Source organism: Centropristis striata, chromosome 14 (genome assembly GCF_030273125.1).
Source record: "Centropristis striata isolate RG_2023a ecotype Rhode Island chromosome 14, C.striata_1.0, whole genome shotgun sequence".
In the NCBI taxonomy this organism is placed as follows: domain Eukaryota; kingdom Metazoa; phylum Chordata; class Actinopteri; order Perciformes; family Serranidae; genus Centropristis; species Centropristis striata.
The window spans coordinates 29,512,462-29,572,310 of NC_081530.1; the positions used below are offsets into that span (position 1 = coordinate 29,512,462).

General features: G+C 40.7%; 6 protein-coding genes across 9 annotated transcripts; all 6 read left to right on the plus strand.

The window, feature by feature from the left end:
* Nucleotides 1–17,967: 17,967 nt before the first annotated feature.
* LOC131984341 (4-galactosyl-N-acetylglucosaminide 3-alpha-L-fucosyltransferase 9-like) lies at nt 17,968–19,047 on the plus strand. Its single transcript, XM_059349208.1, has one exon. The coding sequence runs from the start codon at nt 17,968–17,970 to the stop codon at nt 19,045–19,047; it is 1,080 nt and encodes a 359-aa protein (XP_059205191.1).
* Nucleotides 19,048–21,431: 2,384 nt separating this feature from the next.
* LOC131985348 (4-galactosyl-N-acetylglucosaminide 3-alpha-L-fucosyltransferase 9-like) lies at nt 21,432–22,568 on the plus strand. Its single transcript, XM_059350412.1, has one exon. The coding sequence runs from the start codon at nt 21,432–21,434 to the stop codon at nt 22,566–22,568; it is 1,137 nt and encodes a 378-aa protein (XP_059206395.1).
* A 2,707-nt stretch (nt 22,569–25,275) lies between these two features.
* LOC131985392 (transmembrane protein 196) lies at nt 25,276–34,142 on the plus strand. 4 transcript variants are annotated; one of them, XM_059350462.1, is made up of 5 exons: nt 25,276–25,440; nt 28,567–28,623; nt 32,128–32,263; nt 33,327–33,484; nt 33,531–34,142. In XM_059350462.1, the coding sequence occupies exons 1-5, from the start codon at nt 25,276–25,278 to the stop codon at nt 33,600–33,602; spliced, it is 588 nt and encodes a 195-aa protein (XP_059206445.1). In that variant the 3' UTR covers nt 33,603–34,142. The 4 variants fall into 4 exon arrangements, with proteins under 4 accessions (XP_059206445.1, XP_059206446.1, XP_059206447.1 ...); XM_059350463.1 differs by having other exon boundaries at nt 33,327–33,445; XM_059350464.1 differs by having other exon boundaries at nt 25,276–25,422; nt 33,327–33,445.
* Nucleotides 34,143–37,169: 3,027 nt separating this feature from the next.
* On the plus strand, nt 37,170–42,259 carry polr1f (RNA polymerase I subunit F). Its single transcript, XM_059349139.1, has 4 exons — nt 37,170–37,500; nt 38,631–38,772; nt 39,053–39,261; nt 40,660–42,259. The coding sequence occupies exons 1-4, from the start codon at nt 37,199–37,201 to the stop codon at nt 41,153–41,155; spliced, it is 1,149 nt and encodes a 382-aa protein (XP_059205122.1). The 5' UTR covers nt 37,170–37,198; the 3' UTR covers nt 41,156–42,259.
* Nucleotides 42,260–54,390: 12,131 nt separating this feature from the next.
* On the plus strand, nt 54,391–56,497 carry LOC131985243 (fer3-like protein). The gene has a single exon (XM_059350283.1). The coding sequence runs from the start codon at nt 55,620–55,622 to the stop codon at nt 56,067–56,069; it is 450 nt and encodes a 149-aa protein (XP_059206266.1). The 5' UTR covers nt 54,391–55,619; the 3' UTR covers nt 56,070–56,497.
* A 1,449-nt stretch (nt 56,498–57,946) lies between these two features.
* On the plus strand, nt 57,947–59,504 carry twist1a (twist family bHLH transcription factor 1a). Its single transcript, XM_059350282.1, has 2 exons — nt 57,947–58,652; nt 59,066–59,504. The coding sequence occupies exon 1, from the start codon at nt 58,074–58,076 to the stop codon at nt 58,623–58,625; it is 552 nt and encodes a 183-aa protein (XP_059206265.1). The 5' UTR covers nt 57,947–58,073; the 3' UTR covers nt 58,626–58,652; nt 59,066–59,504.
* The last annotated feature ends 345 nt before the right edge of the window (nt 59,505–59,849 follow it).

A 59,849-nucleotide genomic window follows, 5' to 3' on the forward strand; every position in this document is an offset into this window, starting at 1 on the left:
TTCCACTTCCATTTAAAACAATACCCGGATCTTCTACCTTCTGCATTGTGGGGCCCATAGGTCACACACATCAGGGGCTTCTCCTAGTCAAGCCTTCTAACTTCTGGTTTAACCTTCTGCTAACTCAAATGGGGATAGTAATTAAATCCTGCAGCTCTTTTAAACTTTCAAAATGGTATCAGGCTGAATAGAACCAAATTATGATAGCGAAAGTCATTTTGATCGGTTATGTAGCGTTAAAAAATGTGTCTGCTGATTTACAGATGTGTTTTTCACGATGTAGTTCAATGGAAAAAAGTATTTTTGGGCCACACTACATCACATGACATACTATGAAATTGTAATTCCACCCCTGGAAACGACACCCCTCAGGTACAAAGTTATGAAAATACCAAACAGTGTAAAAAATGTGGATATATCTGTAGCAGACAAAGCTCATTCCTACATAGAGTGAGTCTGGAATTTGCTTTCACTTTCGTTTGAATGTGTTTACAAGCAGTTAGCAACATTTCCTGCATAGTAATGCTATAAGCTAAGCTAACCTCCAGCTGGTGGTCCCTTCACATTTAGTGTAGAAACATGACAGCGGTATCTTCTGGTTGGCAAGAAAGTGAATAAATACAAGTATTCCTTTCTTTGTTCACATTTGTCCATTTAAAAATTCTCTTTTACCAACTTTGCAGTTTACTTTCAATCCATGTCCTCACAGTTTCAGTTTTTTCTTGGCCATGCTTCACTTTCTTTCTGTTTCACTCTCCCGGTGGTTTTGACCACTAACAGGAAATAAGGAGGGAAATTGTTACATTTTGACCAAAACAAAAAAATCCCTTGTTTAACCATGCGGTAAGAGGGAAAGTTGAGTGGCTTTCCCCCTTTCTTTCTCTTCCGTTTACTCCAGTTGTGTTATTTTTTTCTTTTTTTTCTGGGGACTGGGAGTGATGCCAGCCCATGTGTGGTGTGCTGTTTTTGTCCTGAGTTCAAGGGCATTCCTCCACCAGTCTCCTGGCACTGACTACAGCAACATGCCCAGAATTCGGAAGAAATGCACATTTTCACGCTGCATGCTCATCGCTCGAGCCAGCATGCACACACACAATGTGCTTTGCTTGCATTATAAAACAGGATATGATTGCTGCACTTCATGCTTCTTGACGGATGTGACAGCTGATTAAAAGCTCACGTTGAAGTGAAGGTGGAGGGAAGTGGCGCTCATCTTCTCCAGACTCTCACTTAACAGACACACAAGAGCGCTAATTAGTCATACAGCATCCCCTTTTCTTACAAGCAAGTAGGTCCTTTTTGTTAACCTTTCTCACTGCAAAGGCATTAATTAAGGAAGCCATCCGTGTGACTGTTGACCTTCTGTGACCAACACTGTCTCATCGTGTGTTTAGCAAGTTCGGCGACCTGTCAAGAGCTGACAGAGGGAGTTCTGGCTGCAGCTTTGAGTCACAAGGTGAAAACAGAGCCGGGTTGAGTGTGTGCTTCTATGGTTTTTAGTTTAAAGAATAAGAAATCGGGGGGGAAAGAAGGTAAGAAGGGAGAGAAAAAAACAGGCAGTGAGGGAGAGAAGGTTGGAAAGAGAAGTGCCTCTTCGCTGTGAGCCTCAGTTGGTGAATTGATTTTAGAATTGGTTGTCTTTGTCAGAGCTCAGGAGGTAAGAATCTATTGATTGATTGCATAATCTCTCTTCATCTCCTCCTCCTCCTCCTTCATCCTTCAGCTCCTCTCTCCTTCATTCCTCTGAACCTGCGTCCTCCGTCGTCCTTCCATTCCTCCACAGGGGTCTCTAACCTGCTTTTCTAATCTCTACTCTCGTTTCTTCCTTTTTCTGGCAACCCTAGTCAATACAAACACACACACACACACACACACCGATTCACGCCATCCTCTCAGGTTCAGGCACTTTCCTGAAGTCATCAGTAAAAGCTGAAATACAACCACTCCCGTCTTACTTTCACTCCACGACTAATAATCCAAACTCCTGTTTGACAGCAAAAGCAGTTTCAGTGTGTGTGTGTGTGTGTGTGTGTGTGTGTGTGTGTGTGTGTGTGTGTGTATGTGAGAAACATCTGGAGCTCAGGATTGCGATGGGTGACCGTCCTGTCCAACTGGAACAGAAAGAGGTGTGGCCACACACCATCTGGAGTCTTTGGATGGAAAGAAGTGGGACAAACACTTAAACGAACACACACACACACACACACAGAGTTGGGTTGCACAATGTAGCATATACAGCAGTCTGCCACTTTACTCAGTCATGTGAGAGGACCCTGTTACACACACATCATTAACTTGCAGTATCAAACACACACACACACACATACTCAATAACAATCACACTGAGCAATTTTCAGGCATTATTAATCATGTATTTGAAGTACATTATCAGTGCAGCACAAGAAAACACACACACACACACACACACTCACTCCATATCTACAACCCCAATTCCAAAGAAGTTGGGATGTTGTCTAAAATATAAATTAAAAAAAATTAAAATTGGTAATGATAATCTTTTGCATATTCAATTGTGTGTGTGTGTGTGTGTGTGTGTGTGTGTGAGAGAGAGAGAGAGAGAGAGAGAGAGAGAGAGAGAGAGAGAGAGAGAGAATCAGGCTTTTATTATTTATGATGTAATATATTTTCTATCAGAAATTATTTTGCCAGGTATAGTTATTTGCATCCGTAATTCGTTTCCATCAATTATTTTTTATTTCTCTTGTACAATCTCTTCTTCTTCTTCTGCTACTGTTTACTCACGGATTAGCCAACAGCAACACATTATACTGCCATCTTCTGGCTGTTTATGCAGCTTTGTTTATTCGCTCTAATCCAGTTGATGGAAACGTCCCTAATTCGCATTTTCTTTAATGCGACATTTCAGAACTTCGCTTCAAAATTCTATTCGGCGTCAATGGAAACTCGGCTAATTTTGAGATGAACAAATGATTGACTATATTTGACAAAAATTGACAGAGAATAACTTTTAACCAGCTTCATTCCATTAAAAAGTCTTAAAACCATTTGTCTTTTCCCCCAGGTGTGGTCCCGAGCACCCCTGCAGACACTGTGGGTTCTCCTCCCTGATTATCGCTCTGATAGAAACTCTATTGTGCAGGGATACAGTGGCTGTTTAGTCTCTGTCCCTCTCGCCACAACAAGGGAAATGCTGCAATTTACTAACAGACTGAAAGATGTAACGACCCAGCGTCAGAAAACATGGTGTCAAAGCACTTCAGATATTCCTCGAGGAGACAATTTACCAGCAGAGTCGCCCGTCTAACCTGATGCTGTCACACCTACACTGAAGCATCGGAGATCCAAAGGAAGTCTCCAAGTGGCCCGCGGCGCCTTCGATCTCCCTCACTCCTCCCGTCTCCCGGGAGCGATGACAGATTGACGTTTGCCCGGTGCTACACTCATTATGGGCCGGCAGCCATATATCTCATAATGATTCAGGGCCGCACTGAGAGTGGATGGCACCACTGAGAAGCTTATAATGGGCCTCTGGGGACACCGTAGTTCCAGGCACCTCCTGCTAACTCTTCTCTTTATCCACTTAGCTGAATAGAAGTTTATATATGTTATATATCTCAACACTGCTGCCTTAGGCCAACACTAAAGATATGTGTGGAAGAGCAGGGCTGGTGTGTGTCATTTCTTCCCAGGAGTTGCAGCTTTCTTCATCATAATAATACAATACTGTAAAGTGCAGGGATGATTACCCACCGTTAAAATGACAACCTGCTCGAATGAGTTGAGTCGTGCCTTTCGAGCTCCTCGAGTGTCAGAGAGTGCAATAATAAGGAGACAACAGCCAAACTGGCAAACATTATGGCTTTATAATTGTATATGAGTTTCGGTAAAGAGCAAGATGTCCTCCTGTGATCCAGTGAGGCAAGACGCACACATTGCAGGCCTGTCTGGGATTTCAGTTAATTTATCATCATTAGCTCCACAGGAGGATGAATGTAACAACCATCAAAACTTTTCACAGCAGGAAGAAAGTTTAAAAGTTGTCTTGGATGGATTAAAGCTGACATCTTTTTCCTCGTCATGTACCTTGCTGCATGAGGACTTTTGGCAGTCTTATGTATAAGATATTAATTGGGGACATTTTGGGAAATGACCTTTCTTCTTTCTTGCTGGGAGATCAATACCACTGTTTGGGCTGTCTGTGTCTGTATCAGTCTTTTGTCGTTTCGTTGTTCTCTTATTCCTGTTACAGTGATAACCACATGAGAAGGATGAATGGGGAACTGCTGTATGTGTTGAGCCAAAATGTGAAACAACAGCAAAACAACCATGCTGCTTTGCCGTCTGCTCATTTATTACCACTGACTTCAGCACAACAACATTCTGCTCTGTACAGAAGACAAGAGAAACTTAAATCAGTAAATCTTTATCCATATAGGAATTAAACTTTATTAAATATTATGTTGTTCTGCACTATTAATCAAAAACTTAATTCTGTATCATATCCTTGCAGGTAAAATAATTTCCAATGAAATAACTTGTTGATAGAAAGTAATGCTTATCACTCTTATGTCTGTACAGTAAATACAAGGTCATGTTTCTGGTTAATGATCTGCTCGACTCAATTTAAATACCTTTTCATACCACGTCCTTTCTCTGTTTTCATATTTTTCATATTATTTTATGATTTAATGAAAAAAATTACATTAGCTTTTGGCCGTAGCTTGAGTATATAAAAATTACAGGTTTATGCAGGATGTCGCATTGATGCACAAGTGACAATCCTAGTAACAATTCTCTCTTACCAATCTCAGTTCTGCAGTGTTTTAACTCTTTCTTCTGATATCGGCTTAGCTCGGTTCAACCCCCGATCTAGGTTGTGCTAAAGAACGTAGCAGGTACTATGCATAACTTTTGCTAATGGAAAACCAAAAAAGAGCGAGCCCAGTTTAGTTGAACCTTGCCATGCCATAAGGACTGGAAATGGGGAAACAGTACCCATGTTTCCATCAACAAATTACGATGCGCATTTTGACGATTCGCATAAGAAAAGCTTGATGGAAAACCGAAATTCTAAAGTTTTTTTGCTCGGAAAATAGTTAATGCCCAAACTTATTTTCCGAATAAGTTCTGACGTAGTGAATAATTAACTCACATGAGGTGACAAGAAAGAACAATTACAAGTTGCCCAATTGAATCTTATTCCTAAAGACATATTTTCTCTCATGGATAGCCAAAGTTGTCTGATTAGCAAACTATTATTTTTTTCTCTCTTGCTCAATCTCTGTTTTCCCTTTCGCACTGTCTCTTCTTCTCCTGTTTACTGATGGATTAGCATACAGCAGTGGTTCCCAAACTTTTTCTGCTGGGCCCCACTTTTGTAAATGAAAAACTGCCAAATCAATGGGTTTGTCTTTGTGTTCGGGATGTGAACTCTCCAAGTGGCGTCTTAACTTGTTTGGCTTCATACTGTCAGAAGCTAATATTTTGGGAGACACAACACACTGCGGTCTCTCTTCATTACCCATCGTTGTACTGGTGAAGCCGAGGGCGAGATATGCCTCATCATATTTTCTTGTCTTTGTTTTAATTTGGTGTGGATTCATCTTCTGTTTTTCGTTAGCTAGCAGTGAAGAAGAAAAATTCATCATTTATATTTCGACTCACCGGGCCCCCCCTAGGGGTCGTGCCCCCCAGTTTGAAAACCTCTGGCATACAGCAATACATTACACTGCCAACTTCTGACAAGAGTTTATGCAGCTTCATTTATTTGATCTAAACCTAATTCCCATTTTCTTTAATGCAATATTTCAAAATTTTGCATCAAAAATCTCTTCAACTTTAATGAAAACACGGCTAGTAAGCCTGGCTCTGTCTAATGATAATAACATTTGTCTACCAGCACTTCTAATTCTCACTAATTAAAGTTTTTTGACTAATCCCTACAAGCTGAAGTGTAAAAATAACAGTTTGGCTGTTTTACTGCACTAGGCCAGGTTTACATCCAAATGTAGCACACATTTTATCTGCAAAAAAAACAAAAAACAAATCTTGATCCATTCACTACCATTATGTGGATACTAGTCCATCCAACAACATAAACAGTGGGTGGCAATAATCCTTCAGTTGGGTGCCATTACACCATTGCAGAAGAAGAGAGAGTGACTTAATTAAAAGAGGAACAGTCTTTTAATGATGGAAAACCATGTGGAAAGCATGATAAAAATATGTTTGTGTTTTTTATGTGCATATTAAAAATGCACATAAAAACTCATTGATGGAAATGTTGAAGCATTCCTTTAACCTACAGTAACCTGAACTTTAGCGCATATGGCTCGGTGACAGGGATCAGTACCTACACCAGCTCATATAAATTTACATGCACTCTAAAAATAGCTTCGCTGACAAATACACACCCAACCACCTGGAGCTGATATTGTCAATGAGATCATTAGGGGGTCAAGGGATCTGACATTAAGCACTTTAACTCACTGCAGTGTCCAGGAAAGCGAAGCTACAGCTCGACCACAATGCTCATGATAGGAAATGAACATTACATTTCTCCAATGAAACAGAGCAAAGATGCTGGAGACAGAGGAGGTGAATGGGTGTTGGTTTGAAGGCAGTAAGGGAGAGAGAGGGAGAGAAAACCATTGTGTCATCAAGTCTGCCATTGATTAGAAGCTACTGTACGATTCAGGCAGCCGGCCAAAGGCTGCATCTCATCCCAGACTAATAAAAGTCTTTGGGCCAAGTGAACAGCAACTTGAAGCTGCTGCTATAAAACATGCTTATGTAACCAAACGTTCCAGAAACATGACAGAGAGCCGATCTCCCGACGCCACATCCAGGCCAGCCAGAAGTGACCTAATGCCGTCTGTCACTGGCGTCTTTTTGGCAAAGTAAAACACAATATGACGGTTTATCCATTAAGATAAATGTGTAGCCAGTCCAGCTGTTGCTATTAAAATCTGAACTTTCATGAATAATTATTTGGAATGAAAGTTTATTCTTGGCCTTGGAAAATCGAAAGCAACAAAACAGCTACTAAATGAACTTTGTGTTGAGAACATTTTGTCTAGCTATTATTTTATGAGCATTTTTTTAAGACTACTGCTTAAAGCATTGGGATTAACCAATGCAGCTGCATGTTTAGTTTTAATACTGAACCAGTTGGTTTCTTCCTTAAATGCTTAGCTCCTTTTTGTTTAAAAATCAAAGTTTATATTTTGACCTGTTTTTTTTTTTTTTTTTTTCAAAACTTTGTTTATTGAATTTTCATCACATAAATGACAGTTATAGGAAAACAAGTGTCGAGTTTTTCATTAATATAATCATCATAACACTCAAATGAAGACAGACAATGTACAAGACACTTGTATGTAAATATATAAACAAACAAACAAATGATAAACCAAACAAAAACAACAACAAACAAAACAAAAAACAACAACAAAGCAGGTCACCTATACTAAATGAACAATTAGACAGTTACACAAATGGCATTAAAGTTATCAAAGTCACATTAAAGTGTATCACATATATCTGTACAAAGCATGTCATTAAAACAGATTAGACCATGGACAGAGGTTGTTTGTCAGTTTGGGATATTAGGAAAAGTCAACTTATTTGCATACTCAAAAAATGCCCCCCATGTTTTCCTGAAAGCAGCAGATGATCCCCTCAGTGTACAACGAATTTTCTCCATGTTAATAAAGTAAAAAATGTCCTTTATCCATTCATGGCAAGTTGGCGGGGTCCTGGATTTCCATTTCATAAGAATAAGACGTCTAGCTAAGAGGGTTACAAAAGCTACCAGGTTCTTCTTATAATTTGGTACAGCAGGTATGAGGGTGACCCCAAATAGGGCAGTGACTGCAGACGGTGTAAAAGAGACTGAGGTGATCTGTGAGATAGTATTAAAAATCTCAAACCAAAAGGTATTCAGGGAAGGGCACGCCCAAAGCATATGAAAATAGGTGGCTGGGAACTGGCGACATCTATCACAAATAGGATCAACATCATCATATATTTTAGACAATCGGACTTTAGTAAAATGATAGCGGTGAAGAACCTTACACTGTAGCAACCCATGCTTAGCAGATATGGAGGAAGAATGGACTCGCCGCAGACACTCATCCCAAACATCATCCGCAAATTCACATTGTAAATCATTCTCCCATAGCGTCCTAATAGTACGGAGTGGGGCTGGGTTTAAAGAGTGAATAAGATTATACAGCACCGAGATCATGCCCCTCGCAGCAGGCAACGGGGACAAGAATGGGTCTAGGCCAGTAGGTTCTGGTAAATTAGGAAAGCTGGGGTAAACATTTCTAACAAAACTACGAATCTGTAGATATCTGAAAAAGTTATTTTTAGAAAGAGTGAACTTCTCTGAAAGCTCCTGGAAAGATGAGAATATGTCATCATTATACAGGTCCATGATTGTTCTAATACCCCGTGCCCGCCAGGAAGGGAACGCTCCATCTATTAGTGAAGGGTGAAATAACAGGTTAGGTGCCAGCGGGGCCAGTCGAGAAGGAGCCTGAAGGCCGAAATAACGTCTAAACTGTCTCCATATCTTTATCGTAGATTTAACTATTATACTTTTTGAATAGGGTGAAATGGGGTGACTTACAGGAGCATGAACAAGTGCAGACAAAGAAGCTGGTTTGGCAGACATGGATTCCATAACTATCCATATTGGGGGAGAAGTGGAGCCCTCAAAATTAAGCCAGAACTGGATTGCTCTGAAGTTACAGGCCCAGTAATAAAATCTAAAATTTGGCAATGCCAGACCCCCCTGAGATTTTAGTCTCTGAAGCAAAGATTTGCGTAGTCTCGGGGGCTTCTTGTTCCAGATAAATTCAGCTATCAGTTTATCGATCTTGGAAAAAAAAGACTGCGGGAGAAAGATGGGGAGACATTGGAATAAATAGGAAAACTTTGGAAGGGTGTTCATTTTGATAGAGTTGACCCGGGCTGCGAGGGATAAATTTAATAGAGTCCAGCGCTCAAAGTCATTTTGCATTTTAGCGACCAACGGGAGAATGTTAGATTTAAATAAATCCTCAAATTGAGCTGTGACCCGAACACCCAAGTATACAAAACTATCTGAGGCGACTTTAAATGGAAAGTTGTGCAGTGGGAAACGTTTTGCTGCCGGGTTCAAAGGAAAAATCTCACTTTTGGTCAGATTAAGTTTATAGCCAGACACCTGGCCAAAGGAGGTAAATGTATCTAAAATAGTCGGGATTGAGATTGAGGGGTCCGAAATGTACACTAAAAGATCATCCGCGTAAAGCGAGACAGTATGCACAACACCATACCTAAGTATGCCTCTGATGTGGGGGTGGGACCGTAGGGCAACAGCAAGAGGTTCGATCGCAATAGCAAACAGGAGGGGACTTAAAGGACAGCCCTGCCGGGTGGAGCGGTGTAGAGGAAAAAGTTTAGAGAGGATGTTATTGGTTCTAATAGACGCTGTGGGTGAAGAGTATAAAAGTCTCACCCAGGAAATAAACTTATTGCCAAAACCAAACTTCTGTAGGGTATAGAAAAGATAATCCCACTCCACCCGGTCAAAAGCCTTCTCTGCATCCAGCGAAATTAAGACTTCTGGTGTGCATGACGAGGAGGGATTGTATAGGATGTTAAAAAGTCGCCTGAGATTAGAAAAGGAATATCTACCACGAATAAATCCTGTCTGGTCGGGAGAGATTATGGAAGGGAGAACTGATTCAAGGCGCGTGGCAAGGAGTTTAGACAGAAGTTTTAGGTCCACAGATAACAAACTTATGGGTCGATAACTTGTGGCTAGTAGGGGGTCCTTATCTTTCTTTAAAATAAGTGAGATTGTAGCCTGCATGAGAGTCGGTGGGAGTTTAGATAACAAAAAAGATTCATTAAACATGTCGATTAAAATTTGGGCTAACTTGTCAAAAAATTTCCTATAAAATTCTATTGGAAACCCATCTGGACCTGGACATTTCCCCACTTGCATGGAAAAAACTGCTTGTCTAAGTTCAGCAATAGTGATTGGTTCTTCCAGAGTTTTAACAGAGTCAGGATCTACTCTAGGAATACTAAGAGAGCTAAAAAAGTGGTCGAGGGCATAAGAGTCAGTGGCATGTTCAGAAGAATATAAAGACGTATAGAATTGTCTGAAGTGTTCATTTATTAATTTAGGATCTGATGTAACACCTGATGAAGTTCTAATTTGTGGGATTTGGTGAGAGGACGCTGCCTGTCGTAAAGAGTGAGCAAGCAGTCGACTTGCTTTATCCCCATGCTCATAGTATGTGGATCTGGATTTCAGCAGGAGGTCTTCAACTTGAGCAGAAGCGAGGACCTCATATTCTGCTTTCAATGAAAGCCGTTCTTTAAATATATCAGGTGATGGGGAAGTAGCATAGGCATTGTCAAGCTGGACTAACTGTTGCTTCACTTCAGACATCTTTTTCCTCCTAAGCTTGCTTTCATAGCTTGAAAACGAAATAATTTCCCCCCTTAAATAGGCCTTCATAGCCTCCCAAATCACAGACATGGAGACATCGGGAGTCTTATTCAGCGATAGAAAATCATCTATTTGCTGTGAGATAAAACTCACAAAATTTTCATTGGACAGCAACCGTGTGTTCAGACGCCAAGGGGGACGCTCAACATTGTAGCCCTCAAATTGAAATTCCAAAATAACAGGAGCGTGATCCGAAATTACAATAGCATCATAAGAGCAAGCATGTGCTGATGATAAGAGATTGTTATCCAACAGAAAGTAGTCAATTCGTGTAAAGGTGTGATGCACATTGGAAAAAAAGGAATAAGCTCTCCCTGAGGGGTTAAAAAGGCGCCAGGGATCTGACATGGAAAATTCATCCATAAAGGATTGAATGACTTTGGCTGATTTTGAAGTTATTACATTTCTAGTGGAGGAACGATCTAAAGCTGGGTTGATCCAACAGTTAAAGTCACCACCAAGTATGGGGAGGTACGAGGGCATGTTGGTCAATTTAGAAAAAACCAATTTGAAAAAGGCCTCATTGTCCCAATTAGGACCATAAATATTAATGAGAGCAACAGGAACATTACATAACCGGCCAGTAACAATTATATATCTTCCGTTAGGGTCAGAGACTATATCAGAGCAAGTGAAATCGATTGACTTTCGAATCAGTATTGCAACACCTCTGGCCTTACCCTGGAAAGATGAATGAAACGTTTGTCTAACCCACCTACCACGCAGTTTGGCATGATCTGATACCTTTAAATGCGTCTCCTGAAGGTAGACAACATCTCCTCCTAAGTGTTGAAGATGATGGAGTACTTTGCTACGCTTAATTGGATGATTAAGACCCCTACAATTCCAACTTATAAATTTTAACCTCCTCCCGGACTGACAGGACTGGTTATTCTGAGCCATTGCACCTACCGATCTTGAGGTAAATATGTGTACAGATGTACTCAGTGACAAATGGATAGCCAATATAAAAATTAAAGTGAGGTGACCTACTGACATAAACATGACATAACAACAGAACGAAACGAGTAACCAGGAACAAGAGAACGACCCCTCCCACACCCCCCCCATCCCCTTGCATAAGCGTCTCCCCAAACGAGACGCGCGCTAGTCCCATCTTCTACCTAAACTCTCTGCTAAACCTAAACTAAAGCTCCGTCAGAGATATGCGACATACCACTGGGTTATTCGCTAAAGAGCGACAATATTATAAAGGAAAACACTGTATATTGTATCACTGATGATACCAAAATAGGAAGAAAGAAACAAGAAAAAACCAAAAAGAAAACCAATAATAATAATAAAAATAAATAAATACATAAAATAGATAAAGACAGAGAATTAAAATATATAAGTAATACAAATTAACTACCAAATAGAAATAAAAATCAAACGAAACTGGCATTATACCTTAGACCACAGCATCTGGGGTAACTGACTTCTTAATACTCGCATTGACAAAGTCCATGGCTGAGTCCGGATCATCAAATGTGTGCGTTGATCCGCCTGGTAGAGTTATCTTCAGGACGGCCGGAAAAAGAAGTCCAAACTTAGTACCGGGGCAGGAGTGGAGCTGTCGCTTCACCCCTGCAAAGGCAGCGCGTTTCTTGGAGACAGATGCAGTGTAGTCAGGAAAGAGGAAAAGTTTTTTCCCCTCGTAGAGAAGCGGGGAGGCACGGGACATCTCACCCGCACGCCGCAGAATATCATTACGGACCTGGAAGTAGTGGATCCTGATGATGAAAGGACGGGGCGCCTCTCCGGCTTTAGGTTTCGCACGGAGGGTGCGGTGAGCCCGGTCAAGCAGTGGTATCTCATCCAACTTCAACATGTCCTTTAGGAGCTGTGCGATAAAGTTGGTCGGTCGAGGGCCCTCCACGCCCTCCGGGACACCAATCAAACGGATGTTGTTTCGCCTCGATCGCCCCTCTAGGTCCTCGCATTTGTCATTCAGTAGTTTCACCTGGGCTTTAAGGGAATCCACCGCTGAGTCCAGCCTGGACAGCTCGGTGCCGTTATCAGTGCATGCGCGCTCCAGCTCGAGCATGGTCTCGTCATGGGCGTTCAAGCGCTGCAGTATCGGCTCAACTGTATTCTCCAACTCTTGTTTTACCGACGATATCTCAGAACGAAGGTCAGAGGCCAGAGAGTCAATTCTTCCACATATGTCGCCTTTCATGGAGGCGAGCATTCGCTCGAGCCGGTCCCAGTCGGGAAAGTTAGCATCTAGCTTTGGTGGGGAGCTTGGGTCAGTCGAGGGCGAGGTCTTCGCGCGGCCTCCCCGTGATGACTCCGTCTTCGGCCGAGTAGAGGTCATAGTCAACTCGGGAGTGCAGAAAGTTTTACAAAATCAAGTCGGGGAAAAATAACTTAAAGGTATCAACAGGTTTCTATTAATAAAAGACGCTCAAAAATTCAAAAATAGTCACAAACTCCAGGAGCAACGGAGAAACACGTCTTACATGGCGACGGTCGGACACGCCCCCTTGACCTGTTTTTAAAGATCTTTGTGTGCTTGGGGCTGAGAGCCACTGTCAGGTTAAACATTTTTGATGGGATCATTTGTGTTTAATCACGTTACATTAAGACAGTGTAGATACCAGCAATGCTTCTTCCTGCCATTTCTTACCTGCATTAATCAAAATAACGACTACGGCCGGAGATATACTTGCTGTTAACTACATGTCTGCATGCGCATGATGGCTGCTGTTGTTCACATTGTTGTTCACTGAAATTAACAATATGTGTCCACAAGACTTAATGCAAACATAAACCATAGGGGCAGTGTAGGACTAGTATCACCATAATCATGACGTGCTTGATTTAAGGGCTGTTTATATCATCTATGATGTCACGTTTTTTTGTCACGCAGATATAAGGAATCCAGTAGGTCTGACTTCTCTAGTAAAACTTGTTGTACAACAGAAAGTGGGTGAACAATTTTGTTCCCAACACAACCCGTTCTGTATGCTAATGCATGCTTAAACAGCAAGTATATGTCCTGCCAAAAATGCTTTTTAGCTGTTGTGTGGGATATGTTGAAAACATTGTCCTGTCTGAATTCATAACATCACCCATAGGTGCAAGGTGAATCTGTCTTGATGGCTGCCGCTATAACAGTGGTGTAAATTCGTAAAAAATATATATATTTTAGTGCGATTTAATTGCAATTAAACAGATCAAAATGATGCAGATAGAGCTACATCATAATGTCAGTTTGTTAAAAGTCTGTATTCATCTTATTCATGCTTTGAGATGCTGGAGAATCTCAACACTGAGAGACTTCTGCGTCACATCATCAAGTGAATTCTTACTGGAGATAAAAATTAGCATAATTTGTGTCTCTTCTTGTCTTTCCATTGACTTTGTATGTAATCGTACAGACGTGATGACACAGCCTGACACCTCTTACATCCATCACCCTAAATGTCTCACCTGTTTCTCTTCTACCTCATTATAGATGCATTGTCGTGTCATGACTCAACAACAACATGCCAATCGGAGGATTTGAATTATTGATGGGCTGCTTGACAAACACGGACCATAGAAAATCATTCTGAGACATCAATGACAGACATGAGAGATGCCCTTTACCTGCCCACAGCTGTCTCTGTGACCTTTTTTCATTGAATAGAAACAGAAGCAAAGCACCACACTGACAGAATGAAACATCACATGCTAATCTGTCTTAATCCAGCTGTCATTGTACGCTTGTATGTAAACACCAGTGCAACTTGTTTAACCACAGCAGCTCAACAAAGAACACTTTGCTGTTCATGTGAAATCTTTCCTAATCTAGGGAAGTAAACACTGTATGTTGATTTTACTGCCGTAGCTGAAAGCTTTCATTTGCTTAAAGAATCCTGGAACTCGTGCTGGAAGCATGTACTCTAAATGCAAACACACTCCTGATCCAGCGAAGTTTATTGTAACACGCTGCTTGATGATTTTACATCCTGCTGCTTTTAGTCTGTCGTAAGTCGATTGGTCATTGATCAGTTAAAAACCTCTACATGCACACACGCGCGTACAAAGCCTGAATCATCTGATGTATGTTTATTGGGTTGTGTTTGCTACAGGCTCGATTCAAATGCTTTGATTTTATTTAAGGAAAAGAGGAACCTACTGCACAGTATGTGAGATTATTGGATTTTTCAGCTTTCTGTAGAGAGGGCTGGGAAGTGGGGAGCTTTTTTTAACGTACAATATCTCCACATGGAGAGAAGTATCAAGTGATGTATTCCTACTTACAGCTAAGTTTAACAGTGACCTTTAAGAGGAGCTCAAGGAATCGCAGTGGTAATCATATGCATGCAGGGACAGCTAATCAGAGACAAGGATTTACTCTATATTTGGCATACAACTAACTTTTTTTGCATATTGTATTCATTCATTCTCGTTAACTTCTGGAAGTTCATCTTATTTGTGTGTAACCCTTAATATCTTGCAGAGCAAATCGAGAAACAAAATGAAAAAGGTCATGTATTTTTTAACATTTAAAACAAATTCATGAATATGACTTAAAGTTGAAGAGTGTCTGAAGAGCTGATCAGAGAATAATATCTAACTAACTATAATATTGTTACAAATTTGATATCTTAATGACCAAGTGAAGCCAACAGGAAAGTGCCTTAAACATGCATTCTTTCTAGTGGCCAGCAGGGGGCGACTCCACTGGCTGCAAATAGAAGAAAATGGCCCTACCTCTAGTTTATCAGTCTGTTAATTGTAACATTTTGGTCAACTAAAAATGTCTTGTTCATCATTCAGTTGTCCTTAAAGATGTTTAAAATATTATTTTAGAGGCTAAATTGTCATAGTTTGATGAGCCCCAGCGTTACAATTTAAAATTCTTGGTTGTTTTTTTAAACAATAGATTATTACAAACCAAAATAATATAACTAATGTAGTGTATTGTCAGCTTTAAATTCTTTACTGCTATGTATTAAGGACTTTGAACAAGATGGTTACAACAGGATAAACAGAGTAATGCCCACTCAGTTTGACAGCTGACCATTGTTGATTAAACAATCAGTCCACTGGTTCCATTGTATGTAAAGCATACTGATAGATGTGATTTTGATGAACTCTCAAATTCTTTTAGTTTGGAAACGTGGAGCATTTGTTAAAGAAACATATATAAGGTTGGGGTTTTGAGCCTAGAGACACACATCTCACATCGGCTCCAGAGGTGTTGCCAGATTCGGCTTTTTTGTACACTTTGTCTTTTATCTTGTAATAAATTCTTTTTAACTACAAGTGAAGACGCGTCGGCGGTGATCCCTTCTTCTCATCAACTCACCAACCAACCTGGTCTCACAGAAATCCGTGAAATAGCTAGGGATTTCGCTTAACTCAAAATCCGTGGAATAGCCACGGAATCGCTCAAATTTCCGTGAAACTGACATGGATTTCGCTACAATGCAAGTTAATGACAGTCATATCCCGTGGCTATTGGTTTGTTCCAAGTCACGTGACTTTCAAGGTCCCAGCGGTCAGAACAAAAAACATGGCGGACAATTCTCTCATTTTTAGTGAAAAATCAATATTTTGACTTAGTTTCTGCATAAAAATGGATTTTGATCACATTTGTAGCGAGAAATATATGTTTTATTTTCTAAATATTCACTCAGTGAATGTACATAATCACTTTGTATGTTGGAATAGCCACGGGATATGACTGTCATTAACTTGCATTGTAGCGAAATCCATGTCAGTTTCACGGAAATTTGAGCGAATCCGTGGCTATTCCACGGATTTTGAGTTAAGCGAAATCCGTGGCTATTTCAAGGATTTCTGTGAGATCATGTTGCACCAATATACCACACTAAAACTACTGAATTGTGTGTAATACTTAAGATAATATCTTTCATCATCAAGAATATTTTCTACAGTCACTCCAAGGCCTGTCCCAGAGGGTGTGTGCTCACCACAGTTTTTTTTACGCAGTTTGTTTGCTGCTAAAAGTGCATCCATAGTTTGGTCTGTATGATGTCACTGTGTCCACCAAGTTGCTGCTCTTGCATTGTCTGCAAGTCATGGAACCATTTTTGCATTTGACATCTGCCTTGAGCTTCAAATTTGACTTTCATATGTCCATGAATGCAGCATGCAAACTTCTTGCTCTTTGTGGCTTTTCATTTGTTTACCAGAGTTGGGTGACCTGTGCAGGAAAAAAAAAATCACAGCTTTGTTTCTCACAAGTTTTCTATGTGTTTTAAATGCACAGAGTGTGAGCTTACAAGTCTGTCATTTTGTGCGCCAGTATGTTTATTGATTCTGTTTGTGTGTGCAACACTACTAATAATCAAAACCACCTTGAGCACCATCACACTAAATGACAGAAGTGTAGCACAGAAAGATGTGTTCAGCAGCTTAGTTAAATACAACAGGTTTCTCTTGTTGGTCTCAGGAGGTCATTCATATCTCAGTATTCAAATGTGCATTCAAGTGCGTAAAACCTGCCACAGTTGGTCTCCTGACTCCCAGAAAGAGACAAGCAGCCCTTAAACTCTGTGGAAAGGTGAGAACAGAATGTTTTATTCACTGGTGATAATCTTAATTAAAGAGAATATTGACTGTAATGTTGGATGTTAAATTGTAAGCATTTCAAAAGTACTTACATTTGTAAATCTCATGTGTTGAATTGCATTCGAATCTACAGCTGCTGTTTTATATGTTGCTTGCATTCATTTTATTTAATGTATTTGTTTAAAAATATGTTATTTTAGATGCTTAATTATTGAGATCATTAGGGGGTCAGAGGATCTGACATGAAGCACCTCAATAAGCCTTGGTCAAACTTGAACCCTTGCTCCAGGGAAGAAGCAAGTCAGAGATGTGAATCGTAGTGGTAGCGTGTTCAAAACTAAAGACTGCGTAAATGAAGTGGACGAAGCCACTGGGCATTAACCGTTGGTTTGTGGACGATTGTTATGAAGTCTCAATTTAGGCATTCTAGATAATAAATCAAGTGAGAAGTAGGGTCACTTCCTCATAGACTTTTATATTATCAGACTTCTTTTTGCAGCCAGTGGAGTCGCCCCCTGCTGACCATTAGATAAATCACAGGTCTAAGGCATTTACACATTGGCTTCACCTTTCAGAACCAAAGACAATGTCCATTACTTTTATACAAGCAATGTTAAAAATGCTTCGCTGTTGAAGTTTTAAACAAAGCATGGCACCATAGTTGTTGAATTCCTCCAAAATTGACAGAATATAAAAATTTACTCATTATACTGAATGCAGTAGACCACAAAACTTGTTTTCTCAAAGTTTAAATGTTTAACCTCCAGCTATCCTTGGTGGCTTTAATGTAAATGGGCTTTTCCCTTAAACTTTTTATCAAAGAAAGATATTTTCTAATGCAGACATTAGTCCTTAGACTGATAATCTGAAAATAATTGCTGAATTTCATGATGTAGTTACTGAAGTGAACACTTTGATTTAATGTTCTGCTTCCACAGATGATGACACCAGCTTCCAAGAAAGCTCTGTGCTTGGCAAATATAGCTGCATTTGGCATTATCTGCTCTGTTCTTGCATTCTTTCTCTATTTTGAGCCTCCATCTCATCTTTGCCCACCTCCCCCGACCGATGAGGAAAATTTTGAAGGCCTGGATCTGAATGAAAAGCCAATAGTCCTGCTGTGGTTCTGGCCTCTGGGTGTGAAGTTTGATTTCAAGGCTTGCTTTACCTACTACAACATTGATAGCTGTGTTCTGACAGACGACAGATCTCTCTACAGCAAAGCACAGGGAGTTATTTTCTTCCATAAAAACATAGACTGGTATTTGCGAAACATGCCGAAGGGGCCACGTCCAGCTTTTCAGAAATGGATTTGGTTCAATGTGGAATCGCCAAAGAACACAAAAAAGACTCCGGGTCTGGAAAACTTGTTCAACTTAACACTGAGCTACAGAAGAGATGCTGACATCCCGGTGAGGAACGAGCTCACTATCAGGAAGACGGATATGAATGATGACTTTGTTCTGCCCAAGAAAGACAAACTGGTGTGCTGGATTGTCAGTAACAACATTCGAGCCACTGGAACAGCTGTGAGAGAAAGATATTATCATGAACTGTCCAAACACATTAAAATCCACGTCTTTGGTAGAGCCTTTACATGGCGCCGTTTGCGTTATGAGGACTATTACTCAACCATAGCTGGCTGTAAGTTTTACCTCTCATTTGAGAACTCCATTCACAGAGATTACATCACAGAGAAGGTCAACGGGCCGCTCGTTGCAGGGACGGTCCCGGTAGTTCTGGGTCCACCGAGAGAAAACTACGAGCAGTTCCTTCCTTCAGACGCCTTCATTCACATAAAAGATTTCCCTGATGCAAAGTCCCTGGCAGAGTTTCTGCTGGACATGAAGGACGAGGCGTACATGCGTTACTTTGAGTGGAGGAAGTTCTTCACAGCCACCCCTCATCTTCTGTCAATCAGCGATGAATTCATTCAGCCCATCTGCCTCGCCTGCGACCACATGTCAAGAGACAGAGATTTCCATGTGGTTCATGACCTTTATAAGTGGAACTCTGCATGAAAAGAACGTCCTTTGACATCAGCTCACACATGCATATCAATTCACAGATTATATACGAGATACTTAAATATTCTGCCTGTAATTTGGCATGTGAACAATCTACTCTGTTTAAAGTAGTCATGATAAACCGGTTGAAATAAAACAAGATATAGTTGTACATTTTGGGTATTTATTTTCTGTCTACAGCCAGTAAGCTTATCTTTAAATTTAGCTGTACGCTATATTTATAATATTTGTAATGCTATACTTTGCAATCAGACAGCCATGCTTACATTTATTTGGGGGGAACTGGAGCCGTTATCTATGTTCTCTTCAAAGCCACCAGACTCCTTTGACAAAAGCAGCAATTTTACCTCGTAGAACACAGGAGTTGCTGGTGTAGTCCTGCCTTGATGGTTTAGTTTGTGACTGTTATCATGTGACTTTAGTGTTTTAAAGGGTCAGTTCAGATTCACCAAAGTCACACAATAACAGAAACAAACCAACCAATCATGGCAGCAGTAGACCAGCGGCTACTGTGTTCTCAAAGGTAAAATTTCAGTTTTTCTCAATGAAGTCTGGTGGCTTTTAACAGCGCTCAGATGGATCTATAGATAACAGCTTCAGTTCAGCAGTTTAGGTGGCTAAAATGGTTTTGCTGCTGCCCCCGTCCATAGCATTGTATTGCGTAGCTTCCATGTCGGTACTCCTGCCTGCTTCTCCAAACTGGACAATTTAGCTCTTTTAATTTCTCAGCTGTCAGTCATCATCTCCAAATCAAATGTTCAGAAGTGTTTGCTGAAGGAAGTCAATATCAGGAGAGTTAATCAGTCTCCCTGTCATCTTCCTTTCAATTGTTTCCCATTTGTGCATTGTTCAAATGGACCAGCAGGGCCGGGTGAGATGGAGACAAAGATGCTTCTGACAGTTTGTGTCCATTGTTTGTTTGAAGTCGTCCATCATGTCAAATGTTCATTCATGCTCCCACCTACGTCAGTGTGGGTAAAAGGAGAGCTGTGGTGCAGAAGAATATGGATGGGAATGCAAATAAATCAGCTTAACAAATTTTGTTTTAACACATATTTTTAAGCTATGTAAAAACAAAAGGACTGGTGTTACTGAGTGAGTTATGAATGAGTATACATGTTTGATACTGGCTGATAATGCAAATATCTTTCATGAATTATATCAGGGCAAAGTAACTTTGATTAATTTTAAGTTGTTGTACTCTGTAGTAGATTTTTTTTTTTTCGTTTTTTTTATAACTTTGTAGAATCATAATGAAGTTATTAAAAACTCATATATGGGTTTGCCTCTAATTTTATTAACTTTACATTCAAAAAATGGTGGAATATTTTTGTGTGTCAGCATAGCTGTTTCAAATGCTTTGCTGGCCATTGCTGGCCAGTCCTGGTGAGGCTAATGAGTAGGTGGAGCATCAGTTAGATGTCACATCTGAAGAGACCAACCTAGAGGGTGAGAGAAACTTTGCAGAATATCTATACACACTCACTTTCAGCTCGAAGGGACATGTGAGTATTTTGACTATATTCTCCACCTGCTTTACACTTTAAATGGACATTTTGTAGTGCAGGAATTATGCTCATTTGTATCCAGACAGACTTTTAAACTGTGTGACCGTTCCCTTGCCTTTTTAAGCTTTGTTGTTTTACCGTTTTTACATTTGCATTATGAATTCTTCAGGCGAGACGCAGGAAAAACCTTTTATTTTTTCATGCACTGGTCAATGTAGAAATTTTAAGCCACTTTGCCTTTATAACATGTCTTCTGTCAGACTAGTGAAAAGAAAAAAATCCCAAATACACAAAGTTTATTTTACTACACTTTGTCTTTCTGCATGTGTAGATTTCACCAAAAGTTAGAGCTAGAAAAGAATTGTCTTAATGTAAGTAATCATTTGTAAAAGTTTTATTATTTATTTGTTATATTAGCATGTCTCATTTATGTAGCTTTTATGATTAAAAACTGATATCCAAATTAGAACCTGGCTTTATGCATTGCTCACATTTCTGTCCTGGAAATGTATGGCACTTAGCACATAATTAGTTAGATCTGATGTTGCATTTGCATATTTAAACACAACATACAGTATAAGGAAACTCGTAATAAAACAAAATAGTCTTCATGTGAGTGATCAACTAGAGAAGTTTAATTGTGATATCTATCATTATCCATCTATCTATCTATTATCTATTAAATGTTGCTCTATTCACCTGTGGTGTCGCCTCTTAAATGACTCACCCGTACTGCTTTTGATTTAACAGTTAGTTTACACTCTTTTCAACTCTTTGAGAACTTTAAATTGACATACAGCCAATAATTTGTTCGGGGAATATGTTGCCAGTGATTATGATAAAGGATTCTTCTTTCCTTGCAGGTTTAATATGACTTCCATTTTTTGTGTTTTACGAGCCACTGTGACAGCGTTTGTCGTGCTGGCTGGAATCATAGTTCTGTTTTTAATGTACCATAAGTCATTTCCATCTCTAAAATGTCATCCTTCCCCGGCTCATTTAAGACGGCTGGCAAAGCAGGCTAATTTGCGAATCACTCCTTTGGTTACAAAACAGCCGAGCAGGCCTGCAGTGACACATCACACAGACAAGCCTGTGGTGCTGCTCTGGTTCTGGCCTGAAGACAAAAAGTTTGATTTACAAGACTGTAAGACGCTTTTTAAAATCGACAGTTGCCACCTCACAGATGACAGATCTTTTTACTCCAGAGCTCATGGAGTTTTGGTATTTCACAGAGCTATCCGGGATGACCTCTCCAACCTTCCTACCTCACCTAGAGCCAGATTTCAGAGGTGGATCTGGTTCAACATGGACTCACCTACCAACACGCGCAGGATATCGGGTATTAAAGGCCTTTTTAACTTAACCCTGAGCTACAGGAAGGACGCAGATATCCATGTTCGGTGGCGACTGGCTCTCAAGAAGAACACAGATGAAGATTTTGTGCTCCCTAGGAAGGAAAGGTTGCTTTGCTGGATTGTCGATAGCGCTGACCTCGACACAAAATCTACAGAGAGATTCAGCTACTACAGAGAGCTTGTAAAACACATCGAGGTGGATGTTTTTAACAGCTCCTCTGTAGAGTTCTCGCAGGGTGTGAACTATTTCCTGACTATCAGCAGCTGCAAATTCTACCTTTCCTTTGAGGATTCACTCCACAGAGATTATATTACAGAGACGTTCAATGGGCCTCTTGTGGCCGGCACTGTGCCGATAGTTTTGGGCCCACCAAGAAGAAACTACGAGGATTTTGCCCCAGGTGCTTCCTTCATTCATGTAAATGACTTTCCTGATGCTGCGACTCTGGCTGAGTTCCTCCTGACGCTGGATAAGGATAATAGGGCTTATATGAGGTATTTTAATTGGCGCCGATTCTTTACTGCCAGACGTCATCTTACTGAGGAGAATCGTGAGTTTGCGCATGCTATCTGCCAGGCCTGTCATCACATAGGCACGAGCAAGGCGTACAGAGTTGTACCTGATTTGTACAAGTGGTTATTACAGTGATGCACTTGTTGTAACTAATTAAGAGACAGAGAAATAGTCTTGTATTGAGCAGACATTTTTATGACCAAAGACAAATAGCCCTGTAAAAAGTGAGATTAACATGTTTTTTAAAATTATTAAGCAGGTCTAGCTATTACTGCGATACCAATATCAAAATGTAAGTATCAAAATGCTCAAGACACAAAGAAATGCACAAAGCCTGTATTCAGAAACAAGACTGGTCTCCCTTCAAAAAACGACCCCATAGGTTGTTTGTACAGCCAGCACAATACGAACCATATTTACATTTGAGGCTGTCCTCCACTGCCCTCTAGTGGCCGTAATAATAATGAATGATTGCGATGCAGAGTTTAAATTGCAGGATTTACGACTGGTGCAGGCCAGAAAGGTGGTAGATGGGTCGAACAGTTGTCGGACCTTCACCCTGGTGAACGGTGTTTGTGTCCCATTTGAAAACTATATCACTTCCATAGCCACACCACACTCGTGACTACTTCACTCTGGCATTTATATATATTTATTTACTTTTTAAACTGTCTTTTATCACACCTTACCAGAAGTTTTTCCACTGTAAATCTAGAGCAGTGGTTTTGCAGCCTAAATTGAACAAAACTGCAGCCTTTTTCTACAACCGCAAACCATACATGTATATATAATGATGTGTGTACTATTTAAAGAACACTCCAGTCCACTCTGTACCGCGAGCTGCAAAAAAAAATCTGTCATTTGGTTTGGAGATCTTGTTGCCAGAAACTGTGTCATTAAATTAGCCGTCTGGACTTCTAAAGGTTGTGATGTCACAACTATACTATATAAGTAGAAAGTGCTGCAGTGACAGTGACTCTTTAGTCATTCTCCAGCTGCAATGATGGTGCATGAGAAAAATATGATTTTGATATATAAAGCATGTAAACAAGCAATATATTCTCAATTCGTAAGATATCCTACAAAATATTGGTTGCTGTTTTAAACACATTTCTAATGTGATACAGAACTACTTAGATTAAGCAACAAACCAACTTGTTTAAAGTCAGGGAAAAAAGAACAAGGTTTACAATTACTACTTACCAACAAATCTATTGGACCTAGAACATAATGTCCAAATTTCCCTGCTCTGACCCCTGGCGGGCTGTCAAGGTATTGTCATCAAGCAACTGTGAAACTGTGAAATGTCTGGACATGCACTCACAAGCCCCATCAAATTGCTGCAGATGATGGTTCATGAAAACCTCCTGAAACATATTCTAATAGAAACAAAGTACTAATATGAACTTCAAAAGGGGCATTATGTTTTCCCTTTAATGCTTTATTTACCTTAAAACGTTTAAATCACCAAATGTTCTGATACATTATTTTCCACTGAACTGCAACAGCTGTTATGTAAGAAAATGTTACCTTTATAAATGTTACTTTGGTTAAACAGGGACTATGTAAAACTATGTTGTGACCTTGTTAACATATGTTATGTTATGTATAAGTTATAATAACACATCTACCTCAAATCAAATGTTTTAAAGATGTTCTTTAAGTTTGTTTGAGATGTAAAAGATGATGTTCTGATTGAAAACACTAATGTTAGAGCTGTATTGTACACTTTACTGTATTCAGATGCTCAAACTAGTTCTCATCATGTGGCCGTCCTGAACATTAAAGGGCCAGTTCACTCAAATTACTGACAGAAACGTACATAGCTCAGCTGGTCATTTGGTGTGCACAGTGTTTGGGTTTCAGTTGCCAAGTTCTTTCAGTGCATTTTATATCATGATGGGGGGATTGTTTTAAAAAAGAAATAAAATGTTTAAAGGTCAATCTTAAATTATGTTAAACTGACATAAAATTCCATCTATCTCCACTGTATCTAGGTGAAGGTCAGAAACAAATATCATCATATATATTTCATATCTATATTCTGAAGGTAAAGGGGGGTTTGTTCATATATCATTCATAGCATCATGTTTGTTTTTGTATGGCTGTTGACAGTATTTTCAGATAAGTAAAAGAGATATCCAAAATCCACAATTTATCATTCTTTATCATAATACGTTTTCTAAATGAAAAAATAAATTATGCAAAAACAATTGCCTTAATGCAAGTAATCAGCTGGGGAGGCTTCATTGTGATATCTTTTATTTTACTGCTGTTGTTTTAACACTATTCACCTGTGGTGTGTTCCCTAAAGTCCATGTAATGAGCAGCAGAATGAGCCGGAGGACTGATGGTGTTTAAATGTTTCCACATGTGGGCGGAGGCTGCGGCTCCTGGTCTCCTGGCTACGGCCCTGGATGGTGCGCGCGAAGTGTGTGTGTGTGTGTGTGTGTGTGTGTGTGTGTGTGTGTGCGTGCGTGCGTGCGTGCGTGCGTGTGTGTGTGTGTGTGTGTGTGTGTGTGTGTGTGTGTGTGTGTGTGTGTGTGTGTTTGCGGTGGTGCTTAAGTACCTTGGACAGCGCCAGGCTGCTCACACGCACTTCAGCAAGCGGAGGAACTTGAGCGGAGCGCTCTCTCTTGAGAGGCAGCTTCCCTCCACTTCTGTTTACTTTCACCTTCCTGCTCCACTTGGACCTACTTGTTCGGATAACCCCTCTTTACCAGCCGGGTATGAAGCGATAAGAGCTTCTCGGAAACAACGAGAAGCGGACTCCCCTCTCGCCCTCTGTCCTCCGCCTCCTGCCGCCTCCTCCTGCTGGAGCTGGAGAGATGCCCGGGGCGGGATGTGCTCCAGCCGCAAGATCCTGTGGAGCCTGCTCCTGCTGTCCGTGGTGGAGGTCGGCCTGGGTGTGGCGAGCATCGTCCTGGGAGCGGTGGGCATTAGCTGGGTCCGGGGCGAGCACAAGCCGCAGCAGGGCGACGCGTCCCCGGTGTGGAGCGGACTCTGTGTACGTCCACGGGACAACTTTTGTCCTGACTTTTCCTTATTTATTTCCAGAGAGGATAAGTATCGGTAGGGGGCTTTGGAGGGTGGTGGCACAGCAAAAACTCAGGGAAACTTCTATTCTTATGAGTCTCTTAAACATTACTCACAGAGTAGATTACAGACTATACATCTGGGTAAGTATTAAATTTGTCATATACATAAATATAATCTGGCCTTAAAAAGGGAAAGGCATGATGGTGACTGTTACATATATAGCCATAACTTAGATGATCATTTTAAAACCCTTAAAATCAGAAGATAAATCAGCATTTTCTGATAATATTCATATATATGACTAATAATAAATGTAATTTATTTATTATAAGTATTATAGAAAGCTTTTCAGCTATTTATATCACACATTTCTGTTGTTTCTGAGAGCCCAGTAAAAAGCTTTTATTAACGGCATTAAATTGATTTTTATATTAGTGGTTGTTTATCTAGTTGTGGCTCCTCCACTAGTATTAAAGGGGCAGTACACCCCAAAAATAAAAAATGCATGTTTTCCTTACCTGTGGTGCTATTTATCAGACTGTTCTGGTGAGAGATGGCAGGTGTTGGGAGAAATCAGCCGTAGATATGTAAAAAAAAAAAAAAATTACATTAGAAAAGCTCAACTAGTTCCTTCATGAAAATCCTCAGGTATAATGTCATGATTTTTGGAGAGAAACATTGCTGTTGAGTTTTATAAATGTGTTGTTCCACTAATTATAGAGAAGACAGAAATCTCTATGACTGATATCTCCAATACACGGCAACTCGTATTGAACAATGTAGACTGATCAATAGCACTACAGGTAACAAGGACAATGTGTATTTTTCATTTTAGGGTGAACTTTCCCTTTAAGACCCAGTGTGTGGTGAAGACTATATATTTTGGTTATTTCTGTCCTTAATGTGTTTGTCCATTAGATGTTAAAGAGACACACACAGCCTGTGCTGAAGCTAAAGATCGGTTTCATTCATTCATGCTTGAATTGTTTCCCTGTGCCTCCGGGAGGTCAAAGCTTTTTACACACAATCACCCCCTCACTCCTCTGCATATGTCTCCTCCTGTTACAGTGCCGCTCTCAGGCTCATTGTCTTGATTTTGCTGCAGAGTAATAAAAAGTTGAGTTTCTGCCATTTTAAGTTGCTATATATAACTTTGAATCAAACTTTATTATGACTGCTGCTCTGACTGAGGTAACACGACTGTGTTATTGCTGAGAATTATTGTAAGTGCCTGAAGCTTCGCAGCATGAGTCATAAGGAAATATTACTGCAAAGAGCAGAGTATAAAGACTCCTGAGGTGTGTGTAAATATCTTTGAAAGACAGCCTTTTGTGATATAAGATGACATAGGTCGTATATTTGAATGTGAGTGCATGCAGAGTTTGTGTGTGTATAAAGTTGCTGCAAAGCAGTTGTAGAGTGTGACAGGTGTGGTGAATGCTGCGTCAGCCACTGTGTCTCGTGATTATAAAGGTTTGGATCTCCTCTCTGGAACCGGGAGTCATTCAAACTGACTGCACGCTGTCCCCTAAGTGGATTGAATGGCCAACCTTTGATTATACATTTAGTGCCCTGCTGAAAAAGGAAAGTAATCTTTGTTCATATCTGATATTTGTCATTACATTTCGAGTTTTAAAAAAGTTTCTGTAACGCTTTATATTAAGGTCCTCGTAATAACCATTAAGTAACAAGTAATAAGGCCCTTGTAAGTCCTTACAAGATGCTTATTAACATTATTGTGTGTTTATAAGCTTATATAAGTGTTAATAATGGCATTACAAACACCCATGACCCACCCATTATGTCTTTGCCATGCCTTTATTAATCTTATTTTGTTTGCTTATTGATTACTTTATTGCTCATCTATTATAAGTTAACTATAAGCTAATTATGCTTTTTGCAACTGCCGGATCTAAAGGGAGAACAATGCCTTATTACTTGTTAATTAATGGTTATTAAGGACCTTATTATAAAGCATTACCAAAGTTTCTTTATACATGAGATTACTCATATTCATTATTTTAATTTGGTTCCAAGTTATTGGGTAATACTTTTATAACTGGAAGGTTATATTCAGTTATTTCTGAGTGTGTTTTATCTAAATTGAAAGCCCCAATCCCTGTTTTTAACCAATTAGTCTTAAAAAAAGAGCTTAAAATTCACTGTGTATTGCATGATGCCTACAGATCTTGCATATATACAGTACTGTGCAAAAGTCTTAGGCAGGTGATGAAAAAATGCCTAGAAGAAGTAATGCTGATTTGAAGGCAAAGTGTGGTCACTGGTCACACCAAATATTGATTTGATTTCAATTTTTCTTCTGTTCACTCACCTTGCATTTTGTTAATCGATAGAAATAAATTATTAACATTTCTATGTTTGAAAGCATTCTTATTTTACAGCATTTTTTCCACACCTGCCTAGGACTTCTACACAGTACTGTAAATCAAATGATTAAGACATATTTAATTTCTATCTATAAGTACTGGAATGATGAGAATAATTGAAACAGAGAAACTCAGATTACTATTTAATAAGTTATTTTATGTCTATCAGTATAATTAGGAAAACTAACTGAAAACAACTTGACAGGAAAGAAAATGACGTTTTACTTAGTAGATTCCTTTTTAAAGTCTGCACAGCAGGTATACTGTAACTGAACATTAGTCTGGAAATGAGAGGAAGTAAAGGAGTGATATCACAACCTCGGTTCACACACAAACACACACAAACACACCCACTGATGACTGCTTCCAGCAACTTTCAGCTCGCTGCTCAGTGTGCTGTTTTCCTTCTAAGCCGGCGTAATACACCACCGTGCTGCTCCAGTTCAGTCTGAATCATTGACATCCAGGACAGCGTGGCTTCCTGCTAGAAGCCCACAATAACACACTCTATTTTTAGAGGGAGAAAGTTGCATCTGAATAACTGAGTGTAAAGAATACCTTCACCCTTTCCTGTTGTCAACACAGTGAGGATTGAGTGATAAAAATAGATTAAGTTTCATATAGTTTCTTAACCAGCAATTTGCTTTAGACTGCAACTTCTGAAACTGCTCATTTACTCGCTTTTTGTTTGTTCTTTCTCTTTGCAGTTTCTTGTCTGTGGGATGTGCGGAGTGCTGTGTGCTCGCAAGAGGACAGGTCTTATTGTAAGTACATCCACTGTATGTATATATATAGTTGTTTCACCTCCCACTGGGCTCTTTTGTTATCCTTTTTTATGTATGTTAGATTGCAGACTCTCTTATAAACAGCTTTTCCCTGCTGCAGCAAGCAGGATCCAGTGACAGTGTTTCAAATGAATTATTTGATATTTGGAGAATATAATTATTCACTTTCTTGCCAAAGGTTAGGTGGAATGCTTGTACATTTAGTACATATGTAGCTGCAGCCAGCAACTAGTTACCTTAGCTTAGCATAAAGACTGGGAACAAGGGGAACCACCTAGCGTGGCTTTGTCCAAAGGCAACAAATCCAACGACCAGCACCTCCAAAAGGTACAGTATGTTATTTGTTTGTTTAATCTGTAAAAAACTGAAAAGTATTTGCCCAACTATTTCTTGGTCAGGGTGAGTAACTTCCTGCTGGTTGACTGGCGACAGGTTTCTGGCCAAGAAATAGCCAGGCACAAAGCTATATTGTGTTAGATTAGTGAAACTTTTTTAGGTGCTGAAAGGCAGATTTTGTATGTTGCCAAGCCAACTGTTTTCCACTGTTTCTAGTCTTTATGCTAAGATAAGATTAGTGGCCACCAGCAGTAGATATAATGATAAGATATAATGTGTAACATATAGAGACAAAGCATATTAAAGCCAGACACAGAGTGCTAAAATAATCTTTTGACAAGCTTAACTCTAACGTTTTTAACTAGATACAAGCATTAGGCTAGTTTTTCAGCCCTGGGTTGCATATTGTGGTGCCGAGAGTTTTTTTCAGAGTGTGACGTGTTGCGCTCTGTCTCTAATTTCGGTTAGTGTTTGTAAACAGACAGCATTCAAAGTTGCCTCTTCCTCCACTGCTCAAGAAGCCAGAGAAAGAGAGAGTTCAATGGTGGTCGAGCTAGACTGAATGAAGAGAGGGAGCAGCCATTAGCAAGTACAAAGTAGTGAATCAGAGAAAATAAGTGTTATTTGCTGATTGATTTACAGCAGTTATGTTCTAAAAAAAGAAATGAACACACCCACACTTACGCAGAACCATGAGGGAAGGTGCTGCACTGTCAGATATGTGTGAAAACAGGAGAAACAAACTTCATCCTGTCCGCTGTTCTCCTCCGATCCTTCCACCCACGCCCTAAGTCACACTGACACCGATAGATTCAAACGCTTTGCATCATACAGCCTTGTGTGTCAGAATCAGACTTACAGAAGCATAACAAGGCAGCAGTATTTGATGGCCTGGACAGCATGATAATGACGTCCTGGCCTATTTAACAACAGGCTGCACACTTTGCGTGCAGTTATTGGCGAGGGGTTACACATTCCACACGGGGCACGAATCTTCTTTGCTTACATCCATAAACTTCCTGAATAGGAAAAAAGAAAATACCGATAGAGGGCTGGGTGACTGCAGATTAAGACATGGCCACAGACTACAGTGGGTCATTATAATGATTGATTATTGGGATTATTTTTGTATTTGTCTATCTATTGTTTTTAAGAAAATCCGTATTATACCTTTAATAAAGTGATGACAGTGCTATTGATCTTCTCAACAGCAAAATAAGCATAATTAAACATGTTTATAAAAAAAAATTCACAAGCTGAATCTGAATCTGAAGAAGTAGGCACTGCTTTGTCTCTCTTCCTGTCATTTATTCTTGAATCTCACGCCCTTGGTGCTGTTAACCCCTAACAAACCTGCTCAGAACGGATAAGACTCTCCCCGATTGGTGAGATTTGGGGCCAATTATTTTATAATAGACTCTATTCATGTCCTCTGTTGTAGACTTCATGATGCCGAATTCTAACTGAAACTAATTTCAGAGTATCTAGACACACAGTTTCTGAGATGATTGGCATTTGGTGAAGCAAAAGAGCCTTTTTCAGAGAAGATGAGAATGAAGCCCAAATCATTATTCATTATTATGTGCGGAAATGTGTTTTTCCTTTGAAAGACAATTCATTGTGATCACCAAATACAGTTGCTATTCAATGAAATGATGACTCAACAATATTATGTGCTGTCACCCATCAAGCATAGAATATGAATCCACAGACATAAAGTCTCCTAAGTATGCAGATATACAGTCTGTATGGTCTGTGTCATGAATCTGCCCCTGGAAGTTTCCAAGTAAAACACCCAAAGGTGCGTGCGTGTGTGTGTGTGTGTGTGTGTGTGTGTGTGTGTGTGTGTGTGTGTGTGTGTGTGTTTGTGTGTGTGTTTGTGTGTGTGTTTGTGTGTGTGTTTGTGTGTGTGCGCGCGCGTGTGTGTGTGTGTGTGTGTGTGTGTGTGTGTGTGTGTGTGTTGTCCTGCTGTCCTGCAGGTGCATACAGTGTGCTCTGAAAAAGACATCTGAGGAAACCAGAGGAGACAAGCAGTCACCTCTCCTCTTCTCTTTCTGTCGTTCTTTCCATCTTTTTTGCTCAGCGATCGCGTCGCAGTCTCTCTGTGTCTCCGAGTCCTCGTGTTTCTCTCTGACTCTCTCTGTCTCCTGCGGGGAGGGCACTAATGATGGATCAATGTCAGCACAATCGGCTGTAACAGAGACATCCCTCAACCTTTCTCTCCCTCTGTCTCACCCTATCCATCCCCGCCTATTGTCTCTGTCGCCATCTTCATCCTCGTGACTTTCCCCTCTTTCATCGCTCTCATCTATCTAACTTCCATCTCTGCATCTTCTCTGTTCAATCTCATCCTTCCCCAGTCGCTTCGATGCTCTGACTCTCTCCATCTTCCTCTCCTCATCTCTTTCCATTCCCTCCCTCCTTGTTTGCCTGCGGGGTGATGATTGCATTAGGTTGGTTTGGCTCCGGAGCCCTGCCAGCCGCTTTCCACACTTCACTGGGTAATGACTGAAATTGGAGAAGCCCTTTTCCATGCGGTTAAAGGCACTAAAGGCATCTGCACTGGGAGCGATGAAAGAGAACCTGAACTCCAGACACAATACACACACAAAGAAAGCAGGGTGTTAAATTGAACCAATTGTATTTCATTATTGTGATTGCAAAGTAGCGGAACCGCAGTGATTTTCCCATCAGATCCTGCTGGGAAAACAAATAGATTCTCATACTGGGTTTGAGTTTCTAGCTGCTTTACTATTCTAAGGAGGTAATCCGTAATATGTGATTGATTAAATACTGAAAGGAAAATCTCACCAACCAACCGTCTAACGCACACACACACACAAGCACAAAACCAAGTGACTGATGCAAGCATATTTACAAGCCGTGCAATATTTCTGGAAGAGACAGTGTGCTTTGAGAGCGATCCAATTTTCTAATAGGAAATGAGATTTATTTTGACTGATAGGCATTACTCATCAGAGCAACCGTCGTCCAAAACAGCACAGTGATGTAGATGGAGGCTCAATAGTAGTTTGTATATCTCCCATGTCATCACATTTGTCAGTTTGTTTACAGTTTTGTTGATAACATATAAATTCTGCCGTCTGCATTAACATAAACCATTCTCTCTGTCACTTTGTCCTTTAGATGATCTTATTTTCGGCATGTTGTATCTGTGGTCTGATTGGTGGGATCCTCAACTTCCAGTTTGTTCGGGCACTAAACAAACGGCCAGACTCCATGCACTCGATCCATCTGGCTGCCATGACTCTGGCCTGTCTGGGTAAACAAAATAACAACACAATGTGATGCAATGCAACTCAACTGAACACAGCTGTTAATGTCTACTGTATAGGACTGTACGCATAATATAGGAAAGATGCTAGAATTTATCTTTGATTGAGTGTCTAAAGGGAGAAGACATTTTCAAAGGTTTAAATTATAGGTAAGGCAACTCTTCATTTGTCACCTATCAGCACTGTAAGAGAACCTCTTCCACAGGAGACCACTTGTTCAGATGTTCCTCAGCAAAACACTTTGTCTCCTCTACAATTTATCTCTTTTGCCACTCTTCCTCTGTCTTAAAGAGTCTACAGCCACGCTCTGTAATTATGTGCTTAGGCACACAATAAATCCTTCAAAGGTTTGCATTATATCTTTTAGCACATATAACGTGCATCAGCTACGTTTTAGCGCCTGTCTCTTTAAACCCCCCTAACGAAAAAGCCCAGTCTGCTCTGATTGATCAGTAGTCTAGATCTTCCGTATCTGCACCATCATTGCAGCTGGGGAATGACTGTAATAGATCACAGTGGCACTGACTACCTTTATTTACGGCTTGTTTAAAGGCACAGCTACTGAATACAGACTATGTGCGTCTCTCCGTGTGTTGTGAGCATTTTGATAGTTTCACACTATTTAAATGGCAATTAGAACCTTTTAAAAAAAAAAAAACCTAATAGTGGCACCAGATAAGGAGTGAAGGAATGACATTAACATATGGACCAAATTTCACAACAATCCATCCAGTAGTTAACAGGACATTTCAATGGAAAAGTGAAAACTTTGCCCTGCTGATTGTGAAGGGGGAAAACTCAGGTATCACCAAAGTCATCATCAATCATGAACATCTGTACAAAGTTCTATGGCTTTTTCTCCATACTTTAAATTTTTCAGTTTAGACCAAAATGATGGGCCAACCAGTGAAGTTTAGAGGCATGTCACTTGCATTGCTTGAAAAGTGTAAAATACTAATAATACTAATATGGGATAGCCCACTCTTCCTTTAAAATAAATAATTCCTCCACTATTTCTTTAGCTATTTTCCCTTTTCCTTTCTTGTGCAGGGATCTCTTCCTGTACCTTATCCACGTGGCTCACCTGTCGCCTGGCCAGCTCGGAGCAGCAGAGGATGTTCCTGGAGAGGGAACACTCGCTGCACCACTCGCACGAGATGACTGAGAAGGTAGGACATGACAGCAGAGGACAGCTTGAATGCTTTAAAGTTTGTGTTTGAGCAGTTTATGTTATGTTTGTGTGTCTACTAACAGGAGATCCTGGACAACTCCAGCAACGGCATTCCTCAGATCTCTTACAACGGACACACGCCCGCATCGCCATGACAATGTATCACCAGAGGCGACTTGCACACACTGGAACAGAGACGGTTCGTGAATCGCTTGCTGTCAGATGACAAATACAGCATGTACTTCTTCCTACTCTCACTGCAGGGAGTCAGACCACGTCGTCTCTCGCCTTGGACCCCTTCTCTCTGCCGCCGGAGTTAAAGAAGGACATTTTGACAACAAGAGGGAGGCGTTTGTGCTTCTAATTGATTATGCAAACATGGGTTCAAGCCCCCTCTGACCAACCAAAGCTAGGATGGAGAGTTGCTGTTTGGGGTCATAATTCAGGTGACGAACATCTGTGTGACATCATCTGACCTTTAAACCATTGAGCAGGAAGATTTTATCCAATGAGATGCCTCAAAGTGATGAGCACAAGCCAAGCATGCAGCTGATTCACTCGAAGAGCTACTGCTATTTCAGTCTCAATGTCTTTGTTCTCTCTCTATGTCTTGTTATGGGTTCATGGAATGCAGATCTCGAGAAGTAAACTGTATGTATTGTCTGATAATGGAATGCTTTGATATGAAATACAGTGATGCGCGATGTACTGTATTATATATCCATGCTTGTATATCAGGAATCTAGCCGTACCTATAAATCAAACATATTTTTATAAATGCTTCTTATAAAGGTGAATTCAATTAAAGTATGATGAATCTGAGTCATGGTTTGTTTTGCATGGGTTATTACAGTGGAATATTTAATTGCACACATACACAAACACACAGTGACCAGCAGGATGAGTTTGGAAAATTTCTCATTAAACTGAATAAGGATTTTGACATGTTTTGCATGAGAATGCATGTTGAGAGTTATTACTTTGAGACTTGCCCCCACTCACATCATTTTAATCGATACACTTAATGTTTATCTATCGATAAATGCATGTAGTAAATCTTAAATACCAAGTGGACAATATCACAGATTGACGACCTGCACGCCTTGCTGTCGACTTAATCAATGTGGGCCGAGATTTAGGAAATCACTGGTTTCCTGTGGGAACGCAGTTTAACTCAGTGATGCCTTTGGCTCCGTTCAAGATTCACACACTCATCGTAAAGATAAGTGTTGAAGTAAATCTGTTTTATAGCACCTCTCAAACCACCTCCCAAGTAATAATAAACTATAATTTACGCTCACATGCATGAACTCAAACAAAAAACACAGCTGTGAGCTTTAATGAAGATATACAATTGCTCTAACAACATATACCTCATTATGCTGCCTACTCTGGAAAGCACGGCACTGTGTGTGTGAGCATGTGCGTGTGCATTTGTGTGTGTGTTAACTACGTCCCGCAGCAGCAAAAGCTACTGGGAGCTTGCTGACTAAGAAACCACGTCACAATTTATCACTGTGACAACAGACAGGAGTGGGGCATGGCGCCCAAGAGAGCGCCATATCTGCAGTGCACTGTGCATATGTGTGTGTGTGTGTGTGTGTGTATGAGTGAAATGCTGAATCATGTGACCTCCTGTGGTGCTGCTCTGTCAGAAAACAGTAACACTAGATTAGACTGTGCGTGTGTGCAATGCGTTTTTCTATGCATGTGTGTGTATGTGTGCACAAGTTGCACAAATTGACACCTCAGGTCACCCTAATGATCTTAATGTGCCATCGCAGGTGACAACAGGATACATAATCAATGACCGTCTCTTATCAGATGAACAGCTTTACAGCATCCTTGCCAGGGTACCTGCACACGTTGTATTTTACATAACGAAGGGCATGTTGATGAGGAAATGCATTATGTTCAGCAATTTCAGTAGCATCTTTTTTTGCTTGCTGAATGTGATTTACTGCAGGAGTTAATGGCTGCACTGGGAGCATGGGCAGCTTTACCTGCTGGGTGTGCCCTGCTGGGCCCCTATTAGCTCCCTGTTTATCCTATTCTCTGTGCAATGTGGACAGTATCACTATGCTGGACTGTTACTACATGACCCAGCTTTTCTTTCTGTCTCATTTAACTCAATTACATTTGAGTCTATGCACCATGTTAGCACAGCATCACCTCAAATAAAAACCTCTAAAAAACACATTTGCCCACTGATGACGAGCATAAGCTGCATATTGTATATAGTTAACACATACCCTGTTTTAACCCATAAAGTTTTGGAGAGGTTTAGGGACACTGTCTCCTATAAGATTGGGCCTAGAAATCAGGAGTTATACAGCTGTGGCTGACAAGACGTTGAAGGTATACAGTGATTTGCATAGTTCTTGCATAAAGCACATCTTAGTTTTTTTAATTCAAATATGACTTATTAGAGACAAGGACCCAAAAAAATCCTTTTTGAGAGATGTTTGAACTGGATGATGTAGGTTGTGCTGTAGCCAAACGCGAAATAAGCTTATTTTCAAAAACTTGATTTTACTTTTCAATTGAAGCCACATACAGGCACAAACATGTTTTTTCAATTTTTCCACTTATTTTTCCACATATGCAAAATAGGGAGGAATTCCATTCAAAGTGGTAAGTGTTAAAAAGTTAAATTCAGATTCAGCCATGTTGGCTAGTCAAGAAAAATATGCATTTAACTGTGCTAACTTATAGTCAGTAAACAAAATTTTGAGGCATTGGTACTATTTACTTGTGTACTTTCATTTTATGACATTTCAACGCAACAAATTACAGATGGTAGATTGAGATTTGACATGCAAATTAAAAAGGTAAAATGTTTTATTTTGAAAAAATCTCTACTACATCCATAGGTCTTTTGATACAGATACTAACACGAGAGTTATAAATATTTTCTGTTTCTATCAAGGGTTTTGCTTTCTTTATTTTTAAATAATAATAAATAATCATTTAATTAATATATATATTGTTCTTTTATAGTATTGACTGTTGCAGTTTTTGCCTTTATTTTGTTTTTATTCCATCCTAATTTTGTTTGCACCACAAGACAAAGCAAAGTATTACCTTCTTCGTGAATATTCCGATTGGCATCATACACAACAGTTAAAAAATGTAATAATAATTAAATGTATTGTTTTTTCGTCATCAAGTCGAAGTCTGTTTGTTTATAAAAGTAAATATAACTAATTTATTTGGTCTTGGCTGTCTCTATTTTAACCCTTAATAGGGCACTCATTGAAATACTTGCAAATTCCAAACTTCAACTTTAGAGAGTATTGGAGGACAGAATGTGTAAAAAAATAAATAAAAAAAAACATACGAAAATAATATTTTGAGAAAAAAGTTTACGAGATTAAAGTGGCAAATCTACGAGAACAAAATGCGCAGATTTATGAGATTTAAAGTGGTGAATCTGGGAGAAAAAAGTTGCTTTTCCCCCACTTTTTTCTCGTAAATCTCCAACTTTTTTCGCACAGATTTGCCACTTTAAATCTCTTAAATCGCGACTTTTTTTCTTGTAGATTTGCCACTTTAATCTAGTAAATTTCCAACTTTTTTCTCGAAATATTTCCTGAAGTTACCAAATATAGTTCTTTGCCTGATAAAGGGTTAATAATGCTGACTGTAATGTCACCTCCTGGCCAGCAGGTGGCGATATGAAGAACTCATTTGACAGATGTTGAGCCTTCCTTAAGCGGAAATTGCGTGACTTCCGGTCTTCCCAAACAGCATGGCGAACCTGGAGCACGCAGAAGACGACCCAAAACATGTGAAAATGTCTGGTGAAATATCAGCCGCCAGTGCTGAAGGCCCGCCGACCGGAGAGTCCTCTGCAGCGGGCAGAGCTGCGGGCGCGCTCCCGAGCTCCATCCCGTCGTTCGCAGCCGCCTCCGAGCTGCTGTCAGCGCCGTACTCGTGTCTGGTCATGAACACGCACCGGAGACACGTCGCCCTGCCGCCCATGTACCTGAACAAGAAGAGGACAGGCATCCAGGAGGAGCTGGAGGCTGAGCTGCTCCGGTTCTCCCAGAGGTAACAACACCGGCGGACACGCAGTGTCTGTTTCAGCGGTGCACATTGTAGCCATTTACACATCACGTGAGCCTGCCTCTCCTGTTAGGTAGCTTTAGTTTGTTAGTCAAGTTTAAACAGGTGCTGGAAACCCTTGAAAACACTACAATTTGAAAGCAGTGTTTTGAAAGGTTGCCTGGATTTTGCTCGAAACAGGTTAAAATGTATATTCTATAGGATGACAAATCTAATTTCAAAGAAGTGACAGCTTTAAACATGAAGCTCCGTTGTGGTCAAATTTGTCACAAACCATACTTTTTGTTGTTTAGAGAAAAATAATATCAGATTCAATGTGATAAAGAAGGGACAAAAACAGTATACTGTTATATTATATTTGAAAATCATAAGAGGATAGATTGCCACTGTGTCTTTCTTCACTGTAGTTATGTCCTTCACAGACAGGCATGGGACAGGGCAGTGTGTTCTCACAATATGTGATCTTGTTTCAACCAGATACCCACCTGTTACAACAACAACAACAACAACAACAACAACAACACACACACACACACACGGTGTATCACCTGTGCCTGTCCATGTCACAGGTAACTGGCCAGTAGGATTTGGTTTGCGTATAAGTTCAACTTCTGTAGAAGAATGCAAACGTGAATTATTACAGAAATCAGGGCTCATTCTGACTGGGATCCTGCAAGAGCTGTCAGTCTGAGTCCAGCGCTGCATAACTTAACCTCTGAGCTATTAAAAGGCCTGCATTGAGACCTGTCTTTTTCTCTGGTGTGTGTTTTCTCTGAGCTTCCAATCTACGAACCCGAGAGACCTTTCAATTCCGTATACTGTATGTTATTAATATGTAACTTACCATTGATGTAAGGCACTGACAAGGTTGTAGTTTGCGGTTGAAATTACTGGCCAAGTTTTCACCTCTGTTGTCACTATTAATGTACTGAAAACAAGGCTTGGTTTTGAATGTGGTAATTTAGTAAAAGCAAAAGTTGCAGAGTTTCAACGTAAAATTACTTGACTAAAAGCAAAATGCACTTCAAGTGTCAAAAGTGTGGTCTGTTGTGACAACAATTTGCATGTTTAATGTGACCGTGTCTTATAATACATGTCTGACTGTTGCCTTGCAGGCTTAAAGGAGTACTGCTGGCTTATGAAAACATCAGGATTGTGGGCCAACATGGAGGCATCTATGACGACAGCGGCTACATCCACATAGACATAGAGGCCAACTTTATCATCTTTCAGCCCCAAAGAGGACAGAAACTGTTGGTAAGACTTACAGTTACTGCACTTGGAAGATGCTGTTATCCAGAGTGGCAGAGTGGCTCTCTGTGACAAGGGCAAATCTCACATTTGCAATATAATATATTCATTTGGCTTAATATCAAATTAATAGATTAATACTAATAGGGCCTCTCACAATGTAATTAAAGTTGTATACCGTGCATGATTTGCGGATGCATGTAAAACCAAGAAAACATTAGTAAGACCTTTACCTCTGGTCCACTCTCATGCATGTATTTTATCTCCCCTGTGCTTCTGTTTCCAGGGTAAAGTGAATAAACTGGGTGTAAGCCACGTGGGCTGCCTTGTGCACGGCTGCTTCAACGCCAGCATCCCCAAACCCAACCTGGTTGCTGTGGAAACGTGGCGGGACGCAGGGCCGAGAATCGGAGCAGATCTGGAGTTCGAGGTGACGGCGCTAGACGCTGACACCGTGGGGGTGCTGCTGATCAGAGGGAGGATGGACAGAACCAGGCAAGTGGGCAGCGATGGTGGTTGGAGAGGGACAAAACGAGTCTGGGATCTGTTTTATTATTTAGCTGCAAACTCATAATTGTTGACGCGATCAGCATTTTCATTTAAATTGCTGTTTTAACCCATTGAAGCCTGGAAAGCGTTTACGTCGTTTTGTAGTATTTTGTATAAGCTCTCAAATACTTTTTGAATTTCATTTCTATCTGCTACAGAGGCTGAAAAATCTATTATTTAGTAGAAGAGTTCACACTTTTTTTTCCAGAATTTTTCCAGAATTTCCAGAAAATTAGAGGCTTATTTTAAAATTGCCCAGTGGTTTTTCAGGCCTCAGTGGGTTAATTTGCTTCTTCATTTTACTTCTTTGTATTACTATTTAATTTAATTTTAGTAATTATTTATTCGTTTATGTATGTATTTCTGTATCTTTTTATTTTATTTTTTATTTTAAATGATTTTGGTACATTTAATGCCGTTTTTAAGTTTGTTTGTTTTTTTGTTTTGTTTATTTGTTTATTAATTATTTTGGCAGCCTTGATCCTAGACAAACAGATCCACAGCTACACCTGCAGCGTGTTTGGTCTTTGTGATGAAAACATTTTATAGTTGCTGTTGATTGAAATGTTGATGAGCTACAGAATGTTAGCTTGTCCAAACTGAGGAAACTTTAACTTTGTTTGTGAATCAAAGTTCACCGTCGTATTCAACTTCTATGGAATGCGAGCGCTTCCCGTCCTCGAGGCAGTGTAGCCAAAACACCTGCGCCAGTTGTAAAGTCCTGCACACAGGCAACAACTAGGCGCACGTTAATTCTCCAGTGGAGCAGAAATTTTATCACATCCGCTCCCCGGATCTGAACATCTGAGCTACTGTGCCTTGGCTGCTATTTCTGTCAGTATCGCGACTCCGATGTGTGCTTCCTGCCTTCTTCAAGTGTAGCAGAGAGGAGAGAAGTGGTTGGAAAGAGTGTCAAGAAAGAGGTAAAATGCAAAGCTGAGACGAGACAAATTCAAATGGTTAAACAGCCTTTTTCTATAAATGTTAAGTCTACAAAATGTCACATAATAGTGAAAAATCACCTTCATAATTTCCCAGATTTCCAAGTTATGCCTTTAAGTTACTGAAGACATTTAAATCACAATGATGTAAAACAGGTTTTATTTCTTGAAATGACTCAGTCGTGAGGGAGGACTTTTACTTTTTTCTGCCCACTACCTATACCAAAATAAAACCTTTGTTTTACCTTAAAATGTACCGGTATACAATGTTTTTATGTGTAAATTTGAGTTCATTGGAAATCTAACAATAATAGCATTCACTATGTAATTGACAGTTTTCTTGATCTGAGAATGTTTTGTTTTAAGAACTGGTTGTAAAATGTTTTTGTCTGCATGTCTTCAGTGTGCAGGAGCTGCTGGCTATGGATGAGAGCTCAGAGGCCTGCGACCCTGCAGACCCGTCCGAACCACCAGAGACTGAACCGGACCCACAACCCACAGAGGAGTCTCCTGAAGACACCCCCAAGAAGAAGAAGAAAAAGAAGAAAGACAAAATCAAAGAGGAGGAGAGGGAAGAGGAGGTGACGGATACACCTGCCTCCTGCCAGCTGGATGGCAACACAGAGCTGAACGGAACAGTGATTGAAGAAAACGGCAACGAGTCCGGAGAAAAAAAGAAGAAGAAAAAGAAAAAGGACAAACACAGGAAAGAAGAAGAAGAAGAGGAGGAGGAGGTTGTGCTAGCTTCTACAGAGATCCACGGCAGTGACTCCAGTGGTTACCATAGTGACAAGCCAGGCAAAAAAAGGAGACATGAAACATGTACAGATGTTAGCGAAGATCCTGAACCACCAAAATCCAAGAAAAAGAGGAAAAGTGACATCAAGCAGTTTGCCTAAAAAATGAATCAACCAGTATTCTGTCTGAAAATCAGGTGCATTGTGTGTAATTATTGAGGTGCCGCAACATTAATAATAGCATGAGGAATATTCAGACCTGCCTTAACAATTAAACACGATTTTTAGAAAGCAAGATTTCTTATGTGTTCTTCAGAGCTCCTCTAAATCGACTGAACAGTGGGTGAGACTTGCAGAAGGAGCTTGTGGAAAAACAAAAATCACTCCTGATTGGATGTAACTCCCTCACACAGCCTGCTGGGGGAGCAAAACTGCTTCATACATCACACTGGGACACAAAACAAAGTGAGTGAAGCCATTCATCTGTCAAACATGGTGCAGAAAGTATATAGGCCAGGCTTTTGCTTTAAATTAATCAAATCCAAATGGGGAAAACAATAAATTTATATTGATGCTCTGTACCTATTTTTGGTGCATTTTCTCCTGCTTGGATACTGAAGATAAAGAGACAACTGAGCCGGCTGAGCTCCGTTAGAGAAACGTCTCTTTTCTCTCGCCTCGTGCCTTTTTGAAAAAACTCCCAAATATTCACACAATATCGCAGAAATGCGTCATCTGTGCTGCTTTACTGTATTCCATTGACTGTTTTCATATGAAGTCTCAATGTTTTTTAAATGAAAACAGAAATTCAACCCATTAAAGAGCTCTATATTTTGAAATGTTTACCATGCTGCCATTTTTTGGAATACAGAATCATTTTAAATGCAGATAATTTTTTAGCATGTTTTCAAAATAAAACAAAATAAAAAAATTTGGAGACAAGGGGGTCTGGGAAAGTCTCCAGTTTAGAAATCTTGGCTTTGATTGTGAGAAAAATGCATGCCTATGATGATTAATAACAGAGATTTCTTGTTTTTCATGGTAAATTCCCTCCCACAACAAACTCTTTTATGCTGGCCAGTGGGTGTTAAGTGATAAAGTGCTGAGAGACAGCCTAAAGATCTTTTTCTGTTTTCTTTGCCTGCACACCCCCACAGACACACACAGATCCTGCTGCCTTTCAGCGGGGAGTCTCATTAGCTGTGAGGTGCTAAGAGCTGGAGAGCTTATCGGGAGCTGCCTAAAGAGGACAGATAAGGAGCTGCAATTAACGTGGCTCATCTTCATCTGTCCCACTTGATCATGTACATCTGTGCTTTATAATTAAAAGCCGTTAATAATGACTTAACATTTATAACTGCTGACCTGAAGGCTTACAGAGAGTGAGGAATTATTAATTCAATGAATAGTTTTAGGGAAAACATTTAATCACTTTTATTGTTGAGAGTTAGATGAGAAGCTTGATATCACTTTCACGTCAGTATAGGAAAAGTGAAGCTGCAGCCATTAGCCAGTTAGCTTAGCTTAGCATGAAGACTGGAAATAGCTCACCGGGGTGTATGCAACAATTTGCTGTTTTTTGGGGGTTGTCTTCTGCACCGACTTTCTGGAATCTCTGCTGGCCTAATCTCTATCTCAGCTTTTTAATGTATCTGCATTGATATGCCAATATTGTTCTTAAAGGTATACCATGCAGACTTTTCTATAAATTAATCTATAAACTCAAGCAAAAGTTATCCCTCTCAATCCCTTTTATGACCCACAGACCCTGCCCTTTGCCTTTATGTTCTCTTTTCTTTTCATTTAGCTGTGTATGAGACGTTTGTGGGCGTCAACTTGCGGGCACAAAGCTACAAAAATAGCAGACGTAGTGCCCAAAAAAAAGAAGAAAGAAAAAGCTTGTTCAATTACAAGAATAAATTTGGGGTTTGCTTTCACTATCGTTGAGCTGGGCACAAGGGGCCAAATTTCAGTATTGTGTTTACTAATAGTGACAATTTCTGCATAGTATGTCTTTAACAATGCCTCACACCCAATGCTTAAAGCATTAGGTAATTGCATCATTTTAACCATTGATAGAGATATAATTAAAAAACGATATAGCCTTTATACATTTATATTAGAATGTGGCTCTAAAATGAGATTTGAACTTTTGATTAACTAAATTATTATGTTGTTGTTATATATTATATATGATTATAAAGTATGACAAAACCCTGCCCCCCCCCCCCAGTAGAACACACACACAAAATAAACATATTTGAGCCTTCAGTAGAAGTATACTCACTCCATTTAAAGCTTTTTGACAATAGACAGTACTTGTGATCACATGGTCATTACAGATCACTCCCAGCGTGCTCTGAATGACGTGAAATTGTGCAACCGTCATAGTTTCAACTGTACAAATAAACAAAACACTTAAAACTTGTTATCTTAAACTAAAGAGACTTAAAAACAGTGATCTAAAAAGTTTAAATGGACTTTAAATGTCCTCCGATGACCCCCCCACCCAGGCCTTTACCATTGCCTGAACTCAACCCCCAGCTCATGTGCACCTCTCCTGCACCTGTACCCCCTCCCTCCATCACCACTCATTTATCTTGTCATTCCTCCTATCACTCCCTCACGCCTCCTCCCCCTCTCTCCTGCTTTCTCTCTTCCTCCTACTTGTCTCTCTGAGTTATCGGCGGCGGTGTGCAGTTCACACACATTCCACTTCTGACACCCCCACCCCTCCACCCCCCTCCTGCCACTGGACTCTCATATCTAGGTATGGTCGTTTATCTTCATGATCCTCCGATGGAGAGAAGAAGAAGAGGGAGGGAGAGAAAGAGAGAGATGAGACAATAGGAGGAGTGTTGTTTTTGTTGTGCGGGCCAGACTATCTTTTCATACACCTCCGTCTGTCTCTCCTGGAGTGGTCTCTGCTTTGTGTGTGTGTGTGTGTGTGTGTGTGTGTGTGTGTGTGTGTGTGTGTGTGTGTGTGTGTGTGTGTGTAGATTAGCTGTGTGTGTGTCTATCTCCTGTGTCAAAGTTTCCAGGCCTGGCGGCTCCTACATGAAAGAGCCCCTGAAGTCTTTATGGAGAACAAACGGCTCCCTGACGCAATGCTCCAGGTTCAGGACACACACACAACGACCCATGCCACACACTCACTGGCTCACTCACTCATTCACTCATGCAGACACACCACATCCACAACCCACAATCCACAAATCCCCATCTTTGCACACCCCCGTTGGCCAGGCCTAATTAGTTATGTGGTCGGCACTCTGCTCTATCCCAGAGCCCCAAATGGCAGCAGGTCATAAAACCTTAAGTGTTCCACCAGTCAGAGCTGCGCAACTGTGGCCATATATTCTCCAGCACGGTTCAGCCAGAGCTGACTCGTATCAAGGCCCATCTCTCACAGGCCTACTGACATCCATGAAATCCCTTTATGGCATTTTCAAAGGCATTTCTAAGAGATTTTTGGCACTTCTGCTTTGCATCTCTGTTTTTATGCTCCCTCAGGTAGGCAGATAGCCGAGCTCACACAGAGTCAGACGGGCTCAAGCATTTAACTCTTTCCCAAGGGATCAATGTGCACACACGTGTATACAACAGCACATGCACACACACCATTAACCCCAAAAGTAAACATTTCTTTTGCTCTGTGAGTTGGATTCCCATAGTTAGTTTGTTTCCTTGGTACCCGACACCCACCGCCCCGCCCTCAGTAACCCTGACGACGACAGACTGATGTTTCTTGTGACACTATTTTTACTCAAGGGAATTGTGTGTGTTTGTGCAATTTAAAACACAGCAAACAAAATTACATATATTTGTTGGCCAACCTGGAAGTTAGAATCACCATGGGGCCCATTGAGAGTTCACCGATGGAATTGTTGCATTGGATTTTGGATCACAAAGTTTATTAGAAAATAATCTCTGTTGCAAACACAAGTTTCTGATGGTTACGTGTTTTGTACAGCAGGATACTCCTCACAAATTACCACCACTTTTATGATATTTGAAGCGTTAATGCAGCCTACAGAAATAAAAAGCTAACGTTATACTATAGACTGCACCACAGTCACAGTGTGAACGTCACAGCTGTTGTTGACAAGCTAACCAGCGGTTTTGACAAGCTAGCATAACCTAATAAGTTGTTTATTAACTTGATCTACAATCTACAAGTGTTTACAAAAGCACTGAAAAACACTAGAGACTAAGGCAGACTAGTGAGAGAGTTCCCGTCTGTGTCCGGCGTGATGGCGTTTTATGTCCCCGACAACCACTTGACTCTTATTTAGCCATTTGTTAGCAACCGCCTTTTTAAGGATGCGTAAAAACTTCAAAATTAACAAGTGGGGGGATTTACTAACATATTTTATGACAACAAAACGCAAACATCTCTTAGGCTTGCGTTAACCACAGACCTTTTTTCAGGCATCTAACCAAAAACCCATTCAAAATCACTAAAATGCTTACTTACTTCCCGGTTAAAGAACTCATTCCTGTGGTGCCATATTAGCCTTTGAGATTAGGACGATTTGGTCATCTGACCTCATCTTCTGTGTGTGACCCATTCTACAGGTGGACAGACGACAACCTCAAATACAAAAAAGGATGCTGTGTAAAACACTAATAAAAACAGAAAGAATCCAATTAAAAAGAATGTATACATTACGAAAAAAAGTTTCCCAGGTTGAGCATTAGATATCTTGTTTCAGTACTTTATTCTGTTGGATGTAGGTCACAAAGGAAATTGTAAAATTGCAAATTTTTGCATTTTGTCTTGTTACACTTTTCACTGCGTCCCAACTTTTATGTAATCTGGGTTAAAGGAATGTATCTACATAAATAAAAGCTTTCGATACTGTCCTATAGATGCGCTTGTGCATAATTTTTGAAAATAAAGCAATTTTTAAACATTTTTGTAGTGTATGCTAGAAGAGAAGGATTTGTTGTCCCACCAGCTCAGAGATCAGATGTTGTTGCAAGCGGCCACATTAGAAGGTGGAGTGAAGAGCTGGTGATCATAGAGTGGGGGAGGCATAATATTTCTCTCCTGAAAGTCATTCATTGCGTTGCACCTGGTTGTTCATATGGAAAGTGAAAAAACTAGCTTTGTAAAGAATGAAAAAAGACAGATGAATTCAAACCCGCTGACTCACTCACCTTCACACAGCTGGCTAATCACTGCATGAACTGGGTGTGAATGTCGAATTGCCGGTTTTAGAGACTTACATAAATTGTTGGGAAAGGCCCCCCGTATTCCAGCATGAGAAAGGTGTGTGTTGGGACATTTGTGGGCGTCAACTTGCGGGCACAAAGCTACAAAAATAGCAGATGTAGTGCCCAAAAAAAGAAGAAAGAAAAAGCTTGTTCAAATACAACAATAAATTTGGGGTTTGCTTTCACTTTTGTTGAGCTGGACACAAGGGGTCAAATTTCAGTATTGTGTTTACAAATAGTGACAATTTCTGCATAGTATGTCTTAACAATGCCTCACACCCAGTGCTTAAAGCATTAATTAATTGCATCATTTTAACCATTGATAGAGATATAATTAAAAACTATATAGCCTTTACAAATGTATATTAGAATGTGGTTCTAAAATGAGATTTGAACTTTTGATGAACTAACTTATTATGTTCGCAGTCCATGGCCTAGAGGTTAGGAATCGGGCTTGGGTGAGTTCCAGGAGATTTTCAACCATTCGATAAACAGATCTGATGAATCATACCAGTGCTTTGACTATGAAGCTACAGCCAGCAGTGGATCAGTGGTTGTGTTTTCAGAGCAAGTTGTTTGTCAGCAGGACTATGGAAAAACTACTGGCTCGGTTTTCATGAAACTTGGTTGAGGGGTGTGGCATGGGTAAAGAAATAAGTTTTGAGATTTTGGCATGGATCACATCCGATTAATTTTTCACTGTGTTAACATTGCTATTTGAGCCATTTGTGCTGCAATTATGTGATGTTGGAATTATCAAAAATATTATATAAATATCTCCCTATTAGTTTTCATGGTGGTGCAGCTCTGTTGTTTCCCATGAAAATACTAGAAATAGCTATAAACATGTTGTTTAAATGCTCTGAGAAAATAAGTACAAATACAACAACAACTGCTCAAATGAATCAATTGCTTAATAGAATTACTAGAAATGCTTTTCTCGGGAACTAAATGTGATACAGATAATTCATCACATGTTGATGATACTGACATATTCACATTATTCATGTCTAGATATATAACATTCATTTAGAGTTATTTCCCCCATCCCTTTATTTATTTTGCACACAGAAACATTGCAATTCATAATTTTATCAGTTCACTTCAGTTGAGTTTTCACACTATCTTCTGTCTGCCTATTTGTATTTGTGTGTCTGTGTGTCTGTGTGTGTGTGTGTGTGTGTGTGTGTGTGTGTGTGTGTGAGTGAGTGAGTGAGTGCCCTTCCCTGCCCTGTCCACCCAGTCCAGGGAGATTAATAGGGCTCAGTGTAATCAGGAGGTAATGGGGAGGCTCATGGGCGTCTAGACAGTGTTCCCACCAAACTGTAACTCCTACACCAAAACACTGAGGAAAGGACAAAAGGTACAATAAAGATTTTTTTAAAGTTTTAATCTTTTACTGTATGCAGCTATTATGATAGTAACATCATCCACAGAGACAGAACTAAAATTGAAAGAATGAGGCCAAATCATCAGAGCATACACACCAATGTGAAAGTGAGCACAGTGATTTACTGTGGAACAACAAGCTAATGTAAAAAAATGTATTTTTATCACTCCTTATACCTTTTGCATATAAATCGAGAACAGAAATGTGGAGAAGAGTAATGAGTGGAGGGGTAAGAAGAGGAACACACGCAGCATATCATCAGACTTTCAGCCACAACCTCCCAAAACCACAGAAAAATAAATAAGCCAAAAGCGGAGAAAAAAATGTATGCGTCTGGAAAAAATGATCTCATGTTTAGTCATGTAGCTTTACAGGACAATACCCAGGACACAAGTAAATATTTTATTATTATATTTTTATGACAACCTTGTCGAACCGCAGAGCTGAAGGTACAAATAGGCAAAGAGAGAGAGAGAGAGAGAGAAGGAAAAAAAGTAAGAGATGAAGAGAAAGTGAAACGTGGGTGGCCAAAGTGCCGATGACGGTGTGTACGTTAGAGCTGATTGCTGGAAAAGCACTTATAGTCATTGACATGAAGATGAAAGAAACACCCCTGATCAGTGAACCGTCCTCTGACTCTGGCAGGCAGGGTCATTTTAATTTACTAAAGACTACATATGACAAATATGTTTAACATAAAAAGAAAGACACACCATTTTAGTTTTCCTCAGTGAGTTTAAAGATCAGTGCTTAAGACAGCATCTCTCACTTAAGGCGACTCTTTTCCCTTTTCCACTAAATGAGCTCTGGCTCTTTAATACCACTTTTTGACCAATGCAAACCTAGTTAGTTCTAGTCATAGTGCTGGAGCTGGTTGGCAAGTTGAACCAACTTGCTTCTCAGAACCTGTTTTCATTTCCACAAGCTAGAGAGCCACGTCATTACGTCACTGTAAATGTCTGCATCTCTGCATACATCTCCGCTCTCTGCAAGCATAATAACAACAATGGCGGACTACATGGTCTCTTTACATATGTTGCTCCTGGCTTTGCGAACCTACATTGGCATCCAAACACAACTGGTACAACACATTCGTGCTGCTCGTTTTGTATGCTATGGACGACGATTACAGCGTAAGATGTTGAAGTTAGCCTCTGTTGTAAGCTAACGCTAGCCCGCTAACACTAGCCCGCGAACACTAACCCATATCACTCACATTGCAATTAAACAACTAAAACACAATAAAATGAATGATACGCGTTTTAGTTGGTCTTGTTGGTCAAGATAATTCCGGCCCAGTCCCTGATGTAAGTGGTTTATGGTTCAAGACCAGCAAAGAGTTGGTGCCACTCTGGAACCAGTTTTCCTTGCTGAGAGCCGGTTTGTTGGCTGTCGAAATGTAAAGAACTGGTTTAGAGATTAGGCACCAGCTCTGAACCAGCCCTTGATGTGCCTTGGTGGAAAAGGTGTAACTGGTCTCATTCAGGATTCTTGGATCCTTGGTGCTTTCTAGCCAACCAGCTCACATTTATACCAGTTTTGAGCAGAAACATTGTAATCAAGGATGTGGCGTCAACAGAGGGTGTTTCACAATGCATAACACAAGTAGCAATTCATTTTTTGTACCCCATAAATGCATTGAGGAACTGTTATTGATATAAAGATGTAGAAGAATACTATGTGCAAGACTCCATCCTCTCATTCCAACTTATATATTTTGACACACTCACCTTAGTTTACACTTCAGGTCAAGGAAATCTTGCTGTTTTTTGGCTGCTGTGAGCCAATTTTTTGTGTTTGAACCGATGTAATTTAGCCAAAATGTTACAAAGGTGTTTAAAATAAGTTGTGCCATCTTGAATGGGACCAGTTCTGTGTTGGTGGAAAGGGGGAATTTCTGGTGATTGGTGTCATATTTATGTAATTGATTGCGAGAGGAAATTTACTGAGACACCATCATGGGGATGCTGTGAGTACTTCCAGAGTGTTTTTCCTCTGGTCCTGTCCATATTTTCTAACTCACCTCTGTTCTTGAGCAGATCTGGAGTGGAAAAAAGTCTGGAACAATCAGTCTTAATCTGTCTTGAACAGTTATATGTAAACATATTTTACATAAACAATCTCAGAGTAAAGATGAAAAACATTGTTTTAACAGATTATGATTTACACCAGATAAATACACCTTTATGGCATCAGGACAAATATCATCATCATCATCATCATCATCATCATCATCAAAAAGTGGCATCGGTCTCCTCAGCATTTCAGGCTTCTCAGCATGCACTGGCATTCAAAATATGACTGTTAAAACAAATGAAACATGGCACCCTTAAAATACACAGAAAAGACTGGGTGACCTTCTTTCAGAAAATAAACACAGACATTACTCAGACTGCAGAAGGGGGGCTGGGTGGGTGTGAGCTGAGGCAAGGTGCTGACATGGGTGACGGTGGGTGGGGGAGCCTTGCAATGAGGTTTTAGAGGAGGTGGGGGGGCAGTGGAGAGGGAGAGCTAAGAGGTTTGAGCGGTTGGATTAAGAGAAGGAGGGTAATTTAGAAAGGAGGAGCTGAGGGCATGCAGCGGTTTGGGGAGTGGGAGGTTTAGGTTTGGAGAAGGAGGGGGAGCAGGGAGATATATGATGTGGTATTGGGGTTCAGCCAGCTTCCACACACACAAGCATGAACCCTACCTTTCGCTGGCCACCCTGCCGTGTAAACACAACACAAAGAGCTGTTGGTTTAAGCCAATCGGAGTGCAGGATATAGAGGAAGTGGGACAAGTGAACCAATGAGTCAGCTTCAGGGTGGGGAGAGAGAAGGAAATAAAGGCCAAGAGAGTCCCAGTGACACAATGAAGAAGAGACAGATAGGTCAGGAGTTAAACTCATCTCCTTTACTCCCCCTGCTTCCCACTGACTCCCTGCCTCTCAAATGTTCAACTCCAAATGTGTTTTGTTGGCAAGAACCTGATAAAGGACAGTATTGCCATTGCCAGTTTTACACAAGCTTTAATGCAAATAGTAAGTCTGTAGCTCTATACACAGTCACTATACAACTATATTAATCTGCTCTTTGTTAGACCTTTGTCACACCAGTCTTTCTCCACTCATGTTTTGCAAAACAGAGAGGGAGTGAAGGATGTACAATATATATGTTTAATCAATGAGTGGGCAGAAGCAACTGAGGGAAAATTGAGGAGGACACAGTGTTAAGGAGAGAGAATGAGAAAGAAAGAAACCGAATGAGAGAGAAGTTTCTAGTTTCAGATTTACAGTGGTGGTGGGAGAGATTTGGCTGTGCTCTTACAGCACACTGAGGACAGAGCCAGAGGAGGAGTAAAAAAGACAGATTTACATGGTGAGAACAGCTCTGGCTGCTCTGCAGCAGCACACTGGACACATACTGTTCTCCAGTGATCTCTATATTTAAAAAATCTTGTAAATGATAACTGTTTCAGTGTGAAAACACAATGCTTACTTATTCAAAGTCCACACTCTTTTTCCACACTCAATCATCATGTGAAATTAGTGAAATCATTTTTCCCAACACACATTCTATTCAAGCCTCCTACTCTGGCCTTATGATGATATATGGACAAAATATCCAGGGGGGTTTAGTGTCGAGATGACTGTTCTGCTATGTGCAGTAAAATAATGGCTATACAATTTATGGATTGAGCTGCTAGGTTGTGTTTGGATATAAAAATGAATATAACAACCTGTCTTGAGCAAAAATGTGCAGCATTTATTATCCACACAAACGTCATAGCCTCTAATGCTTGACACATCCACAAGGGTTGCGGACACAAAAGTGTCAGCACGGCTAAAGTCACAGCACACCATCAGATATGACCCACATGAGGGTCTTTTCACTTGTCCGTCAGATGGTCAGTGGGTCCATGGACAGTAATGCATGTAGCCATCTTGACATCATCCATTGTTTGTTTAGGGGCCTCATGTTTGGCTTTTTGGCCGTTACCATCTTGGGTTTCAGCCATCGCCATCTTTGTTTCTTGGAGCATGAAGTGACAATATTTGGACGGGGGGTGGTGCTAAGATGTCAGCTAGCACCAGCTGGCTAGCTTGGTTAGCAAGGTGCAAAAATGAACAGCCAGCAGATTCCTTGGTGTATCCGTGAATGCTGAACATTTTTATGTTAGTTAGCTTTTCAGAACTGAAAACATGCTGTGAAATGGTCCAAGTTCTAGGAAGAAAACACACCGTGTCATGGTAGTGACTTGTGTAGCCCATACCTAAAGTATTCCATGCTTTATTTCCTATTCTACTCTAAATGTGACTATAATTCACAAAATGAACGTGATGGTGTATCGAAGAAGACTTGAAATTAGTGATTGAGACCATACACATTCGGAAAATGCTTACTGAAGTAATAAATCAAGCAAGAAGTAGAGTCATTTTCTCACAGACTCTCTGCAATCTGACAGTGGAGTCGCCCCCTGCTGGCCATTAGAAAAAATGCAGGTTTAAGGCACCTGTCACCATTGACTTCACTTGGCAGGCCCACCAGTTGCTGTTTGGGTCCTTCTGAAAAATATTGGATGGCTTGCTACAACATTTTGTAGAGACATCCTCCTGAGAGGATGAATTGTATTAACTTTGATGAATACCTGAATTTCCATCTAGCGCCATTATCAAAGGTTTATTTGCCTATTTTTAATGTTGGCAAAATACCTGCAGAATGCTAAATGAAGATGGTAAACACGGTGAGCATTGTTCCTGTTAAACATCAGCATGTTAGCAGTGTTAGTGTGAGCATTTTACCATGCTGTTGTTGGCATTTAGCTCAAAGCAGCGCTCGTTCTGAGTGGATTTTCATAGAGCTTGGCATGACCGTAGACTCTGAGTCTTGTTCTTAGGTGACTTAAATCCACTTAACTGTGTTGAACATTGACTTACCAACATTTTGGTTTCACACTGAGGTTGTTGTGTCAAACATTCACTATTTACTTCCACAAACATTTAGTCACACCACAAACTGTCATTAATTTCACTCTGTGTAACCAATAATAACATAGCAGAGCAGGAGAGGGGCCATTATGAGTCCGTCCTGTGTGTTTCCATTCTGACAAAACTGGGATAAACCCCTGTAGGTGTGTGTGTGTGTGTGTGTGTGTGTGTGTGTGTGTAGCTGTGTGTTTGTGTGCCTCTTTTGGGGTTTTACTCCTTATTTAAGACCAATATTTACCCAGCAGCCCCAGGGTGAGATTACCTCATATTCTCCCGCCCAGCTGTGCTTTCTCAGCGTTTCCCCGACAACCGGCGGAATGTCCCATCATGTTTATCTGCCTGCCGGGAAAACAGAGAGAGAGAGAGGAAGAAGAGGCAGTGGAGGGAGATGGAGAAGATACACTTAGGTTGGAGTGTGTATACAAGACAAACACTCTAATGCTGGTGTATATGGAATAATCACACAGGAATGCATAAGACACCGAGCTGATATCAGAGCGTCTTCTCACTGCAGGAGTAGTATCAACATGCTACTGAGAGTTCATTAAAACTTCTGCTCAGCAGCCGCCAAGTTCAATTTACCTGCCCTGACTTTATAAGCAGAATGTAAACACTTAATTCATCGTTTATAACACATTATAATGTTGTAAGCAAATATTAAGGCATTTCTAAAGCATTCATATCAGACAGAGTGCTGCAGGAATTAGTCTAAAACCTAGAAATTAATTTGCATTTTTTGCTCTTCTTGTTCCCTTATCTCAGTGTTTATGAAGTCTTTTGAATATTTTTTTGGTAAGATGCCTGAATAAGGCCTTTGGTTAAATAGAAGTTTAAAGATTTTCACACAATGGCGATGCTAACAAGTGGTTAAATGAGACCACAGAAGTTAAAGAATAAGAAGAATAAATATCTTCAGTGTAGTGGTGGTGACGTTGTGGGCTGCAGTTTGTTTATTGGCTAACACTCTTTTTACTTCTGGGGATTGCATTTAAGTTTAAAAAATCATAAAAGTGGTGTTCATCTGCGAAGATTATTTTACTATCAAAATATGTAACATGAACTTCTATTTGCTGCTGATCTTATTTCTGCACTAATCTAAACGTAATCCCATTGGCTTTTGGTCAGCAAAAATACTACTCTTCATAAATTACATATGATTATATATGATTACAACTACAGTTTGTGAAAAAATGCTAATCTGTTTATACTCCAATAATGTGTGCTTCAAATGAGGAGTTCTAGTTGTTTATTAATAAACACTTAAGAATGATCTTATGCGTGTCTGCAACCATGGTATAATGAGTCATAAACCTTTTTTTTCCCTAAACGCTTCTTTTAAATGTTAAGTACTATTGATTAAAACTGTATTACCAAACTTGTTAAACAATGTTAACAAGGTGATCTAACATCACAAAAGGCAACCAAAACAACTATGCCCATTTAAACTGCCCAATGAACAAAAACTTCAGCTGAAATCTCTGCAAAGCTCCAGAGGTACTGTTCTGGGATCGACCATAACCTCTGACCTCCCAGAAGAGAGAAACCAAAGGAGAACTTATCCCTGTGGATCAGTCGATTTTACAGTATTAATATGAGCAGTTAGCTAGTTATTCCACTTCTGTTTAGCTGATGTTAGAATTTTCCATGCCACTGGAGCAATTCGTCATCATGAGTGGGCTTTAAAAACCTCCACACTAGCTGAATTCAGAAACTTTTATAACAGTCTCTCCTCCTTAGACCACAATAGTTGAGTTGCCCTTGAGTAAGTTATCTAACCCCAATAGACTAAAAGTCTGGAGACTGTAGTGTTTTGGACAAAAACCTGTGTTTATGTATGAAATGCAAACCTTTCTTGCTGCCTATTTAATTATTAGTCAAATCACTGTTTGTGTTCTTAGTCAAACTACCTGATTCAAGTATTATAAAATTACATTCAAAAACACTTTTATTGGGTAAAACAAGAAGGAAATTGTAGTTGGCAAGTGCAGTTGGTGTTCCCCCACATAACCTCAACACTTTAAATAATCTCTGTCTCTGAAAGGACTACCAACACTTTGATTGTCTCTCTGCAGGTCAGCTGCTGCAAAATGTGCTGTATACTGCGAGCAACTGAGATAGACACAACATATTACTTTCACCCAAAATTGCCTCTTGCGCATCATATATAAATCATATATCATTTTTTGTCATTACTGGTTTTCAGAGAAGCGTGAGCAGTGGGTGACTGAGTTCATAAAGTTAGTCTCAGTAAAAGCAAATTGTATTTAGGTCAAACTTAAATGATCTGGCTCAACGTCTTTATCACCACTATCATCATCAACAGCAACAACAACAAGAAGTTTGGTCTCAGTAATGCAGAGCTCTTTATACTCTCTCCAGAGACATGAAGCGCACAGTTACACCAGTGGCTCTTTCAGCAGTCCCCGCTGTGTGGACTCTGTCCTGCCATGGGAACGGACAGTTATTTGCTTTAATTTGCAACAGAAAAGTGTGGTGTATAGTGACTGTTAGGGAATGTTCTATTTGGTCTTCTCTCGGCCTGTTTAAGTGATAAAAGTGTCATTATTTAGCCTCTGAAGCAGAGGGAGAGTGCAAACAAGACTGTATGACCCTCTGTCAAGAGCCTCCGTTCTTCAGAAGCTCATTAAAGGGCCTCCAGGAGGACAAGCACATCAATTGGCAGGGCCCTCCAGCTTCCTCTTGGTCTTTTTAAGCCCTCGGATCCTCGGATTCGACCCACTCAGCGGCCAACTAACGTTAGAAATGGATTCAATTTAGAGGTAGAGGGGACATGAAAGATGTGGCGCTGTGAGGAGGCAGAGGCGACTTATTAAAACAGCAGGAAAGGCCCTTGGACATGAGCCAAATAGGATCTCACCCTGTTGTGCTCTGACCGGATTTGGAGAAATTTGGATTTACTTGTTGAGATGCTCTCCTGCTTTGGTCTCTGTGTCTGGTGAATAAGGATCTGTTTTTGCGCTTGACTGGATAGCAGACATATAAAAGTGACATATTTGCTGAGAGACTGCTGTTTGGCACTGAATGTGGAGATGCAGGACCACTTAGTAGACTCCACGTTGATAGATTTTGTGAATGACATGAACCTGATGAAGTGCACATTGGGACCAAAGCAGCAGCTGGATGATGATGATACGTCCAGCCTGAGCAACCAGACGCGGCTGAGCGACTCACCCTGGAGCGACCTGAGCCCCGTGGAGCTCTGCACCGAGCACCTGGTGATGGCCGCACCGAGGTGCTACAGCCGCGGGGCGCACGGGCATCACAGTAAGTCCAAACGGAGGAGGATCATCACCGTGGTGCAGCGGCAGGCGGCCAACGTGCGGGAGAGGAAGCGGATGTTCAGCCTGAACGAGGCGTTTGACGAACTGAGGAGGAAAGTGCCCACATTCGCCTACGAGAAGAGACTGTCCCGCATCGACACGCTGCGTCTGGCCATCGTCTACATCTCCTTCATGACGGACCTGCTGGAGAACACCTGAGTCAGCAATGTGAACCTCATGGACACTGGATTGAGTTGAAACGGTTGAACTGATGGACTGTTGTAAAGAATATCTCATCTTTATTCAGCCTGTGATATGAGGACATTTCTAAAATATGTCTTTTTTTTTCTTAAAAAAAAAAACAAGCTCTCAGAAAGTATAAGACATAATAATATTTTGTCAATTACATGAATTATCAGACTAGACCTAAACAAGCCAAGATCACCTCCTCCAAATATTTGTTTTAATATATGTGACTTATTGCTGCTTTAAAATAAATATATATACGATCATAATTTATGTTTTTAACTCATGCTGGATTAATGCCCTGACATATTCATGACCTAAATGTATTTATTTTTAGTATAACAAGGCTGCATCCAATATTATTTGTAAAGTGTTAATGTTTAAAGGAGTGACATTTAATAGATTTTTAATATATATATCAAATATATTTAATTAATATATACATACTATGTATAGCCTATATTTTAGGGAGGTTTCTGTGGGAGCTTCAGGTGTTATTTCAGCACCTTGGAGAGCGGCACAGCCTCACCTGGCCTGCAGCAGGTGTGGCTGAGAACAAAGCCAGCTTTTATCGACTCCTAAAAGTCTTATCAGCCGTGTCATGAGCAAATGTGTTAGGAGTCAGTTCATTTGAATCGCAAATCCAGGGGTGACGCTGGATGTTATCTTTAGCACTGAGGTGTAAATTGAGGCAGCTCCAGGTCCGAGAGGCGCTTGTGGCGGTTTCTCCCAATTAAAAAGGGACCAGACCGGGCCTGCTGTGGACCTCCTCGTGTGTCATCCTCCCTGTGGATAATTCACACCACGGACCACCTCCAAAAGTTGCCAGATCTAGTTTCAGCCACATGTAGAGGTGTCTCTGCTGGATTGTGATATAATAGCGTTGTAGGCCCCAGAGCTGGGTGGTCATGTGTGCGTGTTTAGACTCTGTGCGTGCGAGTCTTTCCTTTCTCTCTCTCTCTCTCTCCCTTTCTCTCCCCAGTCCATCTTTATCACCTCCAGTGTTTGCATTGCGCTCCAGCCCGTACACCGCCTTCAGCGACCCTGCTGTGAGCACGGATCCGCCCTGAGAGCTCCCTGGGACGGCCGGTCTTTTAAACCTGAGCCGCGGTGTCCAGATCCCTGCGGGAGTCAGACCCAGTTAAGCGCATACCTCAACGCGGGGCCGCTGACGGGAAAATAAACACCTCGGTCTGCTTATACGAGCCGAGACCTCCTGCTGTGACAACCTCCTGTGTTTCAGTAGGGCTGATATTTTTCACCGCCACTGCTCCCATCTCAGGCAGCGTCTAGACCTGGACAGGGAGACTCGAGGCCTACAGACGTGGAGGAATTAATATTATCTTCTTTGATTTATTTGCAAAAGGGGAAAAGTTAAAGGAAGTCTGTGTATACCTGGCAACTACTAAAAAACTGTATGGAAAAAGTTCAAAAAATGAGTCTTAAAATAAAATAATTTCCTCAATGCTGATAAAAAAAATAGACCTTAAACAGATTGTTGCTCTGCTTAATTTAATCAATATTATGCTTTTGTGTCAGAAATACATTTAGGTGAGAAGGGGAAAATAATTCATCCCTAAAAGAGAGAATCTACACCTATGAGTCAATAACACCGCGCCCTCCTACACCCCCTTTCGCAATCTTGTGTAAATGAGCCTTAAGGAGTCCTAAACACCATTTCTGATATTATAGCAACTCTCCTTCCCCTGCAGTATTATGTTACACCCCTCCTCACCCAATCACAGCACTCCCCAAAATCCTCCTGCCCGCTCCCCGCTATAAGAGCCCCGGTCGTCCCAGTCTGGCAGACACCTCTCCCTCTCCGTGGCGCATGAGATTTACCGTAATAGCAGCTCACGCCCCTTTGCAGGCCACACTTCTTATTACCTGTCGTGTTTGTTGATGTTGTCGCCACTTCACTGAATTAAGGTCAGGGGTTATTACGCTCCTACAGACCAAGTAGAAAAGTTTTGAAAGATGCGAGAAGAGGACTCCTCCCCAATGGACAGTGCGGGGAACAGCGAGGAGGAGACCGACCGTCAGCTGCCGCGGAGAGGCGCGAGGAAGCGGCGGGCGACCCGGAGGCGCTCGGACGAGGATGAGGACGAGGGAGACATGGAGAGTCCCGGCAAGAAGAAATGCAGGAAGAGCTGCGACGGAGGCGGTGGAGGCAGCGCGGGGAGCGGAGACAGCGAAACCGGCAGCAGCAGCCCCGCGCCCTCCTTCGATGACCTGCACACGCAGCGCGTGATGGCCAACATCCGCGAGCGGCAACGGACGCAATCCCTCAACGAGGCGTTCACGTCGTTACGTAAGATCATTCCCACCCTCCCGTCGGACAAACTCAGCAAGATCCAGACGCTGAAGCTGGCGGCCCGGTACATCGACTTCCTGTGCCAAGTTCTGCAGAGCGACGAGCTGGACGCGCGGGGGACTAGCTGCAGCTACGTGGCGCACGAGCGTCTGAGCTACGCGTTCTCGGTCTGGAGAATGGGGGGCTCCTGGTCCTTGTCTACGACGTCCCACTAGCAGAGCAGCTGGTGATGCTACAGCACGGTAAGATTTTCACTTTTCATGCTAAGAAACAAACTGTGCCAAAATATTCCCATGCGCATTTTACGCACAACCACTACATAAAAATCCAAGTATTATTACAGTTAAAATGTTCCAATTGGCATACCTTTCATCATCTTCATGAATGCTTTTGTTTCATTTCGTAATGAAAGGGGTGTAGGTCCCTGTAGACTGTACAAAAATATTACTCACATTTTTTGTAAGAAAGCCACAACATTTCACCATCCAACTTAGCTACTATTTATAATAAGGGGAAAATGTGCTGAGAACATCGATGTCATTACAGTGTTTACCCACATGTTGCACTGCTCCAAATGAAGCCCATAATAACATTAATCTCACAATCTTTAAATGATGCATTTTTATTTAATCAAAATAATGTTGTATTTTTGCAGACAATCCAGACTGGAGTGGATCAGGCCGAACCTTCAGAAAGACTGAAACAGGCTAAACACAGCTGAGGAGGCCAGCCGCTGTGCGTTCAGGCCTCAGAGGAGAGTGGGCTCTTCATATGTCCCGTTGCAAGGACTGTGATGTTTGCAAGGGAGCACTTAGGACAGACAGGACGGATATGAAGGGAAGAAAGACCACTGTGACTATGATTGTTGTAAAAACACTCTGAAGAACTGCTCTGTTTTGATGAGAGAAAAATTCCACATTCCCTGTGACAATCTTTCACAGCAAATGAAGTATTTGTATTTATTTTTCTACACAGGCTCGAAATTCCTTTTCCCCACTCAAATAAAAGTTATTTATTTTTGGGATATCACAAAATGCTGAATGGATCGGGAGTCTGCGCATTTTGAGTGTTGTAAATATTTGGTAGTATCTTGAATAAAGCAAAGAAAGTATCATTCTTACCTCTCAATTGTCTGGATATTCATTATAGACTCAAACCTAAGCTCCATAACAAAAGGTTGAATTGAAAAATAATAAACCGACACACAAAAAATGTTCTAAATACCTGACATTTTTTGAAACAAACTCATTTCCCATATCGTCTCAGTACTTTGGGCCTATGTAGAAAGTTTATTTTCATTGGTTGTTGCTGAATCCCCAGTTAACTAAACCACAGTGGAGGGGGCAAAAGAAAACATCTCATACCCGTGGCTTATTCTGTAGTGATTTCTTGAGCTCGGGGATCTGGGGAAGCCATAATTAGCTGGTGGTCTGTTTGAA

Bases quoted from the DNA above. Each gene is read 5' to 3' on its own strand.
- LOC131985243 (XM_059350283.1), top strand. From the start codon at position 55,620: ATGCAGGACCACTTAGTAGACTCCACGTTGATAGATTTTGTGAATGAC.
- LOC131985348 (XM_059350412.1), top strand. From the start codon at position 21,432: ATGACTTCCATTTTTTGTGTTTTACGAGCCACTGTGACAGCGTTTGTC.
- LOC131985392 (XM_059350462.1), top strand. From the start codon at position 25,276: ATGTGCTCCAGCCGCAAGATCCTGTGGAGCCTGCTCCTGCTGTCCGTG. The intron at 28,624-32,127 runs GTAAGTACATCC...TTTGTCCTTTAG, and splicing joins GCAAGAGGACAGGTCTTATT to ATGATCTTATTTTCGGCATG. The intron at 33,485-33,530 runs GTTTGTGTTTGA...GTCTACTAACAG, and splicing joins GACAGCTTGAATGCTTTAAA to GAGATCCTGGACAACTCCAG.
- polr1f (XM_059349139.1), top strand. From the start codon at position 37,199: ATGGCGAACCTGGAGCACGCAGAAGACGACCCAAAACATGTGAAAATG. The intron at 37,501-38,630 runs GTAACAACACCG...GTTGCCTTGCAG, and splicing joins CTGCTCCGGTTCTCCCAGAG to GCTTAAAGGAGTACTGCTGG. The intron at 39,262-40,659 runs GCAAGTGGGCAG...GCATGTCTTCAG, and splicing joins GGGAGGATGGACAGAACCAG to TGTGCAGGAGCTGCTGGCTA.
- LOC131984341 (XM_059349208.1), top strand. From the start codon at position 17,968: ATGACACCAGCTTCCAAGAAAGCTCTGTGCTTGGCAAATATAGCTGCA.
- twist1a (XM_059350282.1), top strand. From the start codon at position 58,074: ATGCGAGAAGAGGACTCCTCCCCAATGGACAGTGCGGGGAACAGCGAG.